Source organism: Nicotiana tomentosiformis, chromosome 5 (assembly GCF_000390325.3).
Source record: "Nicotiana tomentosiformis chromosome 5, ASM39032v3, whole genome shotgun sequence".
NCBI classification, from domain to species: Eukaryota; Viridiplantae; Streptophyta; class Magnoliopsida; order Solanales; family Solanaceae; genus Nicotiana; species Nicotiana tomentosiformis.
The window spans coordinates 13,922,851-13,994,939 of NC_090816.1; the positions used below are offsets into that span (position 1 = coordinate 13,922,851).

Below are 72,089 nucleotides of genomic sequence, written 5' to 3' on the forward strand. Positions count from 1 at the left end.
TCCCGACCATGTTGGGCTCGCTCATAGGCGCTCGGCCACAGTAGGCTCGGTATATAACTTTCCATTTGATCAGAGGTTGCCCAATAGGGGCCTGCCCATCGATTATAGCTCGATGGTAATGAAAATACTGTAATACTGTATATATAGGCTTGCTGCTCTCTTGACTAGAAGAAGACAATACTAAATTGAATATAGAGTCTCGATAAGGAATAATATTGTAACTTATAAAACTAGAATAATGTGAATAAATTCATGAATACGAACTTCTCTTTATTTCTCATTACTAACACATGTAGCTACGAGATCATGCCAAAATGAAGGAAGGCTTAGCCTTAACATACCTTATCACACTCTCCTCAATCACCAAGTTGAACTCGCCTCTTCTCACATTAATCTACAACAATGATAATAATACTATCATTAAGTTATGAAATGTATAACTATCGCACAACGAACGGCATGCTTATTTTGTATTAATACGGACAGCATTTCCCCTATAATCCTTACTTCCTCCAAATTCAAGATAACACCAACAACACCAAAAACAACAATAACAATATATATACATTATTTTCCAACCTTATGTACACCACACAATACTACAAAACAGCCCAACACACCCCAATCTCTTCATACACAAAACGACCAACGTAGTAGTGTCATCAACCCCGAAAATGTTACGACAAACGAACAGCCCAACATCCTGCATTTATGTGGTGTTTCTCCACACCCTTCCTCCTCCAAAACTCCAAAAAATAGTAGTAAATCACGCAGCCCAACAGCAACACCAAACAGTCCACAAAACAATCCATAAAACAGTCCGCTACAAGTGAATAACTCGAACTCACGGCTTCCGATCACCGTCCCATGAGTTCTTACAAATATAGAACAACTTACCGTACATCTACAACTGTAAAGAATGGATGAAAGAGAGCAGTAAACTTACCTTATTTGTGGGATAACTCAACTCCTATCTTGGTTCTTCAAACTCTAGGCTTTTCCTCCAATTAGAACTTGTAAGGGAGAGAAAATCAATTGGGGTTTGTGGGAAATTGTTGGGAGGATTTTTGCAAAGATTAAGTCTGGTTATTATGCCCTATTATCATCCTAATATATGAAGGGGATAGGCCTTTAAAAAGGCCTCTTTGAGCGACCCGAACTGGCCCAGGTTTGGAATACCCGAACTGGCCCAGGTTTGGATTCTCGTTTAAGCAAGTAGGTGACAGTCTGCGCAGTCTCACAAAATTGCTCATATCTCTCTACTCAGTTATTGTATTGACAAACGGTTTAATGTGTTAGAAAGTAGACTCATAGATCTTTAATTTGAAGTGTGGAAAACCCTATAACTCTAAGTATATTGGGAGAAAATCGCAGTTACATTTGACCTAAAGTTTCAGTAAAACTTATGAACGTAACTTGTGATGACTTTTATCGACTTTTGTTCCACCACTCGCTTGACTTCAAAACATAACACACGACTATCATACGAATAACATAACTTGTAACATAACCTCCTTATCATGTAAAACACCTTGGTCTCATCCCAAAAGTACAAGCTATAACATTCCCAATTTGTCGGCTTTCGACGAAACATTATTTTCTTCAATTCCTTTAGCTTCTAAACCTTCCAACCCTCTTTGTACTTGTTGTTCATGATATTCAATATTTGTAACTTCTGAGGTAATATGATTAACTTGATTTATATATTTTCAAAGATGATCTTATTTTTGGGTCCTACATTAGTTTGCTCACGACACAGTTTTACGTACAAAAAAATATAGGGTGTAACATCATTCCCCCCTGGGAACATTCGTCCTCGAATGTTTACTTTTAGAGACTTTGGAAAACTTTTGCCAGAGTTTCCTCCGTACACTAGACTATAACCAAATTGCATGCAACCAGAAAACATACTATGCATGCCACACATGGCCAATGTCTATAAATAACAACACTTTGCCTCAAAGAGTCGTAAATCATAAATACTGAAAGTCCGAAAATAAGAGCTTACCTGATGACCTACTAGCCTGAATAGAGTTGTGCTGTAGCATCCCATCTCGAACCATATCTTCAGTTTGAAATAGGTGGGGGTATTTATACTTCATTTCTTCCTCTGCTTCCCATGTCATCTCTTCCACATTATTGCTTCTCCATAAAACCTTAACGGAGGCTACCTCCTTATATCGTAGCTTGCGAATTTGTCGGTCTAAGATGGCAACTGAAATATCCTTGTATGACAAGTCCTCCGTAATTTGTACATCATCTGTGGACACCACTCTGGTAGGATCGCCAATGCACTTCCGTAGCATAGATACGTGAAAAACCGGATGGACTGACTCCAATTCTGAGGGCAATTCTAACTCATAAGCTACTTGGCCCACTCTCCGAATAATCCTGTAAGGCCCAATATACCGTGGGCTAAGCTTGCCTTTCTTGCCAAACCTCATCACGCCCTTCATAGGGGATACCTTTAAGAATACCCAGTCATTAACCTCAAACTCTAAGTCTCGTCACCGCACGTCAGAATATGACTTCTGGTGACTCTGAGTTGTCAACAGTCGCTCCTGGATAAGCTTTACTTTCTCTACGGCCTGCTGAACTAGGTCTGGCTCATGTAACCCAGATTCTCCAACATCAAACCACCCTTTAGGAGATCTGCACTTACGCCCATAAAAAGCCTCATACGGAGCCATCCTGATACTGGAGTGGTAACTGTTATTATATGCAAACTCGACAAGAGGTAGATGTTCATCCCAACTTCTTTTAAAATCCAACACACATGCTCGTAACATATCCTCGAGCGTCTGAATTGTGCGCTCGGCTTGTCCATCAGTTTGTGGATGAAAAGTTGTGCTGAGATTCACCTGAGTCCCTAGACCTCTCTGAAATGACCTCCAAAAATATGCTGTAAATTGAGCCTCACGGTCAGATATAATAGATACTGGTACTCCGTGTAGCCGCAATATCTCCTTAATATATAACTTTGCATAATCTTCTGTTGTATATGTAGATCTGACCGGTAGAAAATGAGCTGATTTAGTGAGCCTATCGACTATCACACATATAGAATCGAACGTACGATGAGAACGAGGTAAACCCATAACAAAGTCCATGTTTATCGCCTCCCATTTCCATGTCGGGATCTTTATAGTCTGCATTAGCCCTCCGGGCTTCTGATGCTCTATTTTCACCTGCTGGCAACTAGGACACTGGGCGACAAACTCAGCAATGTTCTTCTTCATATCGTTCCACCAGTACACATCCTTAATGTCATGATACATCTTCGTCGACCCAGGATGAATGGAGTACCACGAATAATGTGCCTCTAACATAATCATGTCTCGTAGCCCTGCTACATCTGGAACACACAAACGACCCCTATATCTGAGAACTCCATCTCCCTTGAGCTCTAACAATGGATTCTTCTGTTGCGGAACTCGCTCTCTCAACTCGACCAACTCTGGGTCATCGTACTGCCTTTCCTTGACTTCAGCTATGAGAGATGATTTTGCAGTGTTTTGGAGTACAACTCCACCATCGTCAGAATCTACTAACCGAACCCCCAAACAAGCCAATTGATGAATCTCTCTAGTTAATTGTCTTTTCTCAGCCTTTACATGTGCTAAGCTACCCATAGATCGGCGACTTAAGGCATCTGCTACAACATTAGCTTTCCCTGGATGGTAGAGAATATTAACATCATAATCTTTCAATAACTCAAGCCATCGCCTCTATCGCAAATTCAACTCTTTTTGCTTGAATATATATATTGCAGACTTTTATGATCGGTAAATACATCAACATGAACACCATATAAATAATGCCACCATATCTTAAGTGCATGGACAACCATAGCTAACTCGAGATCGTGGGTTGGATAATTCTTCTCGTGCTTCCTTAACTGCCTTGAAGCATAAGCAATTACCTTCCCATGTTGCATCAGGACACATCCTAACCCAACAACTGAGGCATCACAATACACGACATAACCCTCTAGACCCTCTGGAAGTGTTAGAACTGGCGCTGAGGTCAACCTGTTCTTAAGCTCTTGGAAACTCCGCTCGCAAGCCTCCGTCCACTGAAACTTAGTTGATTTCTGCGTCAGCTTCGTCAATGGTGCCGAAAGGGAAGAAAACCGTCTACGAACCTCCGGTAGTATCCTGCTAAGCCTAGAAACCTACGAACCTCTATCGGAGTGGTAGGTCTAGGCCAAGATTTCACGGCCTCAATCTTTTGAGTGTCTACCTTTATACCTTCATCGGATACAATATGCCCCAAGAATGCTACAGACTTCAACCAGAACTCATATTTAGAAAACGTAGCATACAACTTATTATCACGGAGGGTTTGGAGTATCGCTCGCAAGTGGTCCATATGCTCATCCTCTGAACTTGAATAGACCAAAATATCATCAATAAATACTATCACGAACAGATTTAAAAATGGTCGGAATAGGCTATTCATCACGTCCATAAATACGGCGGGTGCATTCGTCAACCCGAAGGACATAACAAGGAACTCGATGTGGCCATATCGGGTCCTGAAGGCTGTCTTCAGAATATCTTTCTCCCGAACTCTGACCTGGTGGTATTCTGATCTCAAATCTATCTTTGAAAAGAATCTAGCCCCCTACAACTGATCAAAAAAGTCATTAATCCTTGGAAGTGGATACTTATTCTTAATAGTTACCTTGTTCAGCTGCCTATAATCGATATACATCCTCAACGAGCCGTCTTTCTTCCTCACAAAGAGTACCGGTGCACCCCAAGGTGAGGTACTGGGCCTGATGAAACCTTTCTCCAACAAATCTTTTAACTGCTCCTTCAACTCCTTTAATTCGGCAGGTGCCATTCTATACGGAGGGATGGATATTGGTTGAGTTCTTGGAAGCAAATCAATGCTAAAATCAATCTCTCGCTCTGGAGGAATACCTAGAAGCTCATCTGGAAACACATTTGCATACTCATTGACTACGGGAATAGACTGAAGTGTAGATATCTCAGCATCTGCATCTCTAACTCGCACAATATGATAAATGCACCCTTTTGCAATCATTTTCCTCGCCTTCAGATAGGAAATAAATCTACCTTTGGGTGCCGCTGTATTACCTACCCATTCAAGGACTGCCTCACCTGGAAAATGAAATCTGGCTGTCTTTGCTCGGCAATCAACTGTAGCATAGCAAGCTGACAACCAGTCCATGCCCATGATAGCATCAAAATCCATCATATCTAACTCAACTAGGTCGACTGAGGTCTGACGACTACAAAATGTCACCATACAACCTCGTAAACCTGTCTAGCAATAATCAATTCTCCGACTGGTGTAGATACCGCAAAAGGATCACTTAGTATTTCATGCACTATACCAAATTTCCCCGCTACAAATGGGGTAATATATGATAAAGTAGATCCTGGGTCTATCAAGGCATAAGCATCGTGAGAGAAAATGGTCAATATACCTGTCACAATATCTGGTGAAGTCTCTTGGTCCTGTCGACCCGCTAAAGCATAAATACGGTCATGATTAACACCTGAACTGGAACCTCTACCAGCCAAAGATTGAGACTCGCACCTAGAAGGATGCACAGACATAGATGATCATGTCGCTGAACTTGCTGGTTATGCCATACCCCCAGAATCTCTATTTGGGCAATCTCGCATCATATGCCCCGAACGCCCACATGTATAACAAGCATCAGAACCTGCTCAGCATTGGCCCAAGTGTCCTCTACCATAGATGTCACACCGCGGCAGAAATGACCATGTCTGCCTTGAACCTCGTTGTCGTTGCAAAACCGACGCCCGTAAGCTCTCACCTGGTCCTAACTGAGTATAGCGGTCATACCTGTAACCTTATAACTGAGGTGGAGGAGGCCTAGGTGGCCGTCCGAAGTACTGGGGCCTATAACTACTCTGATACTGCTCCTGAGACCTAGGAAATCTCATCCTCTTATGCTGCCCTTACTCAGTCCTCTCTATACCCTGCTGTCGACGCCTACCCCTTTCTATATTCTGAGCGAATGCCTGAATCCGGGAGATATCCATATTATCATGCAATGTAGCGGTGGCACATGCCTCGGTCAACTCTGGGGCTAACCCTGCTATAAACCTGTGGATCCTGTCACGCATAGTAGCAACTATGGATGGTGCATATCTGGCTAATGAGTCAAAATGGAGACTATACTCTCGAACACTCATATTGCCCTGCTTAAGGGCTAGAAACTGATCGACCCGAGCCTGTCGGATCTCCTGCAGTAAGTACTGGTCAAGGAAAGCATCTGAAAAATTCTCCCAACTAGCTGGAGGTGCATCACGTGCCCTGGACCTCTCCCATCCCTCGTACCAAATGATGGCTATATCTCGGAGTCAAAAAGTTACTAGTTCAACTGCTTCTTTCTCTGTGGCATGCATAACCCGAAAGATCCTGTAAAGCTGATCTATGAAATTCTACGGGTCCTCCCTCTGATCTGACCCCGTAAACTCTAGGGGACTCAAAGTAATAAACTCTCGGACCCTTGAACTCCCATACCCCTCAGAAGATCCTGCACTAGCTGATGCCCTAGCTTGTTGTTGGGTAGCTACCAATTGTGTCAACAAATGCACCGCACTCCTCAAGTCCTGATCTGGTGGAAGTGGAGGGGAAACTGGATGTGCGGTATCCCTAGGAATCTCCTCAGGTGGTGGAGGAGCTGGTAATGGCTGAGTAGGGGTCTCGCCTTTGGCCTCAGACTAGGACTCATCTACTGGGGGTACCCTGCTAGTCCTCTCACCTGTTGTTGTATCTCCCCTCTGGCTAGCCATAGTCTTCCTAGTCACCATCATCAGTGTATAAAAACACGAACACGTAAGTTTAACTCAAATTTCCTATAACTCAGTTCTACAGCACGATTTAGATTTGATAGAAGGGTAACCAACTCCTAAATGCCATGTAGCTCCCTGCTTATATAATGTGGTGCACAACACATCTATAAACAAGATCCTACTAGACACGGCTTGTAGACTCTCTAGGACAAAACTACTCTGATACCAAGTTTGTCACGCCCTGACCTGAGAGCGAGACTGGCACCCGGTGCCTCAACTAACCTAGTGTACCAAATTATGACTAAGAGACTCTGAACATATAATGTCATAATTTGGCCAAGGGGCCACCTTACAAGACAATTTTCGAAGCAAAATATAAAACTGAATGGAAACTAGCGCTGACTAAACATCAATATAAAGTTGGGTCGACAAGGCCGCCATAACTACTACAACTGACAAACCACCAAAATATACATACCAGGCCTACAAGCCCAACATAATGCACTAACGGACAGGATATGTCTACAAGCCTCTACTGATAGATAGATATATTGTGATCGGAACAGGGCCCCAACCTACCCATAATATATATACATACATACAGAAGATGTACATCGAAACCTAGACCTGATAACTCCGAAGGATGTGGAGCTTACCGATCAGGCTGAACTCTGGAAACACCTACTGAGGAGGTATACCTGTCTGTCTATCTGAACCTGCATGCATGAAATGCAGCGTCCCCAGAAAAGGGACGTCAGTACAAAATAATGTACCGAGTATATAAGGCAATAACATAACTGAAAGTTGAAACTGAACTGATAATATAATAACTGAAAGTAATTGGGAGTCAAAGATGATCTGAAGATATACTTACCTGTTGATACTGACTCAACTGCTTCAATATAGTATGTAAAATAATTGTCCAGCCTTATAAGGCTCGGTATATATAACTGCTCTGCCATAGTAGGCTCGCTTATAGGCGCTCAGCCATACTAGGATATGTATCTCAACCATGCTGGGATCGTTTATAGGCGCTCGGCCATAGTAGGCTCGGTATATAACTTTCCATCTGATCAGTTGCCCAATAGGGGCTTGCCCATCGATTATAACTCGATGGTAATGAAAAATACTGTAATACTGTATATATAGGCTTGCTGCTCTCTTGACTGGAAGAACACAATACTAAATTGAATATAGAGTCGCGATAAGGAATAATATTGTAACTTATGAGACTAGAATAATGTGAATAAATTCATGAATACGAACTTCTCTTTATGTCTCATTACTAACACATATAGCTACGAGATCATGCCAAAATGAAGGAAGGTTTAGCCTTAACATACCTTATCACACTCTTTTCAATCACCAAGTTGAACTCGCCTCTTCTCACCTTAATCTACAACAATGATAATAATACTATCATTAAGTTATGAAACGTATAACTATCGCACAACGAACGACATGCTTATTTTGTATTAAAACGGACAGTATTTCCCCTATAATCCTTACTTCCTCCAAATTCAAGATAACACCAACAACACCAAAAACAACAATAAAAATATATATACATTATTTTCCAACCTTATGTAGACCACACAATACTACAAAATAGCCCAACATACCCCAATTTCTTCATACACAAAATGACCACCGTAGTAGTGTCAATAACCCTAAAAATGTTACGACGAACGAACAACCCAACATCCTGCATTTATGTGGTGTTTCTCCACACCCTTCCTCCTCCAAAACTCCACAAAATAGTAGTAAATCACGCAGCCCAACAGCAACACCAAACAGTCCACAAAACAATCCATAAAACAGTCTGCTACAAGTGAATAACTCAAACTCACGGCTTCCGATCACCGTCCCGTGAGTTCTTACAAATATAGAACAACTTATCATAAATCTACAACTGTAAAGAATGGATGAAAGAGAGCAGTAAACTTACCTTATTTGTGGGATAACTCAGCTCCTATCTTGGTTCTTCAAACTCTAGGCTTTACCTCCAATTAGAACTTGAAAGGGAGAGAAAATCAATTGGGGTTTATGGGAAATTGTTGGGAGGATTTTTGCAGAGATTAAGTCTGGTTATTATGCCCTATTATCATCCTAATATATGAAGGGGATAGGCTTTTAAAAAGGTCTCTTTGAGCGACCCGAACTGGCCCAGTTTTGGACGACTCGAAGTGGCCTAGTTTTGGATTCTCGTTTAAGCAAGTAGGTGACAGTCTGCGCAGTCTCACAAAATTGCGCATATCTCTCTACTCAATTATTGTATAGACATACGGTTTAATACGTTGGAAAGTAGACTCATAGATCTTTAATTGTAAGGGTGGAAAACCCCATAACTCTAAGTATATTGGGAGAAAATCGCAGTTAGATTTGACCCAAAGTTTCAGTAAAACTTATGAACGTAACTTGTGATGACTTTCGACTTTTATTCCACCACTCGCTTGACTTCAAAACATAACACACGACTATCATACGAATAACATAACTCGTAACATAACCTCCTTATCATGTAAAACACCCTGGTCTCATCCCAAAAGTAGATGCTATAACATTCCCAATTTGTCGGCTTTCGACGAAACATTATTTTCTTCAATTCCTTTAGCTTCTAAACCTTCCAACCCTCTTTGTACTTGCTGTTCATGATATTCAATATTTGTAACTTTCGAGGTAACATGATTAAATTGCTTTATATATTTTCAAAGATGATCTCATTTTTGGGTCCTACATTAGTTTGCTCATGACGCAGTTTTACGTACAAAAAAATAGGGTGTAACAGATGTTTTGCCTGAGGGGCTGTTTATGATTTCATCATTTTTTTCTCACCTTTGCATTGAGCCTTTGTTTAAAATACTGTTGAAAAAATATCTTTAAATGATTTTTACTGGAACCAGGTTTAAACGAGATGATTTAATTCAAACACTGATTTTTAAAGCATGTTGTATTTTACTGAGATTTCATGATATGAACGTTATATGCTTTATTGCTCGTCACTACTGCTCAGTCTTTATTTATTGTTGTTACTTACTGAGTTGGCGTACTCACGTTACTCCCTACAACTTGTGTGCAGATTCAGGTGTAGTTGGATACAGTAGCGGTTATTGAGTGTTCTGGTTGCAGATTTTCTTGGAGATAGCAAGGTAGTTGTTTGGCGAACGCAGCTCCTGCTCTTCTCCCACTTATCTTTCTCTAGTTGTATTTATTTATTTTCCAGGCTGAGTTAGCCTTGATATTGTTAGACAGTTTGTAGTAGATGCTCATGACTAATGACAGCCCGATGTCGGGCTTTTCTTTCCGCACTTTTATTTTGATTGGAACTCCTTTAGGAAGGTTTTTATGTTAAATAACATTGAAAGTATCTTTGAAATGAAATTATCGGTTTGTTTTGGAAATGAGTCGGCTTGCCAAGTTCTACGATAGGCGCCATCACGACAAGGGTTAGTTTGGGTCGTGAGAGATTGATATCAGAGCCTAGGTTACATAGGTCTCACGAGTCATGAGCGGGTTTAGTAGAGTCTTGCGGATCGGTACGGAGACGTCCGTACTTATCTTCAAGAGGCTGCAGAACCTTTAGGAAACTCCACATTATTGAATTCTTGTCGTGCGAATCTATTAATTCTAGTAACTAAACAACATTTGTTTCATTCTCTCACAGATAGTGAGGACTAGTACTACCGGTTAGGAGGGCCAGCCACCAGTACCACTAGCCAGGTCCACGATAGGTCGAGGCCGCGGTAAAGGTCGTGGTAGGGACAGAGGTGCAGTCCATACAGCAGCTGGGGCAGTACCTGCAGATCCACCGTTTGTCCAAGATCAGGACCAAGCTCCAGTTGTTGATGCACCAGCTCAGGCAAAACCTGTGCCTATTATGATTTCAGGCCTTCAGGAGGCCCTAGCTCAGATTCTGACAGCGTGTACTGGCCTTGCTCAGGCGGTCTCTATTTCGACGGCCGCAGCCACTCCTCAGGACAGGGAGGCACTCAGACTCCCGTCGCTCGCACACCCGAGCAGGTTATTCAGGGACTTCAGACACCGGAGGCACCACCAGCCCAGCCGGTTGCTATTGCTCAGGATTATGTGGTTCTTGCTATGCCTGAGGATGATTAGCATAGGTTGGAGAGGTTTGGGAGACTTCAGCCACCACCTTTCAGTGGCACAGAGAGAGAGGATGCTCAGGACTTTTTGGACAGGTGTCATAGAATACTCCATACTGCTGGTATTTTGGAGACTTGTGGGGTCTCATTCACTACCTTTGAGTTTTCTGGGGCTGCACTCAGATGGTGGGAGACTTACGAGAGGCGTAGGCCTGTTGGTGCAGCACCCCTTACTTGGCAGCAATTCTCCATGGTCTTTTTGGAGAAGTTCGTGCCTCGATCCAGCAGAGAGGAGTTGCACAGACAGTTTGAGCGGCTTCGCCAGGGTGATATATCTGTGAAATAGTATGAGATGTGGTTCTCTGAGTTGGCCCGTCATGCGATCTAGTTGGTTCCCACGGACAGGGAAAGGATCATGAGGTTTATTGATGGTCTCACTTATCAGCTACAGTTGTTCATGACCAGAGAGAGGGTTTCGGGTGCTACCTTTGATGAGGTTGTCGACATTGCTCGATGGATTGAGATGGTTCGCGGTCAGGAGAGGGTTGAGAGTGAGGCCAAGAGGCCTCGTGGTTAGGGTGGATTCAGCGGTGCTCCTTTTAGGGGTCAGTTCCAGCACGGTAGAGGTCGTCATTTCAGACAGCTCAGTCAGCTCGGCCATTTCATCGGGGTGCATCATCTGGCCATGGTTCTCACAGTTCTCATCAGGGCCACTCATTATTTAGTGCCCTTCCAGTTCAGAGTTTGTCCCGTGCTCCACCTGTTCAGGGCCCTTCCATGCCAGGTTCTTCTACCAGTCATTCCGGTGCTAGGGGTTCCCTTCAATTTCCGCCACCAGCACCAGGGAGTTATTTTGAGTGTGGAGAGCTTGGGCATATATGGAGGCAGTGTCCTCGTCGTCATGGAGGTCTATCTCAGTAGAGGAGTCAACTTCCGACTACAGCACCAGTTACCTCCCCAATCAGCTCGGGGTGGAGGTCAGTCAGCTAGGGGGGGAGGCAGATCAGGTGGTGGCCAGGCCCATTTCTATGCTCTCCCTGCCAGACCAGATGCTATTGTTTCAAATGATGTGATTGCAGGTATTGTCTCAGTTTTTCACAGAGATGCCTCAGTATTATTTGACCCTGGTTCCATGTATTCATATGTTTTCTCGTATTTTGCCCATTTTCTGGATATGCCCCGTGAGTCCTTAGTTTCATCTGTACATATATCTACTCCTGTGGGCAATACTATTATTATGGATCGCGTATATCGGTCATGTGTGGTGACTATTGGGGGTCTGGAGACCCGAGTGGATCTATTGTTGCTCAGTATGGTTGACTTTGATGTGATATTGGGTATGGATTGGTTATCTCCATGTCATGCTGTTCTAGATTGTCATGCTAAGACAGTGACGTTGGCAATGCCGGGAATTCAGAGGGTTGAGTGGAGCGGTTCTGTAGATTATGTACCAAGTAGGGTGATTTCATATTTGAAGGCTCAGCGCATGGTTGAGAAGGGTTGCCTATCTTATTTGGCTTTTGTGAGGGATGTTAGTGCAGAGACTCCTGTCATTGATTCTGTTCCGGTGGTACATGATTTTCTGGATGTGTTTCCTGCAAACCTATCGGGCATGCCGCCTGACAGGGATATTGACTTTGGTATTGATTTGGTGTCGGGAACTCAGCCCATTTCTATTCCACCGTATCGTATGGCACCGGCGGAGTTGAAAGAATTGAAAGAAAAACTTTAGGAACTCCTTGATAAGGGGTTTATTCGGCCTAGTATGTCACCTTGGGGTGCACTGGTTCTATTTGTGAAGAAGAAGGATGGTTCCATGAGAATGTGTATTGATTATAGGCAGTTGAACAAGGTCACAATCAAGAATAAGTATCATTTGCCTCGCATTGATGGTTTATTCGACCAGCTTCAGGGAGCGAGGGTGTTCTCCAAGATTGATTTGAGGTTTGGTTATCACCAGCTGAAGATTCGGGATTCAGATATTCTTAAAACAACTTTCAAAACCCGATATGGCCATTATGAGTTCTTGGTAATGTCTTTTGGGCTGACCAATGCCCTAGAAGCATTCATGCATTTGATGAACAGAGTATTTCAGCCCTATTTGAACTCATTCATTGTTGTATTCATTGATGACATCCTGGTGTACTCTCGTAGCTAGGAGGAGCACGCTCCGCATTTGAAGATTATATTACAGAGATTGAGGGAGGAGAAGCTTTATGCAAAGTTCTCCAAATGTGAGTTTTGGCTCAGTTCAATAGCATTCTTGGGGCACGTGGTGTCAAGTGAGGGTATTCAGGTGGATCCGAAGAAGATAAAGGCAGTGCAGAGTTGGCCCAGACCGTCCTCAGCCACGGAGATTAGGAGCTTTCTTGGTTTGGCGGGTTACTACCGTCGCTTTGTGGAGGGATTTTCATCTATTGCATCACCCTTGACCAAATTGACCCAAAAGGTGCTTCATTCAGGTGGTCGGATGAGTGTGAGGAGATCTTTCAGAAGCTCAAGACTGCTTTGACCACAGCTCCAGTGTTGGTTCTACCATCAGCTTCAGGTTCTTATATCGTGTATTGTGATGCCTCGAGGATAGGCATTGGTTGTTTTTTTTATGCAGAAGGGTAGGGTGATTGCCTATGCCTCGCACCAGTTGAAGACCCATGAGAAGAACTATCCTGTCCATGATCTTGAGTTAGCAGCCATTGTTCACGCCTTGAAGATTTGGCGTCATTATTTGTATGGGGTTCATTGTGAGATCTATACTGATCACCGGAGTCTGCAGTATCTGTTAAAGCAGAAGGATCTTAATTTGCGTCAGCGGAGATGGTTGGAGCTTATTAAGGACTATGATATAACTATTTTGTACCATCCGGGGAAGGCCAATGTGGTGGCCGATGCTTTGAGTCACCGGGCAGAGAGTTTGGGGAGTTTAGCATATCTTCCAGCAGCAGAGAGATCGTTGGCATTGGATGTTCAGGCCTTAGCGGGCCAGCTTATCAGATTGGATATTTCGGAGCCTAGTCGAGTATTGGCTTGTGTGGTCTCCAGGTCTTCTCTTTATGGTCGTATTAGGGAGCGTCAGTATGATGACCCCCACTTGCTCGTTCTTCAGGACAGGGTTCGGAGAGGTGATGCTAGGGATGTGACTATTGGTGATGACGGCATGTTGAGAATGCAGGGCCGGATATGTGTGCCTAATGTAGATGGGCTTCGAGAGTTGATTCTTGAGGAGGCCCACAGCTCGTGGTATTCCATCCATCCAGGTGCCGCGAAGATGTACCAGGATTTGAGGCAGCTCTATTGGTGGAGGCGGATGAAGAAAGATATAGTTGGGTTTGTGGCTCGGTGTCTCAACTATTAATAGGTTATGTATGAGCATCAGAGACCGGGTGGCTTGCTTCAGAGATTAGAGATCCCAGAGTGGAAGTGGGAGGGGATCACCATGGAATTTGTAGTTAGGCTCCCACGGACTTCGAGGAAGTTCGATGCTATTTGGGTTATTGTGGATCGGCTGACCAAGTCCGCGCACTTCATTCCAGTTGGTACTACTTACTCTTCAGAGCGGTTGGCTGAGATTTACATCCGAGAGATCGTTCGCCTGCATGGTGTCCCAGTTTCCATCATTTCAGATAGGGGCACTCAGTTCACATCGCAGTTTTGGAGAGCCGTGCAGCGAGAGTTGGGTACTCAGGTTGAGTTGAGCACATCTTTTCACATTTAGACGGACGGGCTATCCGAGTGCACTATTCAGATATTGGAGGACATGTTGCGTGCTTGTGTCATTGACTTTGGGGGTTTATGGGACCAGTTTTTGCCACTCGCAGAGTTTGCATATAACAACAGTTATCAGTCGAGTATTCAGATGGCTCCGTATGAGGCTTTGTATGGGAGGAGGTGTAGATCTCCAGTCAGATGGTTTGAGCTAGGTAAGGCTAGGCTCTTAGGTACAGACTTGGTCCAGGACGCATTAGATAAGGTGAAATTGATTCAGGAGCGGCTTCGCACGGCGTAGTCTAGGCAGAAGAGCTACGCGGATAGGAAGGTCAGTGATGTGTCTTTTATGGTTGGGGAGAAGGTTTTGCTGAAAGTATCACTCATGAAGGGTGTTATGAGGTTTGGGAAGAGGGGCAAGTTGAGCCCCCGGTTCATTGGGCCTTTTGAGGTGCTTCAGAGGATAGGAGAGGTGGCTTATAAGCTTGCCTTGCCACCCAGCTTGTCGAGTGTGCATCCAGTATTTCATGTTTCCATGCTCCGGAAATATATTGGAGATCCGTCCCATATTTTGGATTTCAGCACGGTTCAGTTGGAGGGTGATATAACTTATGATGTGGAGCCGGTGGCTATTTTGGATCGGCAGGTTCAAAAGTTGAGGTCAAAGGATATAACTTTAGTGAAGGTGCAATAGAGAGGTCAGCTTGTGGAGGAAGCCACCTGGGAGACCGAGCGGGAGATGCAGAGCAAATATCCATGCCTATTCGAGACTCCGGGTATGTTTCTAGACCCATTCGAGGATGAACGGATGTTTAAGAGGGGGAGGATGTAACGACCCGGCCGGTCGTTTCGAGAGATATAGCCCCGTTTTCCCCCATTCCTACTTCTTTTTGTGTTATTCAGCTATATTATGTTATATCGGGTTAGTTGGTTTGGGTCCAGAAGGAACTCGGAGTGAAATGAGACACTTAGTCTCATAATTGAAAATTTTAGGTTAGAAAAGTGGAACGGATATGGACCTATGTGTAAACAACCACGGATTTGAATTTTGATGATTCAAATAGCTCCGTATGGTGATTTTGGGCTTAGGAGCATGTCCGGAATATTATTTGGAAGTCCATAGAGGAATTAGGCTTGAAATGTCGAAAGTTTAATTTTTGAGAAGTTTGACCGGGGGTTGACTTTTTGATATCGGGGTCGGAATCCGATTATGAAAATTGGAATACCTCTGTTATGTCATTTATGACTTGTGTGCAAAATTTAAGGTCAATCGGACGTGATTTGATAGGTTCCGGAGTAGTTTGTAGAAATTAGAAATTTCAAAGTTCATTAGGCTTGAATTGGGGTGTAATTCATGGTTTTGGCATTGTTTGAGGTGATTTGAGGGTTCGACTAAATCCTATGATGTTTTAGGACTTGTTGGTATATTTGATTGAGGACCCGAGGGGTTCGGGTGAGTTTCGGAAGGTTAGCGGGTTGGATTTTGGACTTGGAACTCTGCTGGAATTTTTCTGATGCACCATCTGGTTTCCTTCATCGCGTTCGCGGAGAGGAACTGGGAGGCTGGCAATATTTGCTCTTCGCGTTCGCAAAGAGAAGCACACCTTCGCGAAGGGTGGACTGGGTGTGCATCGCGAACGCGAGAGGTGTTACGCATTTGTGAAGAAGAGAGGAAGCAGCCGAAGACCCCCAGGCAATTGGTCTACGCGTTCGCGTAGGGGGGTATCGCATTCGCGTAGGAGGGTGTCGCGTTCGCGTAGTGAGGGGGAAACGAAGCATCGCATTCGCGATGGGTTGAACACGTTCGCGTAGAAGGCATCCAGGCAGAGGCATTTTGTGCTTCGCGAACGCGAGGGTGATGTCGCGTTCGCGAAGGAGGAAATTGGACGGGAGTTATTTTATGCTTCGCGAACGCGAGGCACTGACCGCGTTCGCGAAGGAGAAAAGTCTGGGCAGTGAGTTTAAGTTCTGAAAATGGGATTTGGAGCTCGGAATTGAGGCGATTTTGGGTGATTTTTAGAGGAAACAACAGGGTAAGTGTTCTTAACTCAATATTAGTTAAATTACCCGAATCCATGATTGTTTTTATCATTTAAATTGGTGAATTGAGTTAGAAAAAATTTGAAAACCCTCTTGGTTTAAATTAAAGATTTGAGGGTCGAGTTGGGGTCGGTTTAAATTGAAAACCCTCTTGGTTAGATTCGTGGTTGAATGGATTTTCGAATTTTGTAACTTTTGTCGAGTTCCGAGACATGGGGGCACGAGCGACTTTTGAGCTAATTTTCATATTTTTATGGAAAATCATTATTATCTTGTGGAATTAATTCCAATGAATTTGATTGACTGAAATAAATTTTTTATGACCAGATTCGAGGCATTTGGAGACCAATTCACGAGAAAAGGACGTTGCAGAATAAGAATTTTGCGGTTTGAGGGAAGTAACGATTGTAAATCTAGTCCTGAGGGTATGAAACCCCAGATTTTGTATCATTCTACTATTTTTAGTAACAACATCAACTCGTCTATACTAAGCCACTTCATATTTGAAAGAAATCACCCTTGCAACCCAAGGGAACTGGACGTAGGATTCATCTGAATCCGAACCAGTATAAAATATTCAGTGTCATTTACTTTCAGCAATTTACTTTCTTATATTTAGTTTTGAAAAGTCCAGTCGATTAGAACACAAGTTAATAGACTACCTCGCAAAAGAAAAGAAAATTTTCGATTCACCCCCTGCACTTTCAATTTCTACCCAGGATTCTGCATTATTCTGTTTTGCTGATTGTGCCTCTATGAAAGCACTATGTCTGGTTTAAATTGCCTCCATATTGACAGATGAATCCGAATAAGTCGAGTTAGTGAGTTTTAAATATTAAGAATCTAAAATCAAAACGAAATTTTTGACTTTGACTTTACTTGTCTGCTTTTGAACTTCATTTAGTTTACTGATGTAACTGAGACCTAAAAGTTAACCAAGAATAGATAGGGAACAGTAAAATATTATACGAGATCTAATAGGTGCTCAATATCCTTCCCCTGCGTTACATGATTCACTTAACTTACAAAATTAGTTCGTTAACCAATTGGAGCCAACAGAATTGAAAAGAGTCTATCCTTATTGTGAAACTTTCAAAGTCAAAAGGTTTCAAAAGTAATCTTCTTATGTTCCTATCAGTGTTTTAAAGGGCCCACATTTTAATTAATATAGGACAAGGCAAAAGTCCGGGCACGGGACGTAAACCACATGAATCTTTAAGTTTTTTAATTTGTAAATTAATAAAATAGCATAATATCACAAAACATATATAAAAATACATTAAAATTAATAAAATTTAAAAACAAAATCAAAGAAACTAGTAGAAAATAAAGTATCTAGCATTTTTTTTACAAATATAAATAATGCAATAGTGAAGTTATGAGATGCAAATCAACCATACTTAACTTTCAAATAATTAAAAAGTTATCAAACTACACATTTTACAATTAATAAACTTCATCATTACTATAATTTAAAATTTATTCATTCACGATTAAATACAAATCACTTTATATTTTAGACATGAATACTAATGGCAAGTGAAGATACATATTTTGGCTATCTTTTTCACAAGGAAATGTTCAAATGAAGTTCACTCTTACGATATTTAATTAAATAATATGCGGTACTAGGACATTTTTTTAGTTACTCTCAATTTTTATATTCCGACATATGAATATAAATTTTATCATTCATTTGTTATAGAATTATGAGGGCCAACAAAGATAATTAGGGAATTCAACACATAATTTGCGTACGAGCTATTGGGCGAGCCCCGAGCATTGAGCGTTAGGCGTATGCAAGGCACACATTCGAGAGTATGCGGCGTAAGCCTAATGGTACTAAGCCCCGTGTGTAAGCCTCAGGGCGTTTTGATCGTGTCTCGCCCAGGAGCGAGTCCCAGAATCGACATTTAAAACAAAGCTTCCAGTCAACCTATATGAACCTTTTCGATTTTCGAAAGTGAAACTATGTAAATTTTGACTAATATTTTGAAATTTATTTTTTCATCATATTGAGATGAAAAGAATTGTACCTTGTAGTATTTTTTGTATAATTTTTGAATATATAATGTTTTAACTTTAAAATATCGTTAATTTAATTTAATTATATTTTAAAAATTAATCAAGTTAACTCTCAAAAAACTAAAGGTTATTAGATTAGGTAACCTAACTCACTATTCTTTTTTTAGCAGTGAGGTAAATATATTATAATAACTAGCCACCAAGTCTTGACATATTACAAATCAAAATGACATTGTTGGCAACTACGTGGGAACTATTGCCTTCTATGACATCAGCATTACCTAAAGCAGCCAACCTAGTGCATACATTAGGGGAAATATATTTTACACAAGAAAAACCCTCTAGGCCCCTTTGATATTTTTTCATCGCCGATTGTGGAGGTGCTGCGAAGAGACATAACTTATTTATGTTGGACTCCATCAGTGCTTCCCTAACCAAAATATGTGCCACTTCATTTCCCTGTCTGAAGTTATGCTTGAGAGTTTCTGCTGCCCTTTGGCGCGCCTGGTGCAATAACCACATGCAATCATTAACTAAGTTAGTGTAAGTAGGATGATCGTTTTCTAACATGCCCATCACCTCAGATGCATCCGTCTCTAATTCCATTGGAAATAGGTTGTGATCTAATATCGTATGTAGGCCCTGTTGGAGGGCTTGGAGCTCCATCTGAGTAGCAGTTAATGTTTACACCTTTTTGTTGAATACCATAATCCAGGAACCTGCATTGTTTCTTATTACACCACCAATACCTCCTTGGCATTTATTTTTGTTGAAGGCTCCGTCTATGTTTAGCTTGAGCCACCCCTTTGGAGGCTTATGCCAAGTTACTCTAAGTGCTTTGTGAGTGGTGTTAGTCGTTCCTTTTTCAATCATAACTCATAAGCTTGTATTCTAGTGCTTGGTTAATAATAGTGAACCATTCTATACAAGTGGTATTGTTATGGTTGTTGTGGTTTCTATTTTTCCATATGTGTTATAAAGCAAAAGGAAAAACATCTCCCCATTGGAGGTAGTTATGTGAGAAAGTATAATTTTTGCTTCTTATATAATCTATCCAGTGGTTTTTATTATTTGAAGGGGTATAACTTATCCCATAAGTGTTTCACAAATTATTAATATTAATTACAATCCCAGAATATATGATGCATAGGTTCTCCCCTATGTTTGCAAACCGGACATAGCAGATCGATGTTAATACCTATTCTAGATAGGTGTGATCTACTGGGTAGTTTATCACGGTAGCATTTACAAATAAAAAAAATTATTTTATTTGGACAGTGGAGTTTTCAAATCCATGTGAAGTCTTTTTGGACTTTTTCCTCATTATCAATAATTTGATAGCATTATGGGGTTGTGAAATGCCACTGGAGGTGAGGCTCCAGATATTGTTGTTACTTGTTTTATGGTCGTTTGGGGTAGTAATTGCAATTATATTATCCAGAATTTGTGTAGGTAGTTCAAAGGATATTTTGTTAGGTTCCATTGGTGACCATATCTAATAGTATCCACTGTTAGCAAGTCTCGTGTCTTTGTAAGGGGCCTTCAATAGTGCCCTTCTGTCAAGACCCAAAACTTAGCATGTCGTGATGGCACGTGGTATTAGGCAAACCGACACCTCCAAACATTTCCAACACTTTTAAGTCTTTGAAAGATATAAAATGAGTTTAAATAAAGGAAAATCTCGTAAAACAAGATAGGAAAATCATAACTCAATAAATAAGTTCTTCCTAAAACCGGGGTGTCACTGAGTACATGAGCATCTACGAAACGAAAAAGTCTAGTACATTGTCTAGAAGTAAGACTGAATAATAAATAAACTAAAAGAGAAGGGTGGAGAGTCAAAGTTTGCGGACGCCAATAAGCTACCTCGATAATCTCCTAAGGTTTGGAAGTACCTGGATCTGCACATGAGGTACATGGTGTAGCATAAGTACAATTGTTATATCCCAATTTAACACTTTCTCTGGCTTGCTCTCCCTATATTAAAAAAATTCTTGGGTCGGGGTGAAATCCGGAGATCTACGAAGGGTAGGCCTTTGGCACCGGAAAGGTGAGGATCGAAATTCGGAGAGCTTGGCAGCCCCTACCAAACTTTTTTCAAAAATGCTAATTTTTTGGTCAGAATATCCACAGTAATGTCTCTGGGGTCAAATTAGAATATAACCTATTGAAAATTCTAGAGGTTTAATTAATTAAAAATAGAGTTCGTCACCTAATTATTTTAAAGGTGAATTAGGACACCAATTTTAGCTAAGTAATGCTTAAAGTTAACTCTATTTTATTGTCTGCTTAACCTTAAGATTACGAGTAAGGGTTCTAATTAATCCTATAAAGAAGGTTATCAAAGCACCCTATATTATCCGTTAACTACGGTTAACTGACCAAACTTAAGTTAATTGTTTTTAAAACTAAGTGGCACATTTGTGTAAAAATACTGTCAATTAGAAAATATATGTATACTAGCGTCATGTTGTAAAGAGTAAGTCGTTATAGGATTGTATAAATTCACGACTAGAAAAGGAAAATTATTTTAAAACATTTCAAACTCAAGCGATATCAACTGTTTGGACTTTAACTTTTAAGATTTAGAAAGAAAAAAAATCCAACCCTTAGATTGAAACAATTCTCATTTTTAAAGTCCGAAGTCTCTTGGTTTTACATAACTTGTAAATAAAACTCCAACTTAACATTCTTGAAAACAGGTTTAACAATTAGCTATTCGAGAACTTCACTTTAACAAGTTGACTTCTTAAAAAGTGTTTGAATACGCTAATGGTAAATATGCGAAAAAGTTACTAAACTAGAGATCTTAAATTCCTTATTCTAATCACTATATCCTATGTAATATAAGTATAATAGAGCAAAGAACCTAACTGATTAAGTCCAAATCTGTGATAAAACCCAAATACACAAGCAAATTAACAATCAAAAAAAAAATTAGATAAGATGAATGGCAAAAGAATTAGAAGAAGAAGGACGCCATAGTCGCCCCCAAGCGTTTCGCTTGTTTTTTCGCTGTCCAGTGCATTCTAAGGATGTTGGAATATGTATTGACTCTAAGGAATGCTTCTCTAAGTGAGAGTGAAAATAGCAGAACTATATTAATACATAATATTTAAATTTCAACATATTATCTGGACAAAAAACACATTCAAATAAGAAATTCATAAAGTCACGATAAGTTCATATTTATATTTTAGTTTTCAGGTAGATGAGTGAAAATGATGGATCAGAATATTATATTCGGAGTTATGTAGATTAAACAGAACTTTCTTTTTGCCTTAAAGATTTCAAGCAAACATATTGAATGAAACGAGATCTATATTAAGCACAAAGCAAATCGAACTTCTCATAGAATAGCCTACGTTTGCTTTGGTTCAATTTCTTCCGAGCAAAAAATGTTTTAGAAACTTATAAGCATTATTTCTAAAAGATAAAGAAAATCACATACACAATATTTGACTTCTAGATACATGGTTTATATATTCTGGGAATAAATATAACTATTATCATGCTTCGTAATCTAAGAAATACAAAAAGGCATACCGTTACATTAACGAGTTGTATCATTTCTTTTATGCGATATTTAAGTGAGCAAATACTATATCTATCCTAAATAGTATTGCGAGATTACTATTTACTACTGACTAAACGAGTTGCCCTTCTTATCTGTAACCACAGTCATGACAAAAGATTGTTCGTCTAGGCATTTTATCAAATACTTATCGGTCAATACAAACAACTACACAACCAAGACACACATTTTTTCTTTATGACGTGACTTTACAAATACTAGTTAGAGAAAAATCCTAACACACGATTTCTAGGGAGAAAACCAAAACGCCCAGAATGACGACTCGAAAGTAGGCAACGAAGAGCATATTAAACATGTATTTTTAACAAAACCAAAAGCTAAACAACTTTCACAGAATGTACCGCAACATAAGTGTTTCAAATTTTAGAGTCGAAATAAACAAAGAGAAGAAAAGTTACTGGGGAATTTTAATTTTGAATACAATTCAAAACTCAGATCAATTTTTAAGACGAAAGTATTAAAAATGAGGTAGAAGGGACACGTGATTAGTTTTAATGATATAATTTTTAAAAACTTTAAAGTTTTCTTATTTACAAAAAAGTCTCGCTCCTCCACCACCCCTATTCCTTCTCCCACGCTCCCCCTCCTCCTCATCCACCTCCTCCCGCCACTCCTCCATCTCGCCACGCTCCTCTCTATCCTCTCCTTGCTCCTCCATCTCGCAGCGCTCTACTTTATCCCCGCAACTCCTAATCCTCAAATATTTAAGAAGATGTTTCAAATATCTAGAAAAATATTTTAAATATCCGTGGATATATTTGAAATATATGTGGAAAAAAGATCAAACATCAAAAAGAAAGATGGTGAAGAAATATCGCGAGAAATATTTTAAACATCCAGGGAGTTTGAAACATCCAGAAAATATCTTATTTATGAGAATGTCTCAAAATATCTCGAGGGTATTTTACAGAATACTCATTCAAATTTCATATTTTTCTTTTTTTTTCGTATATTTTAAACTACTAAAAGAAGAAAAATGAAAAAAGAAGAAGAAGATAAAATGAGATGTAGAGGGAAGGAAGAAAATGAATAAGAAGAAGATGACATACACAAACAACAACATTATCATCGAAAGTTGAAAAGAAAGAAAAAAAAAAAGGTAAGTAAAAAGAACGAGAAAGAAGGAGAAAAGAAGTAAAGAGGAGAGAGGGGAGGAAAATGAAAATTTGAATGTGTATGGTTTTTAAAATTTATAAAATTTGTAATATTTATCCGTAATTTTTGTTATTTTTTATCAGCTGAACCCCTTTAATTACACATTTTTTGTTCCTCCGCGAGACTTCAAAAATCTTTTTTACCCCGTTCTTCCAAGTTACTGACCTTCTTCGGGGCAGTGAACTAAGGGTGTTTGCAAGGGCCACTCAACTCTCCAGTCCAAACTCCTTTCACAAACAAAGCTACACAACTAGAGCAGAGAAAATCTCTGCCAAGTTTAAGAGGCTAACTTAGACTGGAAGGGGAATAGAGGTGGCGTCTCCCGCTCTAATGGTAGTCAAATGCGGGTATTTATAGGAGAAAAAATAGGTTTTTCAGATGTGAAATTCGGATTTCAAAATAAATGTCGAAGAACCGTTTGAATTCAATTTTTGAATTCTTAATCGGACAAAAGAAAAATTCAGCTTTTCAGTAAGGTTGCAGCAAAGATTGAGCCAAAGTCTGGTGCAAAGAGACGTTGGCTAAAGATAAGGACAAATTTTGTGCAAAAATGGTGTGTACCTCTTCTGTCCATAGCTGAAAGGTACTAGGTTTTCACATGAAAGAGGAAAAGGAAGAAGGGGTGGGGGCAGCGGTCAAATGTTCAGCGTTGGATTTTTGGGTGAAAATTCAATCTAATTAATTGGAGATATTTTGGAATACAAAATAGGGTAATTTCAGATTGGGCTAAAGTTTTGGACTGACTTAGAAGGCTATGGAAAAATGATTTTGGACTGAGTTTCGGCCTTTGGATGGGCTTAAAAGTGGGTCAAATCAGTTTTTAAACACTTTTTTATTTCTGGAAGTATTTGACAAGGAAAAATATGGTTTAAAAAAAGTTAAAATCTACTTAAAAAAGTCAAACCTAATAAGTTGGGTACCCAATTTTTTCAAAATTGACTTAAAAATTATATTATTTTGACCAAAAATATTACATTCTTATCCCTTATAATTTTTCTTAATCCCGAAATTATCCCTCGCTAGAAAACCCTAAAACATATTATCTTTTTCTTTTTTCCATTCTTGTTGCAGCCTCTGCTTTCTTCTTCCTCTTCTTCCATAACTTTCCTCTCTTTTCCTTTTATTTCTTTCTTTACTCTTTCATTCATTATTTTCCCCTCTTTTTTCTTTCCTTTCTTTATGACAGGCAATTGACGCAAGAGAGAGATTGTTATTATATGTTATTTGACAGGCAATTGACGCATTTGACAGGCAATTTTAGTCAAATTATTATTATAAGTTATTTAAATAAATAATTTATATATATTAAAAGTAATTTTATCTAATCATTGAGAACTTAACGAGAACTAGACATAAATCAATTTGTATAGGAATCAATTTAGCATTAAAAACTTATAATAATTAGTTTCTTTTTAGTGTTACCAGCTTTAAGGATATTTCAGTCATTTTGACAGAAAAAGTGCTTAGTATCATTTTTTTATCAAACACTTTAATAACTTTTTTTTAATTTTAGCACTTTTATCCAAACACGTAACTGCTTAGTTATAATATAAATTCCAGCACTTAAAAAATATTTTAAATATTTATGCTTAAAAATTACCTTTTTAAGTCAATCCAAACGGACAGAAGGCTAGCAGCCCATTTTGCTGGGTCTAGGCATGTAGGATGCGGCTAATCTGGTGAGCTTTTCCCTTTCCTCTTTTAACTTTCTTTGGGCGTCTAGTTTTGATAAAATATTCTAATAACCATATTATATAATACTACGTAATGTAAACATATAAAAATAAATAGCCTTTACACTAATTGATATGTATAAACTATAAACCTATAATGTTCTTGGAACAAGTATCTATAAAGCGTAGGATTAAAGAAACATTACTATTTAATTAAATAAAGAAAAATGATATGCTTTTTACAAATGGCGATAAGAATGAAATTAAAAGTAATAATAATAACAACAACAACAATAATAATAATAATAATATAGTACTAATAATAATAATAATAATAATAATAATAGAAATAATAACAATAATGAAAATAATGATACTAATTAGGTTTATCTTGGGATAACAACTGTAAAATAATTATTCTTAAATTACCAGTAATATTAGAAGCTTAAAAAATTATTAGGAAGAAAGAAGGGACAAAATTGGATGCCAACAACAACCAACTCAATAAGTAACAAATCTAACTTTCTGAAAGTAGAGACAAGTCCAAATATTACGATCCACTTTCAACATTTAACAGTACGAAAAGCTACAGAAGATATGACAATGATAACTCAAATATTTCTATTGTACAAATGAAGGTACAAGAACTAAAACATGCTTTCAACAAGAACTTACACATGCTTTCGAAAAAAACTTAGACATGCTTTCAGATTTCACAACAAAAATTAATACATAACAGGGCAGATCCAGCCCACACGCAAATAAAACAGGGCAGATCCAGCCCTAATGCAAGTAAACATCGCAGATCTAGCCCAAATGTCATAACTGCTAGCATTGCGCCCAATGTGGGTGTGGAGACTCAGGAGGGGCCGATCCAGCCCAAGCGCTATAATAAGTCAAATCTTGGCATAAAGCAATAAAGCATGTTGCGGTGTGCAGCACAATCCCATAAGTATCACTCACAATAGGCCCTCAGCCCCACTCAGTCATCAACCTCTCTAGTCTCTCGGGCTCACCAGAATCACTATAATCAGCCCACAAATGATGATATGATATAACATATAAAGACAATAGAGACTAAGATAAAATATACAAGTAATAACTGTGACTGTGTACAAATTGACAAATTAAGCAATTAGTTCTACAGCAAAGAACGATCACTGTAGGTCCCAATGGTACCATCATATAGCTTAAGCAGGGTTTCTAACATGGCGGACAACTCAATAGATATAACACATGGTGAAAATACGGGTAACAACAAGATTTAACAACTATTAATTTCAATGGAATCGACCAAGTCACAATTCTCATAGTGCACGACTGCATGCCCGTCATATAGCATATGCGTCACCTCAACACTAATCACATAACACAAAACTCGGGGTTTCACACCCTCAGAACCAATCTTAGAAGTGTTAATTACCTCAAACTGTACGAAACTCTACTCCAACAAGCTCTTGCCTCATGAAACGGCCTCCAAATGCCTCGAATCTAGCCACAAATAGTTCGATACAATCAATACAAGTTAAAGGAATCAATTTCATATGAAATTACTAAGCTTTTAATTAAAAGTCAAAAATCCACTCATAAGTCGGTCCCCGGGCTCACGTTTTGGAATATAATAAAAGTCACAAAATACGGAAACACATTCCACCATGATTCCAACTATACTAAATTTACCGAAATCCAACAAACATCAACACTCAAATTCCAAATTTCAACTCTCAAAATCCCTAGCCACAAACCCCCAAATTACACCTTAAAACCACACAATCTAGGTGCAGAATTCAATGGGGAAACATAACTATTCAATAAATTTAACCACAGGTGACTTACCTCAAGAAACCCCTCGAAACTCCTCTCACTCATCGCCTAATCCCGAGCTTGAAATGTTAAAAATGAAGAAAAATTCGGAAACCTTCGAATTTAAACATTGCCCAGTCATTTCGGCACCTGCGGGGCCTGGGCTCGCACCTGCGCATCCGCTTTTGTGGAAAAATCACGCTCCTGTGGAACTCACTTAACTGGTGACCCATCGACTACGGTCCCATCCTTGCACCTACGGGATCGCATCTGCGAGCCTTCTCCGCATCTGCGACACCCCTGCTGCCTAGCCAAATCCGCTTCTATGGTCAACTCCTTTCGCGTCTATTACCACTGTATAACCCTTCCATGGCCACACCTGCGCTCCTTTGCTCGCACATGCGTCCAAAGCTCCATAGGTGCTATTGCACCAAAAGACTCCTAGGTTCACCGATCTTTCAAACTCCGAATTCGATTCGTTAACTATCCAAACTCCACCCAAGGCCCTCGAGACCTCAACCAATTATACCATCAAGTCCTAAAATACGATACGAACTTAGTCGAGTCCTCAAACAACATCAAAAATATGAATCGCACCCTAATTCAAGCCTATTGAAGATAAGAAATTCTAACTTCTATAAACGACGTCGAAACCTATCAAATCACGTCTGATTGACTTCAAATTTTGCACATAAGTCTCAAATGACACCACAAACCTACTCCAACTCCCAAAACACTAACCCCAGCCTGGTAACTGCAAAGTCCAATCTCGGTCAAACTTCTAAATTTTTTGACTTTCGCCATTTCAAGCCTAAATCAATCACGGACCTCTATATCACTAACCGGACACGCTCCTAAGTCCAAAATCACCTAACGAAGCTAAAGAAACCATCAAAACTCCATTCTAGAGTCGTCTACACATAAGTTAACATCCGATTAACATTTTCAACTTAAGGTTCCAACCTTGAGATTAAGTGGCTCAATTCATTCCAAAACCACTTCAGACCCAAACAAACTTCTCAGGCAAATCACATAACAAAATTTAAGCATGGAATGAACTACAAATAGAGGAACATGGCTACAACTCTGAAAACGACCGGCCGGATCGTTCCATCCTCCCCCTCTTAAACAAACGTTCGTCCTCGAACGGGTCTAGAAACGTACCTGGAGTCTCAAATAGGCGTGGATATTTCCTTCGCATATCCCGCTCGGTCTCTCAAGTAGCCTGCTTAACTGGCTGACCTCTCAACTGCACCTTCACCGAAGCTATGTCTTTTGACCTTAACTTTCGGACCTGCCGATCCAAAATGGCCACTGGCTCCACATCATAAGTCAAATCCCCATCCAACTGAACCATGCTAAAATTCAAAACATGAGACGGATCGCCGACATACTTCTAGAGAATAGAAACATGAAACACTGGATGAACACTCGACAAACTAGGTGGCAGGGCAAGCTTGTAAGCCACCTTTCCAGTTCTCTGAAGTACCTCAAATGGCTCAATATACCGAGGTCTCAACTTTCCATTCTTTATGAACCTCATAACACCCTTCATGGGTGAAACCTTCAGAAGTACCTTCTCCCCAATCATGAAAGAAACATCACGAACAGTCCTATCGGGGTAACTCTTCTGTCTAGACTGCGTCGTGCGAAGCCGATCCTGAATCAATCTGACCTTGTCCAAAGCATCTTGAACCAAGTCAGTACCCAATAGCCTAGCCTCACCTGGCTCAAACCAAGCCATCGGAGATCGACACTTCCACCCATACAAAGTCTCATACGGAGCCATTAAATGCTCGACTGGTAGCTGTTTTTGTAAGCAAACTCCGCAAGAGGCAGAAATTGATCCCAAGAACCCCCAAAATCAATGACACAAGCGTGTAAGATGTCCTCCAATATCTAAATAGTGCGCTCTGATTGTCCGTTCATCTGAGGGTCAAATGTTGTGCTCAAATCAACCTGGGTCCCCAACTCTCGCTGCATGGCTCTCCACAACTGCGATGTAAAGTGCGTGCCCCAATCTGAAATGATAGACAGTGGCACGCTGTGAAGGCGAACAATCTATCATATGTAAATCTCAGCCAACCACTCCGAAGAGTAAGTAGTCCCAACTGGAATGAAGTGCTCGTACTTGGTCAGCCGATCCAAAATCACCTAAATATCATCAAACTTCCTCGAAGTGCTTGGGAGCACAACTACAAATTCCATGGTGATACGCTCTTATTTCCACTCTAGAATATCGAGCCTCTGAAGCAATCTGCCCAATCTCTAATGCTCGTACTTTACCTGCTGACAGTTAAGGAACCTAGCTACATACCCCACTATATCCTTCTTGATACTCCTCCACTAGTAGTGTTGCCTCACGTCCTGGTACATCTTCGTGGCACCCAAATGAGTGGAATACCATGAATAGTAGGCCTATTCAAGAATCAACTCATGTAGCCCATCTACATTAGGTACACAAATCCGACCTTGCATCCTTAATAGTAACATCCTTGGCATCACCATACTGAACTGTGTCCTTTAGGACAGACAAATTAGGATCATCGTAATGGCGCTCTCTGATGCGATCATATAAGGAAGACTGATAAACCACACAAACTAGAACCCGACAGGGTTCCGAAACATCTAATCTCACGAACTGGTTGGCCAAGGCCTGAACATCAACTGCAAGCGGTCTCTCACCAACAGGAATTAATGCAAGGCTACCCATACTCACCGACGTTCTACTCAAGGCATCGGCCACCACATTGGTATTCCCGGGATGATACAGAATAGTGATATCATAGTCCTTGAGCAGCTCCAACCATCTACGCTGCCTCAAATTTGGATCTTTTTTTTTCAACAAGTGTTGAAGACTCTGATGATCCGTAAATACCTCACAAGACACACCGTAGAGATAATGCCTCCAAATCTTCAATGCATGAACAATGGCAACCAACTCTAAATTGTGGATGGGGTAGTTATTCTCATGAGTCTTCAACTGATGCGAAGCATAAGTGATCACTCTACCCTCCTACATTAAGACACACCCAATACCGATCCGAGAAGCATCACAATACACTGTATAAAAACCTGAAGCTGAAGGTAAAACTAGAACTAGAGTTGTGGTCAAGGCAGTCATGAGCTTCTGAAAGCTCTCTTCACACTCATTCGACTACATGAAATTAGCACCGTTCTGGGTTAATTTGGTCAAAATGCAATAGACGAGAAACCCTCTACGAATCGATGATAATAACTGACTAAGCCAAGAAAGCTCCGAATCTCCGTAGTTAATGATGGCCTGGGCCAACTCTGAACCGCCTCTATCTTCTTCGGATCCACCTTAATCCTCTCACTGGACACCACATGCCCCAAGAACGCCATTGAACTAAGCCAAAACTCACACTTGGAGAACTTGGCATAAAGCTTAACCTCCCTCAGCCATCGTAGCACAATCCTCAAATGTTGGGTATGCTCCTCCTAGCTACGAGTGTACACCAGGATATCATCAATGAATACTACGACAAATGAGTCGAGATAAGACTGAAATACATTCTTCATCAGATGCATGAATGTTGTTGGGGTGTTGGTCAGCCCAAAAGACATCACAAGGAACTCATAATGACCATAACGGGTCCTAAATGATGTCTTTAAAATATCTGAGTCCCAAATATTCAACTGGTGATACCCATATCTCAAATTAATCTTAGAGAACACCCTCTCTCCCTGAAGCCAGTCAAATAGATTATCAATGCGCGGCAAAGGATACGTGTTCTTGATTGTAACTCTATTCAACTGCCTATAGTCGATGCACATATGTATAGTACCATCCTTCTTCTTCACAAACAGAACCGGTGCACCCCAAGGCGAATACTAGGCCTAATAAACCCATTATCAAAAAGTTCATGAAGTTGTTCTTTCAATTCCTTCAACTTAACCGGTGCCATACGATACAGAGGAATAGAATATGCTGAGTGTACGACACCAAGTCAATATCCTAATCGGGCGGCATGCCCGGCAGATCTGTAGGAAACATATCCAGAAAGTCTCATACTACCGGAACAGAGTCAACAGTAGGGGTATCAGCACCAAAATCTCCCACAAAGGCCAAATAAGATAAGCAGCCCTTCCCAACCATCTGTTGGGCTTCCAAATATGAAATCACTCTGCTGGGAACATAGTATAGCGAACCCCTCAACTCGATCCTTGGCAAACACAGTATTGCCAATGTCATGGTCTTAGTGTGACAATCCAGAATAGCATGACATGGAGATAACCAATCCATACCCAAGATCATGTCATAATAAATCATACTAAGCAATAAGAGATCAACTCTCATCTCCAATTCCCAATAGTCATTACAGACGACCGATTTACACTGTCCTCAACAATAGTATAGCCCACCGGTGTAGATATATGAACATGTGAAACTAAGGACTCACAGGGCATATCCAAATAACGAGTAAAATAAGAGGACACATAAGAATAAGTAGAATTAGTGTCAAATAGTACAGAAGCATCACTGTGGAATACTGAGATAATACATGTGATCACTGCATCTGAAGCAATAACATCTGGACTGGCAGGAATAACATAGAATCGGGCCTGACCGCCACTTAATTAGCCTCCCATTTAGGGCGACCTCTAGCTGCCTGGCCTCCACCCCTAGCTGGCTGGGCGGGTGGTTAAGTAACTGGTTCTGAAGTCATAGCCTGACTCCTCTACTGCCCCGGACCTCTCGTAAGGTGGGGATAGAACCTATTCACATGACCCAACTCTCCACACTCGAAATATCACCTCTTGGAAAATGGTGGCAAATACTGAGGCGGACCCCAAGAATAAGAATAACTACAAGAAGAACCTGGTGCTGAGGAACCCTCAACTGAAAGTGCACGAGATGAACTCTGAGTTGGGAGGGCACTGAGGAATGACTGACCCGGTATAGCACTGTATGAACAATAACTGGATGATGCACCATGATGGACAGGACGAGACATTGAAGTGGACCTATAAGGATGACCCCTGCCGTGGTAGAATTGACCCCTAGAAGGAACACCGCTGAAACCACCCGATCCACAAGGCCTCTTGACCTCTCTCTCCACACTCTCTTGACTACAGACCATCTCTAATCATCGAGAAATATCAACCACCTCGTCGAATTGAACACCAGATACACCCTCTCGCGTCATAACAAAATACAACTGATAGGTGAGGCCATCAATGAACCTCCTTATCCTTTCCCTCTTAATGGGAACCAACTAAACTGCGTGACTAGCCAACACTGAAAATCTTATCTCATACTGGGTCACAGACTGGCCGTCCTGGTGTAGCTGCTCGAATTGCCTGCACATCTCCTTCCTACGAGTCGGTGGCATAAACTTCTCCAAGAAGAGAACGGAGAACTCATGCCATAATAGTGGTGTAGCGCTGAATGGCCTGCTCCTCTCATAGGCCTCCCACCATCTTAAGGCAACCCCAGTAAACTGAAAAGTAATGAACAAGACAACACTGGTTTGTAGAATACCCGTCACGCAAAGAATTCACTGACACCTATCAAAGAAGTTTTTCGGGCATCCTCAAACTCAGCTCCACTGAATGATGGAGGCTGGAGCCTCCTAAATCTCTCTAGTCTCCTCTACTCATCATCAGTCATAACGGGACCCACCTGGGTCTGAGCAGTTGCAACCGGTTGGGCTGGCGATACCCCCGACGTCTGAAGTTGCTGCATTACCTGCTCTGGCGTATGGGCGGCAAGAGTCTGAGTACCTCCCCCGGCCTGAGAAATGGTTGGCGCGGTATGAATAGAAACTGCCTGAGCAAGGAAAGTGCACACAGTCAAAATCTGAGCCAAAGCCTCCTGAAGGCCTGGAATCACATTGGTCATAGCTGGTGCCTGAGCCGGCCCCAGTAGCTCAACCACCTATGGAACCTGATCTTGAACTGGAGCAACTGGTGGATCTGCAGATGTTGATCTAGCTGATGTACGAGTTGCACCTCTGCCCCTACCACGACCCCTACCACGACCTCAGCCTCTTGTGGCCCTTACTAGTGGTACTGGTGACTGACCATCCTGTCCGGTAGCATGTGTACTCACAATCTGTGAGAGAATAGAATAACTGAAGTTTATCTCCCGGAATCAACACATCTGCACGACAAGAAAACAAGAATGTGAAGTTTCATAAGGGTACGACAGCCTCTCAAAGATAAGTACAAACGTCTCCGTACTGATCCACAAGACTCTACTAAACCTACTCATGACTCGTGGGACCAATATAACCTAGGCTCTGATACTAACTTATCACAACCCAAAGCTTAGTCTGTCGTGATGGTGCCTAACATAGTACTAAGCAAACCGACACCTCAAAACATTTCTAGCACTTTTAAGTCTTTGAAAGATATTAAATGAGCTTAAATAAAGGAAAATATCTTAAAACAGGAAAGGAAAATCATAACTCAATACATAAGTTCTTCCCAAAACCGGGGTGTCACTAAGTACATGAGCATCTACGAAATGACAAAGTCTAGTACACTTTCTAGAAGTATGATTGAATAAATAAACTGAAAGATAAGGGTGGATAGTCAAGGTATGCGGATGCCAAGCAGCTACCTCGATGATCTCCAAAGGTTTGGCCTCTGCAAATCACCAACTATCGTAACCGGAAGTACCTGGATCTACACACGAGGTGCAGAGTGTAGAGTGAGTACAACCAACTCAATAAGTAACAAATCTAACCTTTGGACTGAAAGTAGTGACAAGTCCAATTATTACGGTCCACTTTCAACATTTAACAGTACGGGAAGTTACAGAAGATATGACAATGATAACTCAGATATTTATATTCTACTAGTATAGGTACAAGAACTTAAACATGCTTTCAACAAGAACTTAGACATGCTTTCAGATTTCACAACAAAACTTAATAGATAACAGGGCAGATCCAGCCAGGGAAGATCCAGGCCACACGCAAATAAAATAGGGCGGATCCAGTTCTAATGAAAGTAAACAGGGCAGATCCAGCCCTAATGTCATAACTGATAGCATTGCACCTCTATGGGTGTGCAAACTCTGGAGGGGCCGATCTAGCTTAAGCGCTATAATAAGCCAAATCCTGGCATAAATAAAAATAATTCATGTTGTGGCGTGCAACCCTGATGCCTTAATTATCACTCACAATAACCCCTCAGCCTCACTTAGTCAACAACCTCTCCAGTCTCTCGGTCTCATCAGAATCATGATAATCAGCCCACAAATGATGATATGATATAGCATGTAAAGAGAAGAGAGACTCAGACATAATATGCAAGTAATAATTCGGACTGTGTACAAATTGACAGATTAAGCAATTAGTTCTAGAACAAAAAATGACCATTATGGGTCCCAATAGCCCCATCATATACCTAAGCAGAGTTTCTAATATGACTGACAACTCAATAGATCTAACACATGGTGAAAATACGGGTAACAACAATATTTAACAACTATTCAGTTCCATGGAATCGACCAAGTCACAATTTTCATGGTGGACGCCTACATGCTTGTCACTTAGCACATGCGTTACCTCAACACCAATCACATAACATGAAATTCGGGGTTTCACACCCTCAGAACCAAGCTTAGAAGTATTACTTACATCAAACTGTGCGAAACTCTACTCCAACAAGCCCTTGCCTCGCGAAACAGCCTCCAAATTCCTCGAATCTTGCTACAAATAGTTCGATATAATGAACACGAGCTAAAGCAATCAATTCCATATGAAATTACTAAGCTTTTAATTAAAAGTCAAAAAGTCCACTCAAAGGTCGGCCCCGGGGTCCAATAAATGTCAAAAAATCCAGAAACCCATTCCGCCACGAGTCCAGCCATATTACATTTGTCAAACTCCAGCACCAAATAGACACCCAAATCCCAAATTTCAACTCTCCAAATCCCTAGCCCCAAACCTTCAAATTACAACTCAAAACCACATAATCTATGTGGTAAATTCAATGAGGAAACATAATTATTGAATAAATCTAACCACAAGTGACTTACCTCAAGAAATCTCTAGAACTTCTTCTCAAAAATGGCTTAATCCCGAGCTTGAAATGTTTAAAATGAAGAAAATCTTGGAACCCCTCGAATTTAAACTCTGCCCAGTAATTTCCGCACCTGCGAAGCATGGCCTCGCACATGCGCATCCGCTTTTGCGGAAAACTCATGCTCATGCAGAACCCACTCAAGTGGCAACCCATCACATATGCGGTCCCATCCTCGCACCTGCGGGACATCATCTGCGAGCCTTCTCCGTATATGTGACGCCCCTACTACCTAGCCAAATCTGCTTCTGCAGTCAACCTCGCGCAGATGCACATCCACATTTATAGAACTCCTTCTGTGCCTACAACCAATGCACAACCCTTCCGTGGTTGCACCTGTGCTCCTTTGCTCGCACTTGCGACCAAAGCTCCGCATGTGCGATTGCACCAGAAGACTCCCACCTTCAATAATATTTCAAACTCCAAATTCGATCTGTTAACCATCCGAACTCTACCCGAGGCCCACGGGACCTCAACCAATTATACAATCAAGTCCTAAAACACGATACACACTTAGTCAAGCCCTTAAATCACATCAAACAATATCAAAAACATGAATCGCATCCCAAATCAAGCCTATTGAAACTAAGAAATTCCAACTTCTACAAACGATGCCGAAACCTATCAGATTACGCCTGATTGTACTCAAATCTTACTCACAAGTCGTAAATGAAACCACAGACCTAATCCAACTCTCGGAACCCCAATCCGAGCCTGGTAACTACAAAGTCCACTCTCGGTCAAACTTCTAAATTTCCTGTTTTCACCATTTCAAGCCTAAATCAACCACGGACCTCCAAATCACTAAGTTGACACGCTCCTAAGTCCAAAATCACCCAACGGAGCTAACGGAACCATCAAAACTGTATTTCGGAGTTGTCTACACATACGTCAACATTCATTCCAAAACCTTTCCGGATCCGAACTAACTACCCTGGCAAGTCACATAACAAAATTTAAGCGGGGAATGAATAGTAAATAGGAGAACAGGGCTACAACTCTCAAAGGGATCGGTCGGGTCGTTACACTTTCTATGTTTCATCACGTTTGGTTTCCAGTTTGATTCCTAGATGTTTAAAGCGGATTTGTTTATTACACCCCATCTAGTACCTATGTTGCAAAAATACCAACCCTTTAGGAGACTCCTCCAAATAAACGAGGTTAGATTTTCCCCTAGTAGCCGCATATTTAGTGTCACGGCCCAAAATTCACATGTCGTGATGGTGCCTATCTCAATACTAGGAAAGCCGATAACCTCAATAAAACACTATAATCTTTTAAGTTTGAAAGCAGAATATTTAAATTTAATAGAAAATCCCACAAATACTGATATAAATACACTCTCAATAACCGGTGTCACTGAGTACATGAGCATCTAAATGATAACATAGCATGACTAATACAAACAATGTCTGGAAATATAGAACAATACAAATAACTGAAAAGAAAGAGAGTCAAGGTTTGCGGACGCCAATCAGCTACCTCGATAGTCTCTAACAGATAGAACTCTGAAATCTAGCAACCGCCGTATCCGGAAGTACTTGAATCTAAACACGAAGTGCACAGTGTAGTTTGGGCCGAAGTAGTGACGAGCTCAATAGGTACATTCCAATACAGGAATGACAGTACAAAAATATAGGCATATTCTCAAGTTCAACAAATAATCCTAATACAAGTAAAAAATATAAATTAAGCATGATATGAGGAATATGACATCTCTATATATACATGCTAAAATATATGTTGTATGTGATGTATCACAATGGAGACCTCGTGTCCTCACACTCTCAGAATACTCGATCACTCAATATTGTATAAGGCCAATCCAACCCAGGGAAGATTCATCCCCAAATATATATCACTGACACTCAGTACTGTATAAGGCCAATCCATCCCAGTGAAGATCTATACTCAAATATATATAATTAGGCAATATCCATGCCTATGGAATATCCATCCCTCAATATAAATGCTTCGGGTAAGATTCCTGCTCAGGGAAGATCCATCCCTCAATATAAAATCAACTGCGCTCACTATGTGGGGTGCAGACTTCGGAGGGGCTTCTTCAGCCCAAACGCTATAAAAGCCAGATCTAGGTATAAATAAATAAAATATGTTGCAACGTGCATCCCAATCCCATAAATATCTCTAACAATCTCCAGTGTCTCGGGCTCACAATGACATGAAAATCAACCTGACATAATGATATGAAGTATCAATGAATGACAACAGAGACTAAGATCTGATATGCAAATGATAGATGTGACTGAGTACAAAATTATAAATTTAAACAAGTAATTCAATAGCAATAAGACCTTTGTGGGTCCCAAAAATACTAGCACGTAGCCTAAACATGATCTTTAACATGAGTCTCAGTTCAATTTCCTCTAACATGTGGAGGATATGTATAATTATTTGATTATGCAACTCCACAGAATCAATTAAGTAATAATTTCTATGGTGCACGCCCACACGTCCATCACCTAGCATGTGTGTCACCTCCATACAATTCACATAACACGTAATTTAGGGATTTATATCCTCAGAACAAAGTTTAGAAGTGTTACTTACCTCAAAACACGTTAACTCAATCCAGTTGTAAGCCTTTTCCGCGATTATCTAACTCCGAATGGCTCGAATCCATATGAATATTTCCTTGAAAATCCCTCGGCAAAATCGCTACAAACCAAAATTTCTCGATTCAGATCTTTAGTGATATTAAAACCTCCAACTACTCTTACAACTTCGAGCTATATCAACATAATTCAATTGGACCAAAATTAGTAAAATTTCCAGGTTTTAGGTCATTTAGGCATTTTATCAAACACCTAGAGTGCATAAATATCTACATCTCTAAACCATGAAATTGGTTCATCCAACTACCACCATTTACCAACAATTTTATAACTTCCAATCATCACATGCGTGACCATTCATCTACACCCAACCAACAAAATTACATCAATCAATCACCTTTCAATCTCTATCATGGCTATGTATTTAAATTAAGAATTTATGACTTCCAATCACTATACCATGAGTTCCAATACTTAATTCATACTCATATTCTCATAATAGATCCGTACATGTAAGTCTAAGGGTGTAGGATTACCTTTTTGGAAGAAATCTTGCAAAACCCTCCATTGAGTTCTTGAAGAAATTTCTTGAAGCTTTTAAGTATTTTATGTATAGATTTCATCAATACTAGTGTAGAAATAATGGAATTTTATACCAAGATAACGGGGATTACTTACCCTAAAGAAGAGAGGAGTTGGTGGTCTTGAGTGACTGGAGACGAGCTCCAAAATTCATCCAAGTGAAGTGGGGAAAATGAACCCCAAAATTGTATTTATAGGCCCAAGTTTCTGGGTTTCGTATTCGGCCCCGGATGCTATGGTAGTACTTCTTTCGGATGCGGCCCCGGTGCTTCGCATTCCCTGTTCACTCCTCTACCAGCCTTTGGTAATTTGGTCATAACTTCTTGTAAGAATGTCCAATGACAAACGGTTTGAAGCATTAGAAACTAGACTCAAAGATCTTTCATTTGATAGGTTGTCCACCACATAATTTTCTTATATATATATATGTAGATGTTCTAATCCAAAGTTAGGTCTTGTGCTGAAACATATCAAATCGATCCAGAATGACCTCAAATTTTGCACACAAGTCGTAAATGACATAACGAAGCTATTCAAATTTTCATCAGCAGCGACCGACCATCGTCTGACGCATATTTAATGCCTTGGTAACTGAACCAACGGGACATCTATCATGTACATCATGGTCGGGCTCGATGCAAACGTCAGTGTATATCTAGTCATGCCGTTGGAAAATTATGTCGTTTCTCGCCACATCCTTTTCGAGAAATGAGGGGCCTACCTGTATATGGTCAAAACCATTTTTGACCTTCGTATGATTAGTCAAGATTGGAACATAATGGACAGAAGGTCGTCTTCATAATATCGAGATGAGATCTGAAGCCAGGATGCCGAGCTCAAGTTTCAGGGACCAATCAAATACCGAGCTCGAAGTCATTATCGAGCTCGAGTCCAAATCGAACTATGATGTAAAATGGTGTTATCGAGCTCAAGAGTCAGAGACCGACCAATACCGAGACCGAGTCAATACCGGGCCTCGAGTCAATATCTAGCTCGAGTCAATATCGAGCTCTTAATCTGGAGATCGACCAATACCAAATCCGATCAAGATCGAGCTAAGAGACAAGAGCGCACTAAGGGAGAGAATCTCGGCGGGAATTAAGGAAAAGCCAATTAACTAATCTATCATGGGAGTCTCACTATGTATTTTTTATATCTAAAATAAGATTTTCTCCACTATAAGAAGAATGGCTATCATTTCTGTAAGGGAGATCAAGGCATCTACACACTCCCATATTGAAAAGATTATTGATATTCATATAGAGATTATTCTTTTTTGAGCTTTTCCCGAATCATCCCAAAACCAAACTTGAATGGGACGCTAATTCTTAAAACGACAAGTCGGGTCGTTACATTTAGTGAATAAAATCCTAACCCATAGGGAGTTTGTATTGTTATGAATTCTCCATGCTAGGCTAGTTAGTAGGGCCAGGTTTTTGCTTTTAGCTTTCCTAATTCCTAGTCCCCCCGTGCTTTTGTATCTTGTTACAGTATTCTAATTTAGAAGATGTAGTTTACGTTTTTCTTGAGTGGAGTTCCATAAGAAGTCTCTTTGGAATTTATCAATATCTTTTAGCATCTTTATTGGTAGAAGAGAGTATTGCATGATGTGATTTGGAATACTATTTAGGGCAGAAGAAGCTAGAGTGCTTCTTCCTGCAGTGTTGACCCATTTGGCTTTCCAACTACCAAATTTTTCCCTCATTTTGTCAACAACAAATTGGTAGTCTTTAGGTTTGGGGTTGTGATTTACTATGAGAAAGCCTAAGTACGTACCAAAATTATCACTATGCTTTATATTGAAAAGGAATATAAGCTCATTTTTGTGATTTTTGAGAAATTTCGAGACACGAGTAATTTGGATTTTGCTCTATTAACTACCTAGCCTGATAATTGGCAGAAATCTTCAAGGAATTAAGGATAGCGTGAGCAATTTTGCTATTGGCTTTTCCCATTAATGTTAAATCATCAGCAAAGAATATGTGGGATAATGGGGGACTTCTTGGGGTAATATTTATTGTATCCCATCTCCTAATGTCGATTTTGTTAGGGATACAGTAGATATGCCCTTGATCCAATCTCATATTTGATAATTTGAACATATTTTTGTGAACGTTATTTTTTATAAAATATATAAGGCATTTGATATTCTTTTATCATTAGTATTAATTCCTTGATTAATTTGATAAAGTCTTTGATTAAATTTTGAGACTTGTTATCGCGATGGAGATCATGATAATGAGAGTAAAGTTTCTTATAATTTAATCTAAATTTATTCTTGATAGTAAGATTATTAGTTTGGACATTAGTAATCTAGTTAGATCAATATTTATGTGATCGTCTTTATTAAATACAGATTAGTTGATCTCATTAACTAAATCACATAGATAGATGATGCATATAGAGATATGATCATTGAACTGACTCACTGGATAATTTCTAATAGTTAGAATTACCATAAACTATCAATAGGATATTCTCTTGAAGAATGTGATGTAAGAGTTTCCTTTGACCTGAGATCATCGCATTAATTGACAGGTTATTTTATTATGCTTTGATACTGTCACACCTCCTTTTTCCCACACAACCCTATTATGAGGTTGAGTTAGAAGAGTTTTTCCAATTAAAGTGACATTTTGAAAAGAGATTATTTATTATTTAGAGCCGCCACTTGGAATTGAGTTTTGGTGTTCCAAGTCACCTTTTATTTCAATCCTTTATCAAATGGAAGGTTTGACTCTTTATTTATGGTCTACAAAAATAGAATGCTGGGTAAAGAATTCTGTTGACTGAGGGGAAGGTATGAGGCACCCCTCGAGTCCTGTGATTCTAGCACGGTCGCTTTATTGACTCATGTCCGGCTTAAATCAATTCTTGGCTATTCTTATATTTTATTGGTTATGGCTTATCTATTACCACTTAATTCATTATTATATTTTATTAACTGTTTTCACCAAGATGCAATACGCACACAAGGTATTCTTCTTTGAAGTTGGATGTTAAACCAATGTATGAGAATGTACACATGGTTAAAATATAATTATTGTAAATTTAAAGGTATCAAGATCCTTTTAATAAAATATAATGATCCTTTTATTATTTAAGCATATCAATCCAAGGTTCGGGTATGAACACATGGGCTAATAGCGTATTTAAAATATTTAATTATTTTGTCTCTTTTATATTCGAGATATTTAATTGTATATTTTTTTTATTTGGCTTAATATTTTTGGAGTTAAGTACAGTATTTATTTTACAAAAAAAAATGAGCCAACATATAGCTTCATTAACTTTGAGCGTAGAAACTTTTTTCTTATCCACTATTTGGTTTATTACTTTAAATCCATACAACCTAACTACTAATAACTTCCCAGTAATGCAGCCTCATCAATAATGTAAGAAAAATATTCAAACTACTTAAAAATAAACCTATTTATAATTATTATTTAAAGCAAAAGGTGAATTAAAGCTTTGAGAGAAGCCATGAAAAATTCCATTAAGTTGATTCTGCAGACTTGACTATTGTTAGAGCAAAGCCAAAAGCATACCTTTATACTATATTAATAAAAAAATTCTAACACACACAGATGCACTAGGAAGCAATGTAGTAAAGTTTCTTACAAAAAAAATAAGTAAAAATAAAAGAATACTTATGGAATTCTTTAACTATTTTTCCTTATGGTGAAAAAATAAAATAATATGTATGTCCCCAAACTGAATTAAAATAGCTAACATCACTCTAAAGCAATTACGATAATCTGACAAACTAATGAAACTATATTTACTACAACTTATTTTAATTAAAAAACAAAACCTTCAAGAATGCTTTATATTTTACAGAAGCTAAGCATTGTGACTAAGAAATCTTCATATTCAAAAGTAACGTAGATATTTTCATATTTAAAAGTAATGCTAAGACAGTAGCTTGTATCTCAACAAACAAATCCAGAATAGAACTAAAATCTTCCACAGATTATTGTGCACATAAAATAACTAAGAAAGAGAGGAATAAAAACCTTTGCAGTGAAGTTTTTCTATTACGAGAAAAATCCGACAATTACAATAGATGAGCGAAAATTATGACCGCGAACTGGATCCCCAAACTCGAACTGAACCTTCGTATCTCCTAAAGTTCTTTTAAAACTCTTTGAAATCTCTTCTCTCAAATCTCGTTCCCTTTTTTTCTTTTTTTTTCTGTTTCAACTGTCTCCTCTTCAAAATATTGGCCTCCCCCTTACCTTTATGTGAATGTGTGTGTGCGCAATGAGGTGAGACGTGTGAAAGACGTGAAGTGGGGAGTTGGGAAAAGATGAGAAAAGATGAGACGTGTGAAAGATGAGAAGTGGGGAGTTGGGCCTCCCCCTCTTCCTTTTTTTTTCTTTTTCTTTTTTTTGTATTTTATTTTAAAAGATACATTAAATTATGAAGATAAGAAGATTAACCAATATTTCTTATAATATAGGAAAACTATATATTTACATGTACTTTAAAAGATACTAAGAAAGATTATATAGCTTACTCATTAAAATTCTAATTAAAAGAAAGCAAATATTTTTTTGTAAAATTTCTTTTTCTCTTTATAAATAAAAATAAAATTTGTACTATAAGTATGTGAATATTTTTGTATATTATTTTTAATTTAATTTAATTATTTTTAATAAAACCTATTTAGAGTAAGATAAAAGTTTAAAATATTAAAATTAGACCTAAAATAAATATATACACTAAAATAGTATAGAATTTGGGTGTGGTAAAAAATTAGTTGTTCACAGCATGCCCCTCTTTGCTTGGAAACATGAAAAGTTTTCAGGCAAAGAAAATGAACAAGGTGACTGATTTTTGACCTCACTATTATTTAAAAAGAAAAAGAAGATAAAAGAAAAAGATGTGATCGAACCATGGTTCTAGGCAGCCTACATATCCCGGGTTATAAGAGAATCAGGTCACGTGTAGTTCAAGTGGAAAATGACTGATAGAGTATGCTTAGATGGAGAGTCAAGTGAAGTTCCGTCGAGGTTCTGATCTGTGGTTCCTACTATTACATCAAAATGAAAAGAAAATTACATACTCTTGAAATCTAAAAATTACACAATTCCTATCTAAATGCCATCTGGAGTTTTGTCTTGATTCTTAACTTGCTTCTCCCACTGACTTTAGACTGAACTTGATGCTCTCAATGCAACAGACTATAAAATATTCTCGCAGGCTTATTTCTTGATCAGATGATGAGAAAATGAATCATGACCCTATGTCTCCGCATGCATTATGTCAAAGCTGGTTGCGGTTGGTATTGAGATCAAACGTTCCACTTTCTCTGGCAAGAACCGAAATCTTATTTTTGCATATCCAACATGTGCTTTGCAGAAAAACCTACAAGTCATCACAAACAAATAAAACAAAAAAAAATTTATGCCCCAGTTTACTTGAAAAACATCATAGACTATCTTTGCTATTGCAGAATAAAGAACTGAAAAAGAAATGGAAGGCAACCAGGAGATGTAGTACCCTGTGTTGGCAATAAGATGAGGCTCGTAGCACTCTGAGATGCTACTAGGGAATGTCGTACTCTATGTTGGCGATAAAATGAGACTCGTGGCACTCTGAGATGCTATTAGGGAAAGTCGTACCATATGTTAACAATGAGAAATGCAACCAGGGGATGTAGTACCCTGTGTTGGCAATAAGGTGAGGCTCTTGGAACTCTAAGATTCTACTAGGGAATGTCGTACCCTATGTAAGCAGAAAAATGAGGCTCGTGGCGCTTTGAGATGCTATTAGGGAATGTCGTACCATATGTTAGCAATAAAATACAATCAGGGAATGTAGTACCCTGTGTTGGTAGAAAGTAATGCAGTTAGGGGATGTAGTACCCTATGTTGGCAATAAGATGAGGCTCTTGGCGCTTAAGATGCTACTAGGGAGTTTCATACCCTATGTTGGCAATACAAATGAGCCTCGTGGCACTCTGTGATGCTACTAGGGAATGTCGTACCCTATATTGGCAGAAAGTAATGCAGCAAGGGGATGTAGCACCCTGTGTTGGAAATAAGATGAGGCTCATGACACTCTGGGATGCTACTAGGGAATGTTGTACCCTATGTTGGCAATAAAATGCAACCAGGAAATGTAGTACCCTGTGTTGGTAGAAAGTAGTGCAGCCAGGGGATGTAGCACCCTGTGTTGGCAATAATATGAGGCTCGTGCCACTCTGAGATGATACTAGGGAGTGTCGTACCCTATGTTGAAAATAAAAATGAGCCTCGTGGCACTCTGGGATGCTACTAGGGAATGGTATACCCTATGTTGGTTGAAAGTAATGCAGTCAGGGGATGTAGTACCCTGTGTTGGAAATAAGATGAGGCTCGTGGAACTCTGGAATGCTACTAGGAAATGTCGTATCCTATGTTAGCAATAAGAAATGCAACCAGGGGATGTAGTACCCTGCGTTGGCAATAAGGTGAGACTCTTGGCACTCTGGGATGCTACTAGGGAATGTCGTACCCTATGTTCACAACAAGAAATGCAACCAGAGGATGTAGTACCCTATGTTGGCAATAAGATGAGGCTCGTGGCACTCTAAGATGCTACTAGGGAATGTCGTACCCTATGTTGGCAATAAAATGAGGCTCGTGGCACTCTGAGATGCTACTAGGGAATGTCATACCCTATGTTTGCAACAAGAAATGCAACCAGGGGATGTAGTACCATGTGTTGGCAATAAGATGAGGCTCGTGGCACTCTGAGATGCTACTAGAGAATGTTGTACCCTATGTTTGCAACAAGAAATGCAACCAGGGGATGTAGTACCCTGTGTTGGCAATAAGATGAGGCTCGTGACACTCTGAGATGGTACTAGGGATTGTCGTACCCTATGTTAGCAATAAGAAATGTAACCAGGGGATGTAGTACCCTGTGTTGAAAATAGGGCATTGGTTCCCTAAAATAAAACTAAAAATAAAATGATTACATGTATATTGGAAGAAAATTAAGGATTTGAGAACTTCACTTGGTGGTGTTCGTCTTTTCACGAACTGTTTCCTATAACTGTTCTGTTCCTGTTCTGAACAAAGAAAGAATCGTTAGTTTAAAAATGGAGGTCGGTTTGTGGCCTTGATTATTTCGATCTCTTGATCTCGGCTTATCTTCTTCTCAACTGCAACTAATTATTTCCTGAATACCAACTCCATTTCTGACTCCGGAGAACCTTTGGCATTTCCAAACTTTGCCATAACGGTTGGTCGTGTGGGACTTAAACTTTTTCAACTTTATTTTGCCTTTGTGGGCATTTTGTTTTTGGCTTCTTTCAAAGTTTTCCATTTCAAAGCATCGGCCAATCATGGCCAGTCGAGGTCGACTTGATGCCCTTGCCGAGGCTGGGTGCCTTTTGAATATATCAGCTCGCTTCAAAGGAGAATCCTGTAAATCGGTCTTGCCGTCTTTTCTTTGCCTTATTTTTTAAACAAAGTTAGACCGAAAAGGATTAAAAGAAGTATAAAACAATGGAAGAGAGAATGAGTTTAAAACAAAAGGTGTCCCTTTTAGGGAACAGAAAGACGGACTTATCTGGGAGTACATGCGGACTTCAATGAACATGACATGCTTTTTGGACTGGATGCCTGATCTGTGTAAACTGTCCGACTCTTAGAAACTCATCACAACTTTTGACTTGAAACCAAAAAATCTTGCTCATGGCTGTATTGATGCTATAGTTGTGTGGTTCCTCTTTTCGATCAACAGTGCCCTTTGCGAGTTTGCACTAGCTGGTCTCTCTCATTTCTCTTCTCGCCATCGCCTTATAGTTCTCTTTGCGGGTTTTCACTAACAAGACTCTCTCATTTTATTTCTCTTATTTGGTTGCATCCGATCCAAATAACCGTATTCTCTAATTCTTGAACAGTCTCGCCGATTGATCGGAAGGACTTGAAAAGATTTGGGTAAAAAGAATTTGGATTAAATTACAACTTTGGAACCTTTCGAGCGAAACCATCGCCGAACCATTGTAACATTTGCCCCAGTTTTCAGTTTTGGGGAATGTGAATTTTTTTATTTTTTTTGTGTAACCGAACCCCAGAGTGAGGTTGCCTACGTATCCTTTCGTCAGACATAGTTCAATTAACTTGAACTTATTTTGATTTTTGTTTTGTTTTTCTTCTATTTTATTTTTTATTATTTTCTTTTTTATTTTTTATTTTTCATTTTTTTTCAATCCCTTTCTTTTCTTTTTCTTTCTCATTACATACAAGGTTCCAAAGAGGGTGGCCAAGAAAAAAGTATATGGCTCAAAGGATTAGCAAAGGATTAATAGTATTTGGGTAGTGAGAATGAAAGCCTTCATCATCCCAATCAGAGAATGTTAATACCAAGTAATGAGTCAAACATAGTACCTTTTGACTGCATCTGTATGGACAGTTATATCGGGGATAATTCCTTCGATGTCTCCCAAATACAATACTCCCTTCTGGCAACACTCTTTTTACAATGCACAGACCTTTCCAATTTGGAGAAAATTTTCCTTTAGCTTCTTCATGATGCAGGAGGATGCATTTCAGAACGAGTTGCCCCACTTCAACCTTCCTTGGTCGCACTTTCTTGTTGTTGGCACGAGCTATTCTTTGTTGGTACATCTGCCCATGGCAAACTGCATCCAATCACTTTTCATCAATCATAGTCAATTTCTTCAATCGGATCTTGACACAATCTTCATCCTCAAACTCGTTTCAACAATGATCCAAAGAGAGGGAATTTCAACTTCTACTGATATCACGACTTCAGTGCCATACACCAATCAAGTAAGGGAGGTTTTCGTTTGGACTTGGTTTAGGTTTGTTGTCCTAATTCTCTGTTAATTTTCATACAAGCCTTATCTTCGGCACATTCTACTTATTGATTCATCATTTCAAGGTCTGACAGCGTTTTAGGATCTGAACATGAAGTCCGCAAGCATGTCATGTTATTAAAATCTGCATTTAATAGAACTAGAAAGAAAGTAAGAAAAGTGACAAGAGTAAGAAAAGAGACATTCATGGATGATGAAATATTAATTTCATTTATTTGATTTGATATTTTTTATATAAAAAGTATAGAAGGGTTTATATCATAAAGTAAGACAATAGAGTAAAAATATTCGGATTACACCCTGAAATAAACCAAAATGCAGAAAAGACAGCAAGACCGGCTACTGAGACTCTCGTCCGATAGGGAACTTTTCAAGTTTGGCGACCGCTTTTAGGTTTTCTTCTGTCATGGCCATGGCTTCAATGGATTTCAGTGCTGGATCAAATCCCTCTTCATCACAAATCGTTCCCATGACTGGCCCTTTGTTGTGAGTAGGTAAAAGATTGGTCGTCACATTAGGGGCCTCTTCTTCCCTAAGAATTATTGTCTTGACCTTAATGAGGTCCTCCACTGCTCTTTTGAGAGTCCAACAATGCTCGTTATCGTGTCCCACTGCTCTAGAGTAATATTCACATCTAGCATCAACTCGGTGCGAGGGGACTTGTGATTTGGCCGGTTCGAGGCCACTGGCTGCAGCAGACCTAGCAAGGTTAGCTTTTGGAACAAACTTGAATATGATTCACCAATAACGGTGAACTGATTCCTTCTGGGAGGCTCTCTTGGGCAATTATTGTATTTGGGAACATTTGGTTGGGGATTATATGGAGCTTGGTAGGGACGAGCATTTCTAGGAGGTGGAGCTCGATTTTGTGTATAATGTTGTGGCTGCGCGTAAGGTTGCATGTTCATCACCGCATAGAGAGGCAATGTGTCACAACCCAAAATCTGACCATGGTCGTGATGGCGCCTATCGTGTTACAAGGCAAGCCTACTTCCCAAAATATTTCTACTAAACCGATTATAAGAATTAAATAAAAATATTTCAACATTTGAAATTTCTCATAAACTAAATCAACTTTAAATATAATTTTAGAAATATGAAAATGATCCCCAAACATCGGGGTGTCACCAAGTCATGAGCGTCTAAATTTATGAACTAAGAAATGAAACTCTCTAATTGTCAATACAATCCAAAAGAAGAAATGATAAAAGGGGTGACAAGGTTCTGCGGACGCTAGCAGCTACCTTGCAATCTCCACAGATAGCCGGCCTAAACTTAATGATCGCCACGCTGTAACTCACCTGAATCTGCACATAAAGTGCAAGGTGTAGCATGAGTACAACCATCTCAGCAAGTAACAGAAATAACTAAGGAACTGAGCAATAGTGACGAGCTAAGTAAAACAGTCCAATTATTTATTTTTCACAATTTAAAAATAAACAGAAATAAACAGGTAAATTCCATAATTCAGTAAATGCCACAAAGAAGTTTAACAGATAAATGCAGCAACAACACAAATAAATACAACCTCATAGCAGTGTCACTCCATCACTCATCACTCGCACTCAATACTCAAAACACTCAACACTCTGCACTCACTGGGGTGTGTACAGACTCCGGAGGGGCTCCCAAAGCCCAAGCGCTAAGCACGGACAACTCACGTGATATCATATCAATACCTGGATCCGCATAGTCAACTCACGTGCTACGCGGACAACTCACGCGCTATGGTATCAATACCTGACCCGCACGGTCAACTCACGTGCTACGCGGACAACTCACGTGCTATGGTATTAATATCCTCACAACCAGGCCCTCAGCCTCACTCAATCAATATCAATACCTAGATCTGCACGGCCAACTCATATGCTACGCGGACAACTCACGCGCTATGGTATCAATACCTGTATCCGCACGGTCAACTCACGTGCTACGCGGACAACTCACGCGCTTTGGTATTAATATCCTCACAACCAGGCCCTCAACCTCACTCAATCATGTACCTCACTAGCCTCACCATCACCAACAAATAAGGGAACACAACCCACATCAAGTATCACCGCTTATTATCAATTAATATAGATTGAGGTAAACATGTACAATAATTTCTATGACTGAGTACAAATAATGTGAGCATGAATAAAGCATAAGCATGAACTCTAACATGAAGGCAAATAAGTTCAACAAATAAAAATAAACGCATAACCATAGATAATAGCCATTAGGCCTCACAACCTCACGGGACGGACCAAGTCTCAATTCCTCGCGGTGCACACCCACACGCTCGTCACCTAGCGTGGGTATCACTTCCAAACAATCACATGATGTCAAATCTACGGGTTTATACCCTCAAAGCCATAGTTAAAACAGTTACTTACCTTAACAACGTAAGAATCCTACTCCGGGATACCCTCGTCTCTGGACCTGGTCTCCAAATGCTCCAAATCTAATCATAATCAGTACAATACCATCAATATACGCTAATGAAATAAATTCCACAAGAAAAACTATAAAATATGCCAAAAATTCGAAACTGACCAAAACCCGACCCCCGAGCCCACGTCTCGAAATCAGTCAAAAATGGCAGAATAGTAAACCTTGTCCTCTCCCGAGTCTAACCATATAAAATTTATCAAAATCCGACATCGTTTGGTCCTTCAAATTCTTAAATTACTTCTCCAAAGTCCCAAGACCTAACTCCTCATTTTCACTAATTACCATGATTAAAACAACGGGAAATCACCATATATACAAGTATTAGGGCTCAAGTAACTTACCTCAACGAAACCCCCTTGATTTCCTCTTCAAATCTCTCCCAAAAGCTCCAAAAACCGAATAGAAATGGTGAAGAACGCACCAAAATTCGCAAAGTGTGGTATATAGGGTCTGCCTCAGGGATTCCGCACATGCAGACCCTTTTTCGCACTTGCGCTTCCGCATCTGCGGACTCCGGTGCGCACCTGCGCATTCCACTTAACTGGCCAGACTTCGCACCTGCGGAAGTCTCCTCGCATCTGCGAGCCCGCAGGTGCGATCCACTCTTCGCATCTACGACCATCTCCGCATCAACGAGCCTCCCACGCACCTGCGGTCCCCAATCCGTAGGTGCGGACACACCAGAATAGCAGCTCCAGCTGCATTTTCCAACTTCCAAACTCCCCGATACCCATCCAAAATCATCCCGATTCCCTCGGGACCTCAACCAAAAATACCAACAAGTCATATATCAACATACCAACTTAGTCGAACCCTCAAATCACTTGAAACAACACCAACTCATCAATTTACCCTGGGATTCAAGCCTAAGAACTTCTAAATTTCCAAATTCGGCAACCGATGTCGAAACCAAACAAACCACGTCTGAATGACCTCAAATTTTGCACACACATCACAAATGATACTACGAACCTACTCCAACTTACGGAATTGCATTCCGACCCCGATATCAAATTTTCCACTGCCGATCGAAATCGCCAATTTTTTAATTTCGCCAATTCAAGCCTAATTCTACCACTGACCTCCAAATCACATTCCGGACGCACTCCTAAGTCCAAAATTACCTAACGGAGCTAACGGAACCGTCAGAATTTAAATCTGAGATCGTTTACATATAGGTCCATATCTGGTCCACTTTTCTAACTTAAATTTCTCAATTATGAGACTAAGTGTCTTATTTCACTCCGAGTTCCTCCCGGACCCGAACCAACTAACCCGATAAGTCATAAATCAATTGCAAGACATAAATTGAGCAGTAAATGGGGGAACATGGTTATAATATTCAAAATGACTGGCCGGGTCGTTACACAATGTCATGGCATAAACAATATCTTGATGGGGATAATATTATTGTGGGACCTTAGGAAGCATATATGATTGGTTGAATGACCTGCGGGGCCCCCTCGAGCTCAAAGCCATCATGGCTCCCTCTTCCCTCCTGTTTCTGTTCATCAAACCCCCGAACCATTCTAAACGATCTGTGATGTGGTCTTAAAGGTAGCATGACTCAATATTTGGCCCTTTTTAAACCACTTTCAACCATCTCCCGAATTTTGTTAGCCTCGGCGAACGGATTACCCATAACGGACATCATGTTCTGGAAGTAGTCCGCCTCTTGGGCCTATAGGAAGACCGTAACCATTTTTGCTTCAACCATTGGAGGCTTTACCCTAGCGGCTTGCTTGCGCCATTTGACAGCATTCACGAAAATTTTCCGCAGTTTTCTTTTTCAAATTGGACAAAAAGTTCTCTTTTTGTATTTTTTTCACTCTTGCTTTTTTTTTTTTGGTTGTTTTTCGCTCTTTATTTTTCTTTGTTATTTTTGTCACTCCTTTCTTTTTTTTCTTTTTTTTTCACTCAGTTTATTTAATGGCAATGATCGAATCTGATGGGGATTGCCTTCGTATCATGACGCCACATGAATCAGATCTTGCGTAGTTCGGGGAGATCAAAATAAAGTAAATAAACTAACTTTATTTTTTGTGGGAATTTTTTAAAAGAAAGACTTCTAAAGAAGAAATAAATTTTTTTTTTAAATTGGGGGCAAGACCGGATGGAGGTTGCCTACGTATCTCACATCCGGTGAGAATCAGACCCGCGTAGTTCGGTTAAAATAAATATAATAATCTATTATAAAAATTATGATTTTACACACTAGAACCCTTCAAAAATTTTATTTTAAACAAAAAAAAAGGTACTTTATGAAAAATTGGAGAAAATTTTCTCTCTCTCCTCTTTTCAATCAATCTATCCTAAAGCCGGTCAACATTTGAGTAAAGCCTACCAAATATCGTTACATATAGCACATGAAAAATGAACATGTTGGTCTGGAAAATTGGTACATGTCCTAGACGGGCCCGGCCCCTGTGCTGAGTCCCGCTAAGTCCAATGCACATGATGAAAATAAAGCGTAACCTACAAGGGATATTCATTGCTTGTAGCTTGTTCTTCTAATTTTTCAAATCCTAAAGAGGTGGTATCTAGACCTGGCTTACCCGGGCGGACAACTCGAGACGAGGAGCGTCAAGCATCACCAGTAGTAGAACAACACTGGCTAGCTAATGGCTCTCCCGCCTAAACATGTGTGACTAAATCCTTCAACAGAAGCTGGTGGACTAACTGGCTTTATCTCAACAGAAATTTTGTGATGCTGGTAGACAAACACAATATAACTACCTATTAGAAGACTCAGAAGGGTGCGAGAGAGGATACAGTTTATATCATAGTTCAAATAAATATTAAAGCAGTAAATAAGTGACTAATAGCACATTAGGCTGCCAAACATAATAATATCCAAAATATGATAAAAGCCAAACAAGAATCAATGTACAAAGCTCGAATTCTTATTAATTATCCCCAGCAGAGTCGCCAGAGCTGTCACACCTCCTTTTTCCCACACAACTCTATTACGAGGTTGAGTTAGAAGAGTTTTTCCAATTAAAGTGAAGTTTTGAAAAGGGATTATTTATTATTTAGAGCCTCTACTTGGAATTGAGTTTTGGTGTTCCAAGTCACCTTTTATTTCAATCCCTTATCAAATGAAAGGTTTGACTATTTATTTATGGTCTACGAAAATAAAAGACTGGGTAAAGAATTCTGTTGACTGAGGAAAAGGTGTGAGGCACCCCTCGGGTCATGTGGTTCTAGCACGGTCGCTTTATTGACTCATGTCCGGGTTAAATCAATTCTTGGCTATTCTTGTATTTTATTGGTTATGGCTTGTCTATTACCACTTAATTCATTATTATATTTTATTAACTATTTTCACAGGTATTCTTATTTGAAGTTGGATGTTAAACCAAGGTATGAGAATGTACACATGGTTAAAATATAATTATTGTAAATTTAAAGGTATCAAGATCCTTTTAATAAAATATAATGATCCTTTTATTATTTAAGCATATCAATCCAAGGTTCGGGTATGAACACATGGGCTAATAGCGTATTTAAAATATTTAATTATTTTGTCTCTTTTATATTCGAGATATTTAATTGTATATTTTTTTTATTTGGCTTAATATTTTTGGAGTTAATGTACAGTATTTATTTTACGAAAAGAAATGAGCCAACTTATAGCTTCATAAACTTTAAGCGTAGAAACTTTTTTTTTTACCCACTATTTAGTTTATTACTTTAAATCCATACAACCTAACTACTAATAACTTCCCAGTAATGCAGCCTCATCAATAATGTAAGAAAAATATTCAAACTACTTAAAAATAAACCTATTTATAATTATTATTTAAAGCAAAAGGTGAATTAAATCTTTGAGAGAGGCCATGGAAAATTCCATTAAGTTGATTCTGCAGACTTGACTATTGTTAGAGCAAAGCCAAAATCATACCTTTATACTATATTAACAAAATATTTCTAACACACACAGAGGCACTAGGAAGCAATGTAGTAAAGTTTCGTACAAAAAAAATAAGTAAAAATAAAAGAATACTTATGAAATTCGTTAACTATTTTTCCTTATGGTGAAAAAATAAAAAAAAATATGTATGTCCCCAAACTGAATTAAAATAGCTAACATCACTCTAAAGCAATTACGATAATCTGACAAACTAATGAAACTATATTTACTATAACTTATTTTAATTAAAAAACAAAACCTTCAAGAATGCTTTATATTTTACAAAAGCTAAGCATTGTGACTAAGAAATCTTCATATTTAAAAGTAACGTAGATATTTTCATATTTAAAAGTAATGCTAAGACAGTAGCTTGTATCTCAACAAACAAATCCAGAATAGAACTAAAACCTTCCACAAATTATTGTGCACATAAAATAACTAAGCAAGAGAGGAATAAAAACCTTTGCGGTGAAGCTTTTCTGTTACGAGAAAAATCCGACAATTACAATAGATGAGCGAAAATTGTGACCGCAAACTGGATCCCCAAACTCGAACTGAACCTTCGTCTCTCCTAAAGTTCTTTTAAAACTCTCTGAAATCTCTTCTCTAATTATTTTTTACCTTCCTCTTAATTTTGTTTTCTTCTCTCAAATCTCGTTCCCTTTTTTTCTTTTTTTTTTCTGTTTCAACTGTCTCTTCTTCAAAATATTGGCCTCCCCCCTTCCCTTTATGTGAATGTGTGTGCGCAATGAGGTGAGAGGCGTGAAAGACGTGAAGTGGGGAGTTGGGAAAAGATGAGAATCAGACCTTTTTGTTTTACCAAACTTTATTTATTTTTTACGTAAGTTTACTTCATTTTGTGTTCTTCCTTTTTTTTTCTTTTCCTTTTTTTTTGTATTTTATTTTAAAAGATACATTAAATTATGAAGATAAGAAGATTAACCAATATTTCTTATAATATAGGAAAACTATATATTTACATGTACTTTAAAAGATACTAAGAAAGATTCTATAGCTTACTCATTAAAATTCTAATTAAAAGAAAGCAAATACATTTTTGTAAAATTTCTTTTTCTCTTTATAAATAAAAATAAAATTTGTACTATAAGTATGTAAATATTTTTGTAATTCTTTTTTAATTTAATTTAATTGTTTTTAATAAAACCTATTTAGAGTAAGATAAAAGTTTAAAATATTAAAATTAAACCTAAAAGAAATATTTACACTAAAATAGTATAGAATTTGGGTGTGGTAAAAAATTAGTTGTTCACAGCATGCCCCTCTTTGCTTGGAAACATTAAAAGTTTTCAAGCAAAGAAAATGAACAAGGTGACTGATTTTTGTCCTCACTATTATTTAAAAAGGAAAAGAAGATAAAAGAAAAAGATGTGATCGAGCCATGGTTCTAGGCAGCCTACATATCGCGGGTTATAAGAGAATCAGGTCACGTGTAGTTCAAGTAAAAAATGACTGATAGAGTATGCTTAGATGGTGAGTCAAGTGAAGTTCCGTCGAGGTTCTGATCTGCGGTTCCTACTATTACATCAAAATGAAAAGAAAATTACATACTCTTAAAATCTAAAAATTACACAATTCCTATCTAAATGCCATTTCGAGTTTTGTCTTGATTCTTGACTTGCTTCTCCCATTGACTTTAGACTGAACTTGATGCTATCAATGCAACAGACTATAAAATATTCTCGCAGGCTTATTTCTTGATCAGATGATGAGAAAATGAATCTTGACCCTATGTCTCCGCATGCATTACGTCAAAGCTAGTTGCAGTTGGTATTGAGATCAAACGTTTCACTTTCTCTGGCAAGAACCGAAATCTTATTTTTGCATATCCAACCTGTGCTTTGCAGAAAAACCTACAAGTCATCACAAACAAATAAAACAAACAAAAATTTTCTGCCCCAGTTTGCATTAGGAAATTTTTGTGAGTTATTGAAAAATATCATAGACTATCTTTGCTATTGCAGAATAAAGAACTGAAAAAGAAATAGAAGGCAACCAGGAGATGTAGTACCCTGTGTTGGCAATAAGATGAGGCTCGTAGCACTCTGAGATGCTACTAGGGAATGTCGTACTCTATGTTGGCGATAAAATAAGACTCGTGGCACTCTGAGATACTATTAGGGAAAGTCGTACCATATGTTAACAATGAGAAATGCAACCAGGGGATGTAGTACCCTGTGTTGGCAATAAGGTGAGGCTCTTGGAACTCTAAGATTCTACTAGGGAATGTCGTACCCTATGTAAGCAGAAAAATGAAGCTCATGGCACTTTGAGATGCTATTAGGGAATGTCGTACCCTATGTTGGCAATAAAATACAATCAGGGAATGTAGTACCCTGTGTTGGTAGAAAGTAATGCAGTCAGGGGATGTAGTACCCTGTGTTGGCAATAAGATGAAGCTCTTGGCGCTCTGAGATGCTACTAGGGAGTTTCATACCCTATGTTGGCAATACAAATGAGCCTCGTGGCACTCTGGGATGCTACTAGGGAATGCCGTACCCTATGTTGGTAGAAAGTAATGCAGTAAGGGGATGTATCACCCTGTGTTGGCGATAAGATGAGGCTCATAGCACTCTGGGATGCTACTAGGGAATGTTGTACCCTATGTTGGCAATAAAATACAATCAGGGAATGTAGTACCCTGTGTTGGTAGAAAGTAGTGCAGCCAGGGGATGTAGTACCCTATGTTGGCAATAAGATGAGGCTCGTGCACTCTGAGATGATACTAGGGAGTGTCGTACCCTATGTTGGCAATAAAAATGAGCCTCGTGGCACTCTGGGATGCTACTAGGGAATGTTATACCCTATGTTGGCTGAAAGTAATGCAGTCAGGGGATGTAGTACCCTGTGTTGGCAACAAGATGAGGCTCGTGGAACTCTGGGATGCTACTAAGGAATGTCGTACCCTATGTTAGTAATAAGAAATGCAACCAGGGGATGTAGTACCCTGCGTTGGCAATAAGGTAAGGTTCTTGGCACTCTGGGATGCTACTAGGGAATATCGTACCCTATGTTCGCAACAAGAAATGCAACCAGAGGATGTAGTACCCTATGTTGGCAATAAGATGAGGCTCGTGGCACTCTGAGATGCTACTAGGGAATGTCGTACCCTATGTTGGCAATAAAATAATGCTCGTGGCACTCTGAGATGCTACTAGGGAATGTAATACCCTATGTTTGCAACAAGAAATGCAATCAGGGGATGTAGTACCCTGTGTTGGCAATAAGATGAGGCTCGTGGTACTCTGAGATGCTACTAGAGAATGTCGTACCCTATGTTTGCAACAAGAAATGCAACCAGGGGATGTAGTACCCTGTGTTGGCAATAAGATGAGGCTCGTGGCACTCTGAGATGCTACTAGGAAATGTCGTACCCTATGTTAGCAATAAGAAATGTAACCCGGGGATGTAGTACCTTGTGTTGAAAATAGGGTATTAGTTCCCTAAAATAAAACTAAAAATAAAATGATTACATGTATATTGGAAGAAAATCAAGGATTTGAGAACTTCACTTGGTGGTGTTCGTCTTTTCACGAACTATTTCCTAAAACTGTTCTGTTCCTGTTCTGAACAAAGAAAGAATCGTTAGTTTAAAAATGGAGGTCGGTTTGTGGCCTTGATTATTTCGATCTCTTGATTTCGTCTCATCTTCTTCTCAACTGCAACTAATTATTTCCTGAATACCAACTCCATTTCTAACCCCGGAGAACCTTTGGCATTTCCAAACTTTGCCATGACGGTTGGTCGTGTGGGACTTAACCTTTTTCAACTTTATTTTGCCTTTGTGGGCATTTTGTTTCTGGCTTCTTTCAAAGTTTTCCATTTTAAAGCGTCGGCCAATCATGGCCAGTCGGGGTCGACTTGATGCCCTTGCCGAGGCTGGGCGCCTTTTGAATATATCAGCTCGCTTCAAATGAGAATCTTGTAAATCGGTCTTGCCGTCTTTTCTTTGCCTTATTTTTTAAACAAAGTTAGACCGAAAAGGATTAAAAGAAATATAAAACAATGGAATAGAGAATGAGTTTAAAACAAAAGGTGTCCCTTTCGGGGAACAGAAATACGGACTTATCTGGGAGTACATGCGGACTTCAATGAACATGACATGCTTTTTGGACTGGATGCCTGATCTATGTAAACTGTCTGACTCTTAGAAACTCATCACAACTTTTGACTTAAAACAAAAAAAATCTTGCTCAGGACTGTGTTGATGCCATAGTTGCGTGGTTCCTCTTTTCGATCAACAGTGCCCTTTGCGGGTTTGCACTAGCTGATTTCTCTCATTTCTCTTCTCGCCATCGCCTTATAGTGCCCTTTTCGGGTTTTTATTAACAAGACTCTCTCATTTTTATTTTCTTTACTCACCATCACCCTACAGTGCCCATGAGGGTTTTCAACAATATGACTCTCTCATTTTATTTCTCTTATTTGGTTGCATCCGATCCAAATAACCGTATCCTCCAATTTTTGAACAGTCTCGCCGGAACCTTTCGAGCGAAACCATCGCCGAACCATTGTAACATTTGCCCCAGTTTTTAGTTTTGGGGAATGTGAATTATTTTTTTTATTTTTATTTTTTTGGTGTAACCGAACCCCAGAGTGAGGTTGCCTACGTATCCTTTCGTCAGACATAGTTCAATTAACTTGAACTTGTTTTGATTTTTGTTTCGTTTTTCTTCTATTTTATTTTTTATTATTTTCTTTTTCATTTTTCATTTTGTTTTGCAATCCCTTTCTTTTCTTTTTCTTTCTCAATACATACAAGGTTCCAAAGAGTGTGGCCAAGGAAAAAGTATATGGCTCAAAGGGTTAGCAAAGGATTAATAGTATTTTGGTAGTGAGAATGAAATTCTCCGTCATCCCAATCAGAGAATGTTAACACCAAGTAATGAGTCAAACATAGTACCTTTTGACTGCATCTGTATGGACAGTTATATCGGGGATAATTCCTTCGATGTCTCCCAAATACAATACTCCCTTCTGGCAACACTCTTGTTACAATGCACAGACCTTTCCAATTTGGAGAAAATTTTCCTTTAGCTTCTTCATGATGCAGGAGGATGCATTTCAGAACGAGTTGCCCCACTTCAACCTTCCTGGGTCGCACTTTCTTGTTGTTGGCACGAGCCATTCTTTGGTGGTACATCTGCCCATGGCAAACTGCATCCAATCACTTTTCATCAATCATAGTCAATTTCTTCAATCGGATCTTGACACAATATTCATCCTAAACTCATTTTAACAATGATCCAAAGAGAGGGAATTTCAACTTCTACTGATATCACGACTTCAGTGCCATAAACCAATCAAGTAAGGGCGGTTTTCATTTGGACTTGGTTTAGGTTTGTTGTCCTAATTCTCTGTTAATTTTCATACAAGCCTTATCTTCGGCACATTCTACTTATTGATTCATCATTTCAAGGTCTGACAGCGTTTTAGGATTTGAACATGAAGTCCGCAAGCATGTCATGTTATTAAAATCTGCATTTAATAGAACTAGAAAGAAAGTAAGAAAAGTGACAAGAGTAAGAAAAGAGACATTCATGGATGATGAAATATTAATTTCATTTATTTGATTTGATATTTTTTATATAAAAAAAGATAGAAGGTTTTATATCAGAAAGTAAGACAATAGAGTAAAAATATTCGGATTACACCCTGAAATAAATCGAAATGCAGAAAAGACAGCAAGACCGGCTACCGAGACTCCCGTACGATAGGGAACTTTTCAAGTTTGGTGACCGCTTTTAGGTTTTCTTTTGTCATGGCCATTGTTTAAATGGATTTCAGTGATGGATCAAATCCCTCTTCATCACAAATCGTTCCCATGACTGGCCCTTTGTTGTGAGTAGGTAAAAGATTGGTCGTCACATTAGGGGCCTCTTCTTCCCTAAGAATTATTGTCTTGACCTTAATGAGGTCCTCCACTGCTCTTTTGAGAGTCCAACAGTGCTCGTTATCATGTCCCACTACTCCAGAGTAATATTCACATCTAGCATCAACTCTGTGCGAGGGGGACTTGTGATTTGGCCGGTTCGAGGCCACTGGCTGCAGCAGACCTAGCAAGGTTAGCTTTTGGAACAAAATTGAATATGATTCACCAATAACGGTGAACTGATTCCTTTTGGGAGGCTCTCTTGGGCGAGTATTGTATTTGGGAACATTTGGTTGGGGATTATATGGAGCTTGGTAGGGACGAGCATTTCTAGGAGGTGGAGCTCGATTTTGTGTATAATGTTGTGGCTGTGCGTAAGGTTGCGCGTTCATTACCGCATAGAGAGGCAATGTGTCACGACCCAAAATCTTACCATGGTCGTGATGGCGCCTATCGTGTTACAAGGCAAGCCTACTTCCCAAAATATTTCTACTAAATCGATTATAAGAATTAAATAAAAACATTTCAACATTTGAAATTTCTCATAAACTAAATCAACTTTAAATATAATTTTAGAAATACAGAAACGATCCCTAAACAACGGGGTGTCACCAAGTCATGAGCGTCTAAATTTATGAACTAAGAAATGAAACTGTCTAACTGTCAATACAATCGAAAAGAAGAAATGATAAATGGGGTGACAAGGTCCTGCGGACGCTAGCAGTTACCTTGCAATCTCCACAGATAGCCGGCCTAAACTCAATGATCGCCGCACTGTAACTCACCTGAATCTGCACATAAAGTGCAGGATGTAGCATGAGTACAACCACCTCAGCAAGTAATAGAAATAACTAAGAAATTGAGCAATAGTGACGAGCTAAGTAAAACAGTTTAATTATTTATTTTTCACAATTTAAAAATAAACAGAAATAAATAGGTAAATTTCATAATTCAGTAAATGCCACAAAGAAGTTTAACAGATAAATGCAGCAATAACACAAAGAAATACAACCTCACAGCAATGTCACTCCATCACTCATCACTCGCACTCAATAGTCAAAACACTCAACACTCTGCACTCACTGGGAGTGTGTACAGACTCCGGAGGGGCTCCCAAAGCCCAGCGCTAAGCACGGACAACTCACGTGCCATCATATCAATACCTGGATCCGTACGGTCAACTCACGTGCTACGCGGACAACTCACGCGCTATGGTATCAATACCTGGACCCACACGGTCAACTCACGTGCTATGCGGACAACTCACGCTCTATGGTATTAATATCCTCACAACCAGGCACTCGGCCTCACTCAATCAATATCAATACCTAGATCCGCACAGTCAACTCACGTGCTATGCAGAGAACTCACACGCTATGGTATCAATACCTGGATCCGCACAGTCAACTCACATGATACGAGGACAACTCACGCGTTATGGTATTAATATCCTCACAACCAGGCCCTCGACCTCACTCACTCATGTACCTCACTAGCCTCACCATCACCAACAAATAAGGGAACACAACCCACATAAAGTATCATCGCATATTATCAATTAATATAGATTGAGGTTAACATATACAATAATTTCTATGACTGAGTACAAATAATGTGAGCATGAATAAAGCCTAAGCATGATCTCTAATATGAAGGCAAAAAAGTTCAATAAATAAAAATAAACGCATAACCACAGATAATAGCCATTAGGCCTCACAACCTCATGGGACGGACCAAGTCTTAATTCTTCGCGGTGCACACCCACATGCTCGTCACCTAGCATGGGTATCACTTCCAAACAATCACGTGATGTCAAATCTATAGGTTTATACCCTCAAAGCCAAAGTTAAAACTGTTACTTACCTTAACAGCGTAAGAATCCTACTCCGGGATGCCCTCATCTCTGGACCCACAAATGCTCTGAATCTAATCACAATCAGTACAATACCATCAATATACGCTAATGGAATGAATTCCACAACAAAAACTATAAAATATGCCAAAAATCCGAAACCGACCCCCGGGCCCATGTCTCAAAATCAGTCAAAAATGGCAGAATAGTAAACCTTGTCCTCTCCCGAGTCTAACCATATAAAATTCATCAAAATCCGACATCGTTTGATCCTTCAAATTCTTAAATTACTTCTCCAAAATCCCAAGACCTAACCCCCTCATTTTCACTAATTTCCATGATTAAAACAACGGGAAATCACCATATATACAAGTATTAGGGCTCAAGTAACTTACCTCAACGAAACCCCCTTGATTCCCTCTTCATATCTCTCCCAAAAGCTCCAAAAACCGAATAGAAATGGTGAAGAACGCACCAAAATTCGCGAAGTGTGCTATATACTGCGGACCCTTTTTCGCACCTGCGCTTCCGCATCTGCGGACTCCGGTGCGCACCTGCGCATTCTACTTAACTGGCCAGACTTCGCACCTGCGGAAGTCTCCTCGCATCTGCGAGCCCGCAGGTGCGATCCACTCTTCGCATCTGCGACCATCTCTGCATCTGTGAGCCTCCCATGCACCTGCGATCATCGCACCTGCGGTCCCCAATCCGCAGTGTGGACACACCAGAATAGCAGCTCCAACTGCATTTTCAACTTCCAAACTCCCCGATACCCATCCGAAATCATCCCGAGCCCCTCGGGACCTCAACCAAAAATATAAACAAGTCATATATTAACATACCAACTTAGTCGAACCTTCGAATCACTCGAAACAACACCAAATCATCAATTTACCCTCGGATTCAAGCCTAAGAACTTCTAAATTTTCAAATTCGGCAACCGATGTCGAAACCAACCAAACCACGTCTGAATGACCTCAAATTTTGCACACACATCAAAAATAACACTACGAACCTACTCCAACTTACGGAATTACATTCCGACCCCTATATAAAGTTTTCCACTGCCGATCGAAATCGCCAAATTTTTAATTTTGCCAATTCAAGCAAATTTTGGAAGTATAGAAGTTCTTAGGCTTGAATACGGGGTTGATTTGGTATTTTGGTGTTGTTTTGGGTGTTCCAGAGGTTCGACTAAGTTTGGGTAGTGATATATGACTTGTGGGAATTATTGGTTGAGGTCCCGAGGGGCTCGGGATGATTTCGGATGGTTAACGAGAAGTTTGGAAGTTGGGAAATGCAGCTGGAAGCTGCTGGTGTAAGGCTACTGGTGTGGCCGCACCTGCGGATGGGGAGACGTAGGTGCGATGATCGCAGATGTGGAAAATGGAGGCCTGGCATTGAGCGCAGGTGAGGAAGAGAGGATCGCATCTACGAGCCCGCAGGTGCGAAGGGGCAGCCACAGGTGTGAAGCTTGGCATTTAAGTGACTTTCGCAGATGCGCACCTGGGACCGCAGATGAGAGTCCACATGTGCGAGAAAGGGTCCGCAGGTGCGGAATCCCTGGGGCAGAACCTATATATGTTGCACCTCGTGAATGTTTGCCCTTTTTCCACCTTTGTTGAACGGTTTTGAGCTTTGGGCAATGTTTTTCAAGGGAGTATCACGAGACATCAGTGAGGTAAGTCGCTTGGGTTTAATTACACGTGTTTATGATGTTTTTCAACTGATTAGCTATGAAATTAGTAGGGGTTTAGGGTGAAATTGAGGGAGTTAGAGTTTGAGTTTTTGGAGTGTTTTAAGTGATGATTTGAGAGACCAAACGGAGTCCGATTTTGATGAATTGTATATGGCTAGACTCGGGAGAGGACTAGGTTTATTATTCTGCCATTTTTGACTGGTTTCGAGACATGGGCCCGGGGGCCGGGTTTTGGCCAATTTCGGATTTTTGGCATATTTATGTAGTTTTTATTGTGGAATTCAATTCTTTAGACTATGTTGATAGTAGTATTCTGATTTTGGTTAGATTCAGAGCTTTTGGAGACCGAGTCCAGAGACAAGGGTATCCCGGAGTAGGATTTTACGCTGTTGAGGTAAGTAACAGTTTTAACTCTGGCTTTAAGGGTATAAACCCGGAGATTTGACATCACGTGATTGTTTGGAAGTGATACCCACGCTAGGTGACGAGCGTGTGGGTGTGCACCACGGGGGATTGAGACTTGGTCCGTCCCATGAGGCTGTGAGGCCTAATGGCTATTATATGTGGTTATGTGGTTATTTGTTGTTGAACTTGTTTGCCTTAATGTTAGAGATCATGCTTAGGCTTTATTCATGCTTACATTATTTGCACTCAGTCATAAATATTATTGTACATGTTTACCTCAGTCCCTATTATTTTGCTGATATGTTGTGATACTTGACGTGGGTTATGTTTCCCTTATTTGTTGATGATGGTGAGGCTAGAGAGGTACATGACTGAGTGAGGCCGAGGGCCTGTTGTGAGGTATTTGATTGAGGCACGTGAGTTGTCTGTGCGGATCCAGGTATTGATACCATAGCGCGTAAGTTGTCCGCGTAGCACGTGAGTGAACTGTGCGGATCTAGGGATTGATATTATGGCACGTGAGTTGTCCATGCAGCACGTGAGTTTTCCGTGCTTAGAGCTTGGGCTTTGGGAGCCCCTCCGGAGTCTGTACACCCCCTAATGAGCGTAGGTACCTATTGACTTTTGAGTGCTGAGTGCGAGTGCCGAGAGCTGAGTGCTGAGTGATGAAGAGACATTGCCGTGAGGATTCATTGCTTTTGTTATTACTGCATTTTAACCCGTTAATTTCTTTGTAGCATTTATTGAGTTGATGGAATTTACCTGTTTATTTCTGTTTATTTTAAATTGTGATAAAGAAATAATTGAATTGTTCTACTTAGCTCGTCACTACTACTCAGTTCCTTTTTCTATTTCTGTTACTACTGAGTCGGTTGTACTCATACTACACCCTGCACTTTATGTGCAGATCCAGGTGAGTTAGAGCGCGTCGATCATTGAGTTTAGGACGACTATCGTTGGAGACTGCAAGGTAGCTGCTAGCGTCCGCAGGACCTTGTTACTCCTTTTATCATTTCTTCTTTTGGACAGTATTGACAGTTAGACAGTTTTATTTCTTAGTTCAAAGATTTAGACGCTCATGACTTAGTGACACTCTGATATTTGGGGCTCGTTTCCGTATTTTCTATAATTATATTTAGAGTTGATTTAGTTATGAAAAGTTCAAATGTTGGAAATGTTTTATTAAATTCTTATAATCGATTTAGTAGTAATATTTTGGGAAATACGCTTGCCTTGTAATACGATAGGAACCATCACGACCATGGTTGGATTTTGGGTCGTGACAAGTTGGTATCAGAGCCTAGGTTACATAGGTCTCAGAAGTCATGAGCGGGATTAGTAGAGTCTTGCAGATCGGTACGGAGACATCTGTACTTATCTTCGAGAGGCTGCAGAACCTTTAGGAAACACCACCTTCTTGAATTCTTGTCGTGTGAATATGTTGATTCTAGTAACTAAACATCTATTGTTTCATTCTCTCACAGATGGTGAGGACTCGTGGTCAGGGTGGTTTCAGTGGTGCTCCTCAAGGAGGACAGTTTCAGCAGAGTCATTCATCTTTCAGTGCATTGCGAGCGCAAGGTTCTCATTATGCCCCGCCCGCTCAGGTATCATCGGGTAATTCTTTTAGGCATCAGGAGCAGCAGTTTCATCAGAGAAGGGGTTGTTTCGAGTGCGGGGATTTTGGTCACATTGCGAGATATTGCCTAGGCTGTTGGGTGGGACTCCACAGCTAAGTACTCGACCGACGGCACCAGCACCAGTTTCTCCACCACCCGCCCAGCATGCTAGGGGTGGAGTTCAGCCAGCTGGGGGCGGAGCCCAGTCAGCTATGGGTCACCCAAGAGTGGGAGGCAGATCAGGGGTGGTCAGGCCCGTTTCTATGCCCTCCCAGCCAGGCCAGACACTATTTCTTCAGATGCTGTGATTTCAGGTATGTTCTTCTGTTAGACTCTTTCGAGGACGAACGTTTGTTTAAGAGGGGGAGGATGTAACGACCCAGTCAGTCATTCCGAGAGTTGTAGCCCCATTTTTACCATTTCTGCTTATTTATGTATTGTTCAGTTGTGTTGAGTTGTATCGAGTTGGTAGGTTTGGGTTTGGAATAGTTTTGGAATGAAATGAACACTTAGTCTCTTAGTTAGAAAGTTAAGTTAGAAAAGTCAATCGGAAGTTGACTTATAAGTAAACGAATTCGGATTTGGATTTTTATGATTCGGTTAGCTTCATTGGGTGATTATAGACTTAAGACTGTGTCCGGAATATAATTTGGAGGTCCATGGTAGAATTTGGCTTGAATTGGCGAAAGTTAGAAATTTGGCGAATTTGGTCGGCAGTGGAAAATTAGGTATCGGGGTCGGAATGGAATTTTTGGAAGTTGGAGTAGGTTCGTAGAGTCATTTGTAACGTGTGTGCAAAATTTGAGGTTTTTCGGACGTGGTTTGATAGGTTTCGGCATTGTTGGCGAATTTTGGAAGTTTAGAAGATCTTAGGCTTGAATCAAGGGTTGATTTGGTGTTTTGGTGGTGTTTTGGGTGTTCCAGAGATTAGACTAAGTTCAGGTAGTGATATATGACTTGTGGGAATAATTGGTTGAGGTCCCTAGGGGCTCGGGATGATTTCGGATGGTTAACGAGAAGTTTGGATGTTGGGAAATGCAGCTGAAAGCTACTGGTGTAAGGCTACTGGTGTGGCCGCACCTGCGGATGGGGAGACGTAGGTGCAGATGGCATGTCGTAGATGTAGAAAATGGAGGCCTGGCATTGAGCGCAGGTGCAAAAGAGAGGATCACACCTACGAGCCCGCAGGTGCAAAGGGGCAGCCACAGGTGTGAAGCTTGGCGTTTAAGTGACTTTCGCAGATGCGCACCTAGGACCGCAGATGCGAGTCCGCAGGTGTGAGAAAGGGTCCGCAGGTGTGGAATCCCTGGGGCAGAACCTATATAAGTTACACCTCATGAATGTTTGCCCTTTTTCCACCTTTGTTGAATGGTTTTGAGCTTTGGGCAGTGTGTTTCAAGGGAGAATCACGAGACATCAGTGAGGTAAGTCGCTTGGGTTTAATTACACGCGTTTATGATATTTTTCAACTAATTACCTATGAAATTAGTAGGGGTTTAGGGTGAAATTGAGGGAGTTAGGGTTTGAGTTTTTGGAGAGTTTTAAGTGATGATTTGAGAGGCCAAACGGAGTCTGATTTTGACGAATTGTATATGGCTAGACTCGGGAGAGGACGATCGTTGAGTTCAGGTCAGCTATCGTTGGAGACTGCAAGGTAGCTGCTAGCGTCCGCAGGACCTTGTTACTCCTTTTATCATTTTTTCTTTTGGACAGTATTGACAATTAGACAGTTTTATTTCTTAGTTCATAGATTTAGACGCTCATGACTTAGTGACACCCCGATGTTTGGGGCTCATTTCCGTATGTTCTATAATTATATTTAGAGTTAATTTAGTTATGAAAAATTCAAATATTGGAAATGTTTTATTAAATTCTTATAATCGATTTAGTAGTAATATTTTGGGAAATATGCTTGCCTTGTAACACGATAGGCGCCATCACGACCATGGTTAGATTTTGGGTCGTGACAGTTTCTTGCCTTTGGCTGAGATTGCTTATGACAATAGTTACCAATCCACCATCGAGATGGCTCCATTTGAAGCTTTATATGGTCGGTAGTGACGTTCACCCATCGGATAGTTTGAGCCCGACGAGGCTAAGTTATATGGTACTGATTTGGTAAAGAATGCCTTGGACAAGGTAAAGTTGATTCAGGAGTGACTTCGTATAGCACAGTCCAGACAAAAGAGTTACGAGGATTAGAAAGCGCGTGATTTATCATTTATGGTGGGTGAGAAAGTTCTCTTGAAGGTTTCAACGATGAAAGGAATCATGAGATTCGGGAAGAAGGGCACGTTGAGCCCAAGGTTTATAGGCCCATTTGAGGTATTGGGACGAGTTGGGGAGGTTGCTTATGAACTTACCTTGCCTCATAGTCTATCGGGAGTTCATCTGTTTTTCCATGTATCTATGCTCCGGAGGTATCATGCCGACATGTCACATGTGTTAGATTTCAGCACAATTCAGCTTAATGAGAGCTTGAGTTATGAAGAGAAACTAGTTGCCATTATTGATAGGCAGGTTCGCCAGTTGAGGTCCAAGAAGGTTTCTACGGTAAAAGTTCAGTTGAGGGGCCAAGCAGTTGAGGAAGTGACTTGGGAGGCTGGGGAGGACATGCGGAGCATATATCCACACTTATTCAACACTCCAGGTATAATTTTAAACCCGTTCGAGGATAAATGTTTGTTTAAGAGGTGGATAATGTAATGACATAACCGGTCATTTTGCCATCTAGAACCCCGTTCCCATAAATACGACTCCCCGTATATGCTTTTACTATTTTATGACTTGTGGGGATGGTTAGTTCAGGAATTGGAAGGGTTCGGGTTGAAATCGAACACTTGGTTCCGTAGTTTGGCTTTAAAAAGCCAAGTTTGACTTCAGTTAACGTTTTGAGTAAACGACCTCGGAATCGGGATTTGACGGTTCCAATAGGTTCGTATGATGAATTTTGACTAGGGCGTATGTTCGGATCGGGTTTTGGACAACTCGGGAGTGTTTCGGCGCTTAACAATGAAAGTTGACTATTTGAAGGTTTTAAGGTTATATGAACCAGTGTAGTTCACCTTTCGTGTTCGCGAAGGAGTCCACGGGTTCGCGAAGGGTAGGACGGGCAAGCCTTCGCATTTGCGAAGAGCATTTTATAGCCTATGGAATTTTTCCTTCATGAATGCAAGGCACTTACCGCGTTCGCGAAAAAGGGGTCAGCAGAGCTGGGCAAAATGTCTTAAAACGAGGCTCAGCCATTTTTTAGCCCATTTTTTCCATTTTTGGGTGCTTTTGGAGCTTCTTGAGAGGGGTGTTCACCTAGCAACTTGGAGGTAAATTAATTCTATCTATTGTGAGATAAATACATAGATTATGGGTAGATTATAACATGTAAATGGTGAAATTCAAGGGTTTAGATGAAAAACCTAGGTTTTAATAAAACTGAGATTTTAACCACGAAAATGGTTATGGAATTGGATGAAAATTATATATTTTAGTTCTTAAGGTTATGGGTGACGATTTCCTCTAAAAATTTTCGGAATCCGGGCACGTGTGCCTGGGATGAATTTTAGGAATTTTTCCAATTTGGGTTGGGTAATTAATCTAACAATCTAGTTCTGAATTGTTGAGCATGTATTGATTAAATTATATAACATTTGGCTAGTTTCGGATTTTTTGGCACCAAATTGAGGCTTAAACACGAAGTTGTGATCGGGAAGTGAACTTTGAGACGAGGTAGTCTCTTGTCTAACCTTGTAAGAGGAAATTTACCCCATAGGTATTGTAAATAAATATTTGTTTCTAATTGTGGGGGTTACGTACGTACGAGGTGACGAGAGTCCGTGCGTAGCTACTATTATGCTATTGTTCGTGTAGTTTTAGGACCTAACTCATGAACTATTTGGAATTTTGCACTATACTTGTTAGATTAAAATGCCTAAATTATATTAGAAATTGTTAGAAAAATTTTGAAAGGTAGTTGATGAAATTTGTATTACCCCGGATATAAATTATTAATAATGTTTAAGTCAAATACTTATAAAAATATCCTTCTCTTCTTATGGAGCGGGCCGAACGTCTCGGCAATAGATAGATGTATCTATGGATCGCGCCGCACGTCCCTCGATAGTGTACACGTCACTCTGGATCAGGTCGTACGACCTTGGCATAAATCGTGCTTAATAATAACAATTACACGATGCTTTGACATTTTATTGCAGCTTGTGAAGATAAATGATTTATTGAAAATTATTAAATTATGAAAGGATTATTTATTTCTACTTGTTAAGGAAATTATTGTTATTCACATAAACCCTATTTATTTAAATATCTTTATCTTAGTATTATTTACCCATAGTGAGTGTCAAAGTCGGCCTCTCGTCACTACTTCTTTGAGGTTAGACTTGATACTTACTGGATACACGTTGTTTACGTACTTATGCTATGCTTGCTGCACCTTTTGTGCAGGATCTGAGACAGGTGCATCAGGCGGTCCTATCGGTGCGCATCCCCGTTACCCCGAGGCCTAGTGAGCTGCCTTTCCTGAGCCATTCCGCAGCACCTAGTGTCTCTCTTTGTATATGTATTCTGTCTATTTTATGTTCAGACAATATTTAGAATTTTATATAATCTACTAGATACTCATACACTTGTGACACCAGGTCTTGGCACACACTTTAGTAGAATTTTGGGTTGAAATTATTATTTTGGTTTTTATTTATTTAGACTTTCTATTTTTCTTAAATCTTGCAAGTAAGGAAAGTTTAATTATTCAGACATTTATTAAAAGATGAAATATTTGTTTAATTCACTAGTTGGCTTGCCTAGCGGTGATGTTGGGCGCCATCACAACCTATAGGTGAAATTGGGTCGTAACAGGAGTAGTAACGAGGTACAATCAAGACACTCACTAGGCAAATAACCTATGCAATATAGCAGTATATAATAGTACTTGAAAACAACTAGCCATGATAGCAACAAAATTCAATCAGTGATATAAACAGCAAGGCAACAAGAACACCATGATTATTGCCCAAACGAATAAAGAATACAAGTACAACCAATTAATCAAGTCCTTCAAATATAAATCTTCCACATATAATTCTTTTCAAATAATATCTTTCGAATATACTTCTTTCAAATAAATATCTTTCCAATATAGTTCTTTCAAATAAAAGTCACTCTGTGACACCACATTTCATAATCATAAAACACGGTTCTCAGTCCACTTTCATATTTCCACGGCACCTCGTGCCCATATTTCTATCACAACCGTACGGACAACTCAAGTGCCAAAATATCAATATATAAGATCCGCATGGACAACTCACGCGCTAATAATAAAATCATCATTTACTCACGTCAACTCGTGCCCACATCTCATTTCACAACTGCATGGACAACTCACGTGCCAATATCATAATCATTATATACCCACGGCACCTCGTGCCTACATTTCATACCATAATCGCACGGACAACTCACGTGCCAATAACATATTCTGCCCCGGCAATAGCCACAGACTCACAATTTCACCATGTATCAAACTATTATCAAATTTACTGAATTAACAAAACAAGTTGCACACGATATAAAAGTAATCACAAGAAAATCACAATATCACGTGAAGATCACCAGCACAATAATCCCACATCATCAGATAACATCCCTGACAATAGCCACCCTTATCGCTCATATAACCACCTTTATCAGTCCTATAATAGCCTCCCTTATCCCTCCTCCTTGACAATATCAATAGCCACCCGTATACACCGTATAACAGTAACCCAAATCACACAACAATTCACACAGAATATTATCACAACAACACAACATAATCAACTCGTGTTTACAAATTGCACGCATGCCACAACCTATCCAAAGATACAACAAATCAATTAATTTCACAACAGATAGACCATGGCTCAACACAATGTATATAAAATCTCAAAAACAACAACAAGGATGGAAACGTAACTCAGTAAGAACAACGCCTCCTTTAATCCAAATATTTTTGATACAACAACAACAACAACCCAGCATAATCCCACTACTGGGGTCTAGGAAGGGTAGTGTGTACGCAGACCTTACCCCTACCTTGGGGTAGAGAGGTTGTTTCTGATAGACCCTCAGATCCCTCCCTCTAAGAACTCTCCGCCTTGCTCTTGGGGTGACCCGAACTCACAACCTCTTTGTTGGAAGTGGAGGGTGTTCACCACTAGAGCAACTCACTCTTGTCTTGATAAATATATTAATGTTTTTTTAAAACTTATTTAATTAATTATTTGCATATGGAAAATCCATAATGTAATTATTCCCAGGAAATGTCAACTCAACAAACATACGGAATTCACATAAAAATCAAAGTAGCAATCACACCAAATTATTATATAAAACAAGTTCGACAAACAATGAATGAGGCATGACAAATAAGGACTAATAAGTGCCAGCAATTTCCAATTTAATACATAAAATTCCTAAGACTTTAAACCAATAAAATTTTCATATATAAGCCCGAGTATGTACTCGTCACCTCGCGTACACGGCTTTCACATTACATAAATGAAACATACGACTCAATGCCTAAGGGGTATTTCTCCCACTCAAGGTTGGCAAGATACTTACCTTTTTGCAGTTAAGCTGATATTCCAAAATAGCCTTCTTACGTGAAATGACCTCCGGACGGCTCAAATATAGACAAATTTATTGGTTAACTTCATTAAAATTTATCGAAAATAATTCCGGACAATAAAACATCCACTTTAAATTTCACATTAAAAGGTCAACCTGAAAGCCAACGCGGTGCCGCCTCTCGGAACCTAGAAGAATTTTCACAAAATTCGAATACACATTCCGATACGAGTTCAACCATACCAATTTCATCGAATTCCAAAAACCAATCGTACTCCAAATCTTATATTTCCATTTTTGAAGATTTTTACAAAACTCACAATTACTTCCATTAAAACTCGAATTAAACGATGATATAACGATGGATTTATGAAATATAATCGCTTTCGGATATAGAATAATTACCCAAGTCGAAGTCATGAAGAAATCCTCAAAATTGCCCAATAACCAAACTCCAAAAATCAAAATCGAAAATGAAGAAATGACCATTTTCAATCCTTAAGTTTCTATCAGTTACGCATTTGCGAGCACAAATGTCGCATCAACGGCCCCACCCGATGCCCTAGGGACCTTAACCAAATATACCAACACGTCCAAAAATATAATACCAGCTTTGTCGAGGCCTCAAACTACATCAAACAATGTCAAAATTATGAATCGTGCATCGAATCGAATTATGAGGTCCAAATCTTTCAACCTCTATCGAAAC

The 72,089-nt window shown here is 39.7% G+C and overlaps 2 long non-coding RNA genes across 3 annotated transcripts; both read right to left on the reverse strand.

The window, feature by feature from the left end:
• Nucleotides 1-25,594: 25,594 nt before the first annotated feature.
• Nucleotides 25,595-42,425, reverse strand: LOC104085952 (uncharacterized). 2 transcript variants are annotated; one of them, XR_683989.4, is made up of 4 exons: nt 42,129-42,425; nt 37,526-37,633; nt 33,486-33,550; nt 25,595-33,023 (listed from the first exon to the last, which is right to left on the reverse strand). It is a non-coding gene; the product is annotated as an uncharacterized lncRNA (long non-coding RNA). The 2 variants fall into 2 exon arrangements; XR_011415933.1 differs by lacking the exons at nt 25,595-33,023; nt 33,486-33,550 and adding an exon at nt 33,984-37,148 and having other exon boundaries at nt 42,129-42,423.
• Nucleotides 42,426-48,006: 5,581 nt separating this feature from the next.
• On the reverse strand, nt 48,007-54,225 carry LOC117274139 (uncharacterized). The gene is made up of 3 exons (XR_011408080.1): nt 53,759-54,225; nt 49,327-49,394; nt 48,007-48,255 (listed from the first exon to the last, which is right to left on the reverse strand). It is a non-coding gene; the product is annotated as an uncharacterized lncRNA (long non-coding RNA).
• Between the last annotated feature and the right edge of the window lie 17,864 nt (nt 54,226-72,089).